This window comes from Gouania willdenowi, chromosome 8 (assembly GCF_900634775.1).
Source record: "Gouania willdenowi chromosome 8, fGouWil2.1, whole genome shotgun sequence".
Taxonomy (NCBI): Eukaryota; Metazoa; Chordata; class Actinopteri; order Blenniiformes; family Gobiesocidae; genus Gouania; species Gouania willdenowi.
The window spans coordinates 19,127,903-19,178,512 of NC_041051.1; the positions used below are offsets into that span (position 1 = coordinate 19,127,903).

The window sequence follows — 50,610 nt, forward strand, 5'->3', positions numbered from 1 at the left end:
TGCTTTAGCTGTGAGGCCTTATTGTTCATGTCAGACCAACAAAACCTCATTTAAGTTCAGTTGAAATCTGATCAACTTCACCCAGAGTTAATCAGATTTAAAAAAAGGCAACATGATATGAAATATTGCATTGTAATCAGTGTTTTGAGGTCTGTTTAGTGTTACAGCAGCCTTTTTCCTGACACTGGTTTAGATTTAACATTTAAAGTTGCTGGGAACCATCCCTAACACAGATAAAAACATACTGTAGGCCTCACAGATCAATAAATAAATCAATTTCTTCTGAAAAATTGTAGAAATTACTCACAAACAAATGTCAAAGGTTGAAATTGCCGTTCACAAGATTGTTACTGACTATCACAAACAATGGGTTTGTTGACAAATGGTCATGTGATTTGAACTTTGGAAAAGTTTTTCTCATTGCATTGTGGGATTGAGAAACCCAGAGAACATTCAAAGATACAATTCTGATATTTAAGAAGTGTTTTTCTCCATTCGTACTGTGATTTCCTGTGTTTCTTTTCCAAACAAGGAAGACAAGGATTTACTTGATGTCATTTTTGTTCTGGCTTGTTTATGGTGTGGAGTAAACCCGGTTTGACCCGTAAACCTGGTTCTTTTCTGAGCACTTTGATTGAATACCCCCTGGTGTTTTGTGACATTTTAATATTCCAATATCTGGTTGCACAATATATCATCCTGTATTTACTAGTTAGTGCATCTACTTTGTGTAATAGGTATTTGTATTTGATGTTGTGTCTTGTGTTGTTGTACAGCATAGCAATTAGCCCTCTCGCACAGCTGTCCTCCATTTGCAGAACAAATTATATTACAAGACTTGTCGACTGGAACACTTGGAGCTCTTCCTTCTGTTGCCTTTTTGGGCTCCTCTTATGTTAATAATGCACATTATGTAGAGAAAGGAGAGGAGAATGAGAGCAGGGCACTGTGCTGCACTCTGCTGAGATTTATGAAGCACATCTAATTATAAAGTCACACTCAGACCTACATCCAGAGGAGTAAAGAGTACTACTTAAGTAGAAATACTGCTACTTGATTGAAATTGTACTGAAGTACAAGTACAAGTGAGGCCTTTGAACTTCCGATTACGGCATGGACACGTAAAGCCAAAATCATGAAAGAGACTTATGGATAAATGTGACAAGGAATGCATCTTCGCTCTGGTAAAGCAGTGGAAACAACGGGAAAAGAGAAAGAAGAAAGCGTGGCGAATATGGACGAACAGCGTTTGAAGGAGATGTGTTTGAATTCATTCAAGAGCTGCGTGAGTTCCGCAGAGAATTTAGAGCATTCAGAGAAGAAACAAAGAGGGAAACGGGCGAAATAAAGAAAGAAATTGGACAGCATAAGTTTGAAATGAAAGGCATGGCCAGCCGAACACGTGACCGCAGTGGAGGAAAGGGTTAACTGCGCCGAGGAAAAATAAATGACCCTTGTGGAAGTGATAGAAGCACTCACACAAGATATGGACAAGATGAAGAAGCGGGTTGAGTATCTAGAAAATAAATCAAGGCAAATGAACGTCCACATCTACAACATGAAGGAGGATAACGACCTTGCCAATATGATCGACTTTGTAGAAACGCTTCAACACGAAACGCTGCAAATCCCTAAAGAACAACTGGGAGTTGTGGCAGCGCATCGTTCAGTGGCAGCCTAAAAGGAAGATGCATAGAACAAGCCACGAAGTATCATTGCTCGCTTCTCGACCTGGGAGACCAAGCAACAAGTGCTGAAGGCAGCATGGGGGAGAAAAGAAGTGCTCTACTGCGGAGACCGCATCTACTTGGATCAAGACTTGACAGTCAAACTATAAACCCAAAGGAAAGCCTTCATGCTCATCCAAAGCCATCTGAAAGAGAAGTATTAAATTGCATGTTCGATACTAAGCAAAGCTGTTCGTGTTGGAAGAAAACGGCCCAAAGATTTACAGCACTCCACAGGATGCAGAGCAAGCCTACGGCCTCACCCCAAGCGCTAGGTCTAAAGAGCGAGGAGAATGGATGCACCAACTGAAATGCTTGGGATGGGAGAGGGTGAAGAACAGTAGTGAAGCTTAAGTTAAATGGAGGAAGCGATGAATAGAAAGAAGAGGAAGAAAGGCATGGACATTTGAAGTCCTATGGGAGGGTGGAAAGTAATTTAGTTCATATAAAAATTGAGTTGGACTTTGTGACTGGTGTATGGAGTAGTATGCGTACACAGGGAATTACTGTATTTTATTGAAGCACTAATTAAAAGGAGGAAAAAATAGGAACCACTTCTAATTTAATTGTATTTTATTTAATTTTTTCCTTTTTTTTTAATTAACTTTTATTGTTTTTTTTTTTTTTTTTTTTAGAACGAGACCTGTTTTCTTTCTTCTCACTTCTTCTTTCCTTTCTTTCTCCGAGCTGCTATCTTTTCTCAAGTGTTCTGTACTTATTCTCAAGGGGGAAGCCTTTTTCTAAATATTATAAATTAAGACTAGATTCAAGTAAGAGGTTCAGAATTCGAGAGGGACTTATATGCTGCTGGCAATTTGAGTGAAAGTGTTGAAAAAAAATGAAGACGGAAATCATGCAAAAAGTAATGCACGAAATTCCACAAATACCATAATTGAGAATGATGGACCAATTGGAAGTCATTTTTGAGTTCTTACTTTACTTTTTTTCTGAGGAGGAATATAAATTAAGTTATATTTTATGGTTTTGTAGTCTTTTAGTTTGTGTCACAAATTATAAATGACCTTAATAACTGTATTAAAAGAAAAATAGTTTTGCAAACATTAAAAAGAGAGGGGATATGATATTTTTTGCAAGAAACGCATTTAAACAAAAATGGAGAGTGAGAAACGTGGTAAATTGGCTTCAACCCATATCTTTGCATACTCTTATGACACAGCCAGAAGAGGAGTAGCTAATATAATACCAAAACGTACCCTGTTTGAACTTGAAAAATGTGTTAAAGATAAAGAGGGCAGATATGTATTAGTAATGGGAAAAAGTACTTGGCAAGGCAATGTCTTTGTTAAATATTTATAGGAATGGTCTCATTATTAATTACAGAAGCAAAAGGGTTAGCAATCATGGGAGGGGATTTTAATATGACAATGACTACTAGAGATACTCAAATCAAAGGTAAACATAAAGCTGAAAAAAAAAAAAAAACAGCAACATTGTTAAAAAAGATAGAAAAGGAATTGGGTTTGACATATGGAGACATCTTAACCCTCATGAAAAACAATATATCTTCTACTCAGATGCACATAACTTCTATTGCCGGTTGGATTATTTTTTTATGCATAAGAAAGACATCACAAGAATTAAGAAGACCCATAACACTGGTGGACCATGCTCCAATTACTTCAACCATTTCTCTCCGAAATGGAAAAAGCAAGAACACTATGGAGATTGAATGATTTTTTTTTTACTTCAAGATGAACATTTTAAAGACACAACAAAACAAATTATAGAAGCCTTCTTTCAAAATAATGATAACACCAGTTACATTATGGGAAGCCGCAAAAGTTACCACACGTGGTGAAATAATGTCCCTCACTTCCTGGAGAAAGAAAATGTATATGCAAGAAATGAATGCAGTAAAAAAAAGAAATAGAACGATTGCAAGGGGAACATGAACATCATCAAATCAAGAGAGAGTGAATAGAAAAACAAAACAAATTGAATGAAATTTTGACAGAAGAAAAAGTAAAATCTCTTGCATTTACCAAGCAACAATTTTACAATAATAGTCCTAAAGCTTTAAAACTCTTCGCCTTCAAATTGAAAAAAATAAATAAAAGAACAGGCAACTATTTAAAAAAAATCAAGAAAATGATTCTAATTATCATACAACACCTGAATTCACTAAATCTACAGCAGGTAACTTCAGAACAAAATGCAGAACCAGTGACTGAACAAGAAGTCCTGACTGGAAATAAATATATATATATACTGTATATAGATACAGGTATAGATATATCTATATATCTATACCTGTAAAATAATACAAACTTACTGGAAAGAAGTATTTCAAATAAAATCAGAAAATATTATATTAGGAAAAATCCAAATTAATATACTGTAGATTCAGATGAAAAGTATATTTTTCAAATTCTTAGAATTACAGCTTTAAAGACAAAAACAAAAAACAAAAAAAAAGTAATCCACTGGATATTAAAAAAAAATGATTAATATTATACAAAAAGTACAACATCATGAGAAGATAACTCACAAAATAAGAAACATGGAGCATGAGTTTGACAAAAAATGGTTTATAAAACAAGTGGACAGCACATGAATTTTGTATATTATACTATATTATAATATATGTACATTGGGACCTGTTTTTGTTAAGGGGGTTCACTGGATGGGGATGGGAGTGTGTTTTGGAGTGCGGGTGAGGAAAGATTGATCGACGTGCACTGTTCCAACCAAATAAATAGATACGGTGTTCTGCACAGTCGGCACTAATTGTTGTGGTTGACATTAAGACCATTTGTGTTATTTGTGTCCTTTTAAAACGGCGGGTGTGAACATATGTACACAGGATGGACTAAACTAAAACACTTTTCCTCCTTGTTATTTGTTTTGTTTGTTTCTTTTGTATTTTTGTGTGTGTTTTTGTACATTAATTAGTGTGTTGTTGCATACAGTAAACATCTCATGTATAAACTGAAAAAAGGAAGAAACCAACTGGAACTTAAGTTATTTTCCACAAAGGCATCTGTATATGAAAAAAGGCTCTAAGTATAGCTAAATTTATGAATATACAGTATATGAAAATAACCAGCATTCAATGCTGTTTTGGTGCGGTACATTACCTTTAATCTGATTGGTCGGCTATGATGTGATGCATTTGATTGTTCATTTTTTGTAGTTTCACACTGTCTGTTGATCATTTTAAAAACAATTAATTAGAATTTACCCAGTAAAGGTTGGGTAGGAATGTAACAAATTACTTAACTTCTTTTAAAATTTACTTAAGTACAAGTAAAATGACTGATTTAGAAATATACTCAAAAAAAGTACATGTACCCATAAAAGCAACTCAGTTACAGTCACATGAGTACTATACATCACTTCATCACCAGAGGCCTTTTAGCTTCCTGTTGTTACATTGGGTTCCCACTATAAGCTCCATGTGCTTTATTATCAGATGCAGCTTACTATACTGTATATTACTATAGTCATTGAGAATGGAAGCAGTTGTGGGTAGTCGGACCCACGGAAGATGTAACAATTCCCAGAATGCCTGGAATGCAGTTATTTTTCCCCACAGTCTGTGTGCTGAGGTTTAAAAAGATCTCTCTACAGGCAATCTGCTGTTAGCGGTGCAGTGAGAAGAAGAAGGGCGGCTGTGGAATCCATCTAACCGCCCACTGTCACTGCAACATAGGGGAAATCAGGCCGAGCTCCCCACTGACTACACGGATGGAGAGCTTGGCCCTAAAACTAGCAATACATTTAGGAGGAGATTTGTTTTTTGATAGACTCAGAGGTTGAATATTCAAATGAATGACTGACCATCTGATAGGAACTATGACAACAGACTGTGCAACAGATTGTGCAGCATATGTTCCCATCATCACGTGTAATACCAGGTTTTACAGAAAGCGGTCGATTGCATGACTTCTTTAATCACACTCATCTGTCAGATTACTCACAGAATCAAATATCTCATCATGTGATCCTGTACTTAGTCACTGAATCTGGAAATCTTAGCAAAACAGCAGATATAAAAACATTATTGTATACTAGTTCATACATCTGGAGAAAAGTGGAACAATATTTCAAATGTAGTGTTGCAATAGGAATGTTTCGGGAAGAGGTTGGATTTGTGATTGTTTTTATTTCTATCACATGATAGAAGGCTTGAGATTCAAGAATCATTTAACACACGAGAGCTCTGAGAATCTTATTATACTGTTTTTCTACTTAGGATTGTAATTTCTATACACCGGTGTGAGATTTGAAACTTTAGAATAATAAACCAAACGGTGATAATCATGTTTACTTTTCTACTTGTGCTGATCGTTCTTTGGCAAGTGTTTGGTTTTCTCACTTGGAAAAGTGGTACAAATGAAACTAATCTGTACAAATTTACTCAAATTCCAATGGCCTTAATGCATTTAATCATTGTATCTAGTCACTCTATAATTTACATTCATTATTTATCATTTTTCCCCTTTACCCAATCGCTTTCCTGGATTGTACAGTGTAGTTTATACTGTAGACAGATGATTTATGTATAGTCTTGTATAATTGAATGCCTTTTTAATGCTGATAATTTCTTTTCGTTTTCCTCAGAATAGACTTTAAAGTTCTGCTGCTGGTGTATAAATCTGTTAATGAAACATTGTTAAATGACTGAGGGACATTTTTTAATTATTCTATTGTTGGTTTAATATTTTTTTACTGTTGATGGCCAATTCTGTTTGTTTTTAAACTGTTCAATGTTTTCTGTGGCACTTTTTAATCATGTACGTATGAATTGCTCTGTGAATGAAATGCTCTATACAAACACATTTCCCTTGCCTTTTCATCTTGTTTCAATTTCTACTTGGAGCCACTGTAACAAAAGTTATTTCCCCCTGGGATTATTAAGGTATTTCTAAATCTGATTGTGTATTATTCAGTGTCTTTGAGATACATATTTTAATACAACAAAGCAAAAATAAAACAGCAACGGTTGAGCTCTTTCTGTCGGTCATATTTTAACCAACTCAAGTTTATTCAGAATAAATCCAACATACTACACAACATGGAAACATTCAAGACAATTCTGTTTAATTTTCTTTTTTTTTTTTTAGCACAAATGATTAAATATTAATCAAAGTGTTGGAAAAGTTACAAATAACCAGGCTATGCAGTCTTTAACACTCTATAACAAGCTACCGGTAGGACAGACACTGGTTAATGTTGCTTCTTAATTTTCAATCAGACAAATACAAGCTGTGATTCAACCCAGTCCACGACTGATCATCTACCGCTGTTTGTTTGTGCTCCTAAATGAACTGAAAGTATTGGGAACTTTGAACTTAGTTCAAACATTCAAGCAATGATAATCGACGTCACCACATGCACACAGGGTAGCATGAAATGTAGCACGCACACACACAGCTTCAGTGGGGAAGCATTTCTTGTTGATTGTATATGGAAGTGACAACAGTGGGGTCGTGCTGTGCTGATTACGTGATGAGCAATGATTTGAACATCACCTGTGGATTCCTGATTTCAAAAAACCTATTTAGATTTATTTATTTTTTTGAAGAAAAAAAACACCACTGAATACTTAACATAGAGCTGGGCAATATGAAGCATTTACCAAAGCCTAATATTTTGTCTTAAAATATCAAGATGTTTTGACAATACATTTTTTCTAAAAAAAAAAAAAAATAGGATTCTGGGTCAAAGTCACTGCCATGGAGTCACTTTTACTGAGAGCCACCTGCACAATATCATTATCAACATGCATGCCACTTTTGGCTTTTCCTCATAAAGGACAGCACGTGTGAGTGGGTTCTGTAGAAGTAATATACAGTGTCTGCGCAGAGCTGCTTATCTGTTTACAAATACCTGCTGTGGTATTTATCTAGAACAGTCGGCCCATGTGTTCTACTTGACTGCTGTGTGAATGCCCCGTCTGATATCTGTTCACAGGTTTATTAAAACAAAAACAAAGAACACAAAAAAATTGTCCTGCTGATGAAAAAAAAAGCATTAAAACTAAATGCAAAAAGTTCTCAATTTATATGATTTATAATTGCAACTAAGGAACATTTGCTTTTAAATAGTGCAGATCATAAGCACTTTACTATTTCTGTGGTATTAATAAGTTCCGTTTTTAACAGAAGCTACCGACACCACACTGAAATTGAGCCGACTCGACAAAGCATGTCAACATCTCCTAATATTTAGGGATTGCGGATGCCACTGAGTCAGAGCCCTCTGTGTAACCCTGCCTGGACTCAAGTGTGTTAATCTCTGTGAACAGCTGTGGAAAAAAAAAGAACAAACCTCACCAGGTCAAAGCTGCTAAATTAGCAGCTAAATTATGTTGATATGTGTTAAAGAAAAGAACTATACGTTTGTGAAATGAAGTCAAACTTCAAATGTATCCTAGCTGTTTACAATGAAATAACAAAGGTTAGGAATAGCATATATAATAGCTAATGGGTAATTAGGGTCCTATAAAATCCATGTTAACAGAATCGTGGACAGAATCACGGAATCGACCAATGAAAACAGAATCCACTGTTGAGCGTAGAAATGGACAGAATCGTGATGAAACGCCGTCATCGTGAGGCAAGGAACGTTTTTTTTTTTTTTTTTTTTTTTAATGGGGAAATGTTTTCGGGGAGCGCTCAATAAATGCACCGCCTTCCCCTTCCCGTCTTGGCCTAAACCACCCGAAACACCGCCCTAAACTGCCAAAAAACTACGCAAATCATCACTGACTCCAAAATACAGAGCCACCAGTGCCCGTTTAACTTTGCTGTGCCTGTGAAACTCTCGTCAAGCGCTGTGGCGCTCTGTGAAAACATGATCAGCTGTAATCGCTTCACATGCTAGGAGCATTTGAACAACATCTCATCAGAGTTACAGAAGATCCGTGGGAAAAGTTGCATGTTGTTGTGGACGAGACCATCGATGCCAGGGATTGTAGAGTCTGAAACATCGTAGGTTAATGATAACTTGGTAGCTTCTAATACTGTCAAATATTCTGGTCCCTAGTGGTGAAATAACTGTGAGCGTCCATTTATTTTTGTTTATTCATTACGGTCTGGAATGATGTCATTAGGATCATTTAAATTAGGTTAATTTAAATTAAGTTGACCAAAACTTAATCAATAAACCTGATCAGATTCAGTAAATCATTAATGCTATTCTCACACATCTTTATATGACATGAATGATTAAAAAGGAGCAGTCAGAATAATCCATGTCAGTACAACTTATATCTACTTTTTAATTGTATGTTACTCATTATTTAAATTTTTTTTTTGACATACATTTTTGTTTAATTATTGTTTTATTTAGTATGTATTTTGTTTCCTCACAGGAGTTAAAAAGTGACATTTTCAGAAAAAATTGTTTCTAAAAAAAAAAAAAAAAAATTGTAAAAAATGAATGCGGAAAACACGGAAGTTGGAAAAAAATTAAAAAACGGAATTTATAAAAAAATAAAATGGATTTTATAGGGCCCTAGTTAATGAGGTGAGCTGAACTGGTTTATGGTTACCACATGAGGTATACTGGTTATGTCTAAACCCTGATTACAAAGTGAATAAAGTGTTACATATAGCTATGTGTGACTTCAAATGGGTGATTATGTAGAACAGTGAGTTGAGAACATGTTGAGAACAGCGGCCTTATTATCGGAGGGTTGCCGGTTCGAGTCTCACCCGGGCCAACACTGTGGGATGCTGAGCAAGTCCCTTAACCCCCAACTGCTCCCTGGGAGCCACACCTCAGGGATGGGTTAAATGCAGAGAACAAATTTTGTATATGTTTAAAAACATATATGACAATAATAAATAATAAACTACTTCTACTTCTAGCAACAAAGTAGAGCTGGTATCCAAGCATGAAATTACAGTAACTGTCAGAGAGTTAGTGAGGTTGTGAGTAATTGCTTATTACAGGTCAATTTGAATTTAGCCTGAAATGAAAAAATTCAAATGTCTTCTCATTAAAGTGACCGACGCTTCTAGTTTGAGGGAAGTAAACAGTGATTTTTACTGGCAGATCAAACTAACATTCAGGAAGGAAGCTATAAACTTCCTCTTTTTACATCAGCCACTAAGAACGTGGCTTCACTCAACAACAATAAAAGTTCTAGCTTATTTGTTCAGAGAAAGCATCATGCTGCCTATCTGTAGAACCGACTGAGACGTTGGATTACAGTGAGACTGTCGCTGTCGTGTGTTAGTCAGCCACTGGCAAAAACTTCACCACACAAATCTGCACCCAAAACTTCAAGGCCCACACAAACAGGCTGTGTTGTTAGTCTAAAGCTCCAGAACATTCCACACAGAGCAGAAAACAGATGACTGTGCCAAGTAGAAGCCCAAACGATTGAGAGCAGACAAAAAAGCAGCACTTAGTGGGTTTTTTTTGTTTTGCTTTGCTTGTTTCTTCCTCTCACTGCAGACCTGGATGAATCCAAGCTCTGAAAGGTGACAGGAAATTCCACAGTTAGTGATGTCGCCTCTAACATAGTCCAGAGCTCAGGCAGATACAGGCTCTTTGGGAGGGGGTGAGATAAGTGCTGGCTGGGCTTGGAGGTGGGAGGAGGTGTGAGAGAGGACCTCACGTCATTACTCGCTGCACTGTTGAGCGTTCGTGAGCACATGACTGCTCTCTGCAGTGAAGTCTACTGAGCAGCCGCTGGAGCTTGTTGGAGAAGTTTTTGTTCATCTGTCTGTACATGAGAGGCATCGCAAAGCTGCTGGAGAACGCCAACAGCCTCGACACGCACCGCAAGAAGTAATAAGTGGGCAAGTAATGTGCGTTGCTGATGTACCCTGGTGCACCGGCTACAGTGTGCACCAACAGGGTCATGTAGTATGGGCTCCACAGCACAAACTGCACACACACTGAGGCCAGCAGCAGTCTGTGTATCGACGGATCCAAGCGAGCAGAGTCCTGATCTAGAGGCGTCGACTCCTTCCTGATGCGTAAAATCAACACAAAGGCGTAAAGCACCGCCACCGCTGGAACCACGTAGCCGATGAACATCATAATGGCGTCTGCTGCTTCCTTGTTCTGCATTTTGGAGCACTCCACCATCTTTGTGGAGATGTGGTTGCAAACGTAAAAAAGCAGCGAAGAGAAGCTTGTGAGCACCGCGCCCCCCCAGATGAATCCACACACGTGTTTGGTGTTGTACACACTGGACATGTAGGTCCGCGGCAGCGCCCGCTCGATATAGTAGTCCAGACTGAGCAGCGTGGTGGAGTACATGATTACCAGGGAGGAGATGTTGAAGAGGATGACCAGGGTGATGTAGACCTCGTTGCTGTACTCCCAGGCATGCCAGCGGGTGAAGGTGGAGCTCAGGAGCTCCACGGGGGCCACCAGGTTCAGAACCAGACCTGCAATGGCCATGTTGACAAAATAGACATCCGGCATGGTCATGGACACCTTGTTGGAGAGGTTTACCACCACCAGCAGCACATTGTAGCACAGTCCTAGTGGGAAGCACACCAGGAGGTAGACAAGGGAGAGGATGGACAGAATGAGGCCAAAGTCCTCGCACAGCCGAAAGTCCACGCTGGTGTCCGTCTCATTGTAAACCATGCAGATCCACATCGCTATCCCAGGTGCTCGTCAAGCACGGTCAACAGGCCCACTGCAGACAGAGAGATAGACAGTTTGTTAATCTATAGGGGTGTAAATCACTCGTTTCATTCTGTGACGATACAATGTCGATTATCAGAACAACTATTTCATATTTGCCGATGTCACAATGCCTGCCACGATTTGATTTGATTTAGAGGCCTGTAACTGATATCAGACAATAATCTGGGGTTTTTTTTTCCACATTGAAGAATAAAAACACAATATTGAAACATTTTGAGAATTGTATTGCCTGACTGTTTAAGGCATTTACATGAAAAACATTCTTTGAAAAACCTTTTTCTCACCAATTAACGTTTGGTGTTTTAACAGAGCGGAAGGCAAAAAGACGTTTAGTCTGATTTGACTAAATCATTGATCAAACAAACGATTAATCTTTACACCACTACTGACTCCTATTTATAATTCATATCATTGATATAGTCATGGTATTGTTTATCGTAAATGATATAAAATTAATACTTTATTTCATTTCTTATTTTTGTAATATGGTGGTTCTATATGCATTACTTAAATTCAACGATATGAATTATATATTGTGTTTTGCAGTGTGTTTATCTTTGTCACATGACCACACAGGTGTTTTCGATCACGTTACCTTTATAAGGATGTGTACCCATTGTTCGTGCTCTGTCTGATAAAGGGTGTGAGCCTGAAACGTTACACTTTTCATTAAACCTGTCTTTTGGAGCCATATCTGATGACTTACAATACAGGTAGGCTGTTCTTTGGTGTAAAAAGCATTTAACAAAACATCAGTCCGTCTTAATACAGAATCAAACTGTCCATAGAAATGTATCCTGACTTACATAGATAAGGTTTTCTAGTAGTTTCTGGGTCTCAGTACCCCTTAAAACCTCTTAACTATTGACCTTCATTTAAAGGTGCAGTCGGTAACTTGGAAGAGAGAGGACTTACATTTGCACAAGTACAACTTTCAGATCCCTCCCTCTCTGCTGCTCTCTTGCCCTGGTTCCAAAGTCCCTCCCCCCAGAGGAGGCTGGCCTGAATATTGCTAAACGACCAATAAACCACACAACAAAACCGATAAAGGTGCGTTCACACCGAACGCGATTGAAGTGACTGAAGCCACTAGATTACATTCAAACCAATGTACTGTAAATAACGCGACCTCAAGTTATCTCTCCTCAAGCGACATGATTTGCGTGACAAGGTCGCGCTTGACCAAGTCACTCAAAGTTTAAAAATTTGAACTTTTCAAGCAACTTCAAGCGACAACTCCCCCACCTTCACTGTCTGTAGAGCTGAGGTAGTAGCTCCTCCCTCCCGCTACAGTGAGACAGCTGCAGCGGAGGGCCATACTACACTTCCTCAACTTACCAGGGCAAAATTAAAGCCTACATTCTTGGTGAATTCATCCTTTAGTAACTCCGTAAGTTGATCATTTAAATCGTAAATGTGGAGCTTTCTATGATAAGTGCTGTAAACATACAGCCAGGAAGAAGTGCTTAACCCTCTCTCTCCTCTGTCACCGGCTCTACACACACACCCTCTTCCCTGGTCATTGCGTCAATGGAGCGATGAAGTGATGGAATGACCAAAAAGCACACTATATTCAAGCGACTCTTCAGGGGCGATTAAAGTGACTGCAGTCACATTTGGTGTGAACGCACCTTTGCCGTGTAAGCTGTTGATGCTAACGCTAGCTGAGGAGGAAAGAGGGGCGGGAGCTGTGATCAACAGCTGTCAGACAGTCCAACAAACACAACCCTGGCTCTGATTGGTTCTTTTTGCTCGGTCGCAGTGGATTCTGGAAATTTAGAGTAGGTGCAGTAGGCGGGACTTTCTTTTTTTCAGATTACTAGTTAATGTAATGCTGTCTTTACATAGTGACAGTTTAGTAAATATGACAAAAAGTCACTTTTATAAGAGTTACCTATTGCACCTTTAATCCTATAGACAACTAAAATAATGATAAAGAATTTTTGCATCAGCAGACAGAAATATTCACTGGATCATTACCATAGTTGGAGCTTTTATTGGCCAAAGCAAATTCAGTAACACAAACGTATGATTGATGGCAGATTTGATACAAACCGTAGGCTTTAATGAGCCCAAAGCTGAGGAAGACTTCAGGGCTCAGACTGTTTAGAACATTAAATCAAAAATGGATTAAAAAGGCAAATTGATGCCAAAGCTCTCTCTGTCCATTATTTCAGAGTCTGAAAACAAATAGTTGTTACTGTGTAATGTAGCTAATGTAATGCAGTGGTACATTGTAAAGTAAAGCTCTTTGGAGCTCCATAACTGGTAATAAAAGTTCTATAAAACTAAGACCGTTCACCACTTCATTATCGATATTCCGTGAATATGTATGTATTTTTTTTTTAATTTCCAATGACTTTATACTGAAAGACTGGCATTTAGTAAACGTAGCTGGGTCATACTTTTAAAACGTGGCAATCCAAGAAAAAACCCTAAAAACAACTGAACATCTTATATTTCATCTTTGTGCATTTTCAGTGATTTATTGACTTCTTTTTTATTACTAACATCTGCATGTTCTTTGTTTTTTTTTAAAAAAAAGAAAGGAAACCTGAGCAGTTATTTTTTTCGATGAGCAGATTTCAGGGCTCTGTTTTCGGTTTGTGAGCTGGCAGCGGGAGCAGGCGAGGCCTCGACATAAAAGCACGTCAGCCACAACTCGGCTATTATGCCCTGGGTAACACCGTTAATTTCACTTCACTGCATCTGACTGACAAAACACAAACGCCTCGCAATATGTTTCATCTGCAAGCCCAGCCTAAAAAACAACCCACTATTTCTCCGTACAGCACAGAACACATTGTTTTCCAAGTTGGACACTGTAGTAAGTTTACAGTCTTCCCGTGCATCTGCTTGTCCTTGAGATCACATTTCAGCAGAAGGGCCCTGTTGCCCTTGTATCGTAGCGACTGAAGAGTTACACTTCACAGGCGACTTTAGTGCTCCATGCTCTCCGTAAAGCACACATTTGTTTTCTGTTCAGGTTACGGTCAAGTTGACTGGGGGCCAGGCCTGTGGTGATAGGTAGATTTATAAGGAGTGAAACGTGAAGCAGATTCAGGAAAAGGGTCAGTGACGAGCCCGCAGAGGATTGAAGTTCAACTCAAGGTGAGAGGGGGAAAAAATAGATGACTACAAGAAGGCGGATGAGGTTAGAAAAAAAGGGGGCCGACTTACAGAATTCATTGTAGCAGGGTTCCTACAGTTAGTTTAGTCAAATTAAATTCAAGACTTTTTATTGCCATTTGAAATTAAATTTAAAACCAACTTCACAGTATACAGTATATAATTTGGGGAAAAAATGCCATGTTACTTACATAAAGTTAGGGTATATTTTTTCCTGTGTCTAGTGCAGACTAGTGGTCTTCAAAGTAAACACACAAAAATACACAAAATGATAGTAAAATACGCAAAAAAAGCCAGGCTGAAATTACCAAAATCACTCCAAAAACACACAAGATGACTACAAAAATTGCCAGAAATCTATAAAACAACAAAAAGACATAAAAATTTAAACCATTGAACAAAATCTTTGCTGGACAGGCAACGTTGTTAAAAGTTGCTGAAAGCATGAGTCCAGCTGCAACCATGTCACTGTTTTGTAGTCGGTTCCGCTGTCATGATTGCGCAATGTTGCGGTAAATTATAAATTTTACCATTTATTTTGAAATGTTCGACAATCATAAAATCATACTTATTAGATGTTAAAATGTAAGACTTTTTAAACATTAATTTAATGAATTTTTATGATAATTAAAGCCCTATTTTTAGATTCATGAATTTAATGCCTTTTAAGACCTTTTAAGGATCCGCAGGAACCCTGCGTAGTGGGCTTTGCATACATTATTCACAAACTTTTGGTTTGGGGAGGGAACATGATCATTGAGCAGCAGAATCTCAGGAGAAAAATCCACTAAACAGTGTGGATTAGATTGTTTTTGATGATTCAAAGACCCTTTTAGAGTAGAAATATAGTGTGCTAATAAATACGGTAAATGCTGAGATTTCTGGAAACCCTCTCCCATGAGGAAGCTCGGGAACAAAGTGTAAGAAGGTAGTTTTCTTTCAGGAGGATGAATAATCATGCCAGCAAAAGCAAAACAATCTTCCATTCACTTACGCAACAACACTACAGAGGGACTGTTTTGGCCTCAAGCTTCAGACACACATACACACACAAGCTCCCTCCTCTGTACTACTATAACCAGCTGTAATGAGACTATGAAAAAGAGGAAAAGGGGGGTGGGTTGCACTGGAAGTGGATGAGGAAGAACAAAGTGTAGTTAGTTACTCAAACAAACCTGTTTTCAGAGAGACAAAAACAGTGCTCTGCCCTAATGTAAACATGGCTCTTTGAACAGCAGCAGCCCAGTGACTGATTGGTTAAAACCGTCCTTAACAAAAGCACATCATTAGCAAATCTACTCTCCCATTGATTATGAACTCTTACCAGTGTGTGCTTCCTCGCCCTTCAGTTAGCGCTTTAGCAGAAAAGGACTCCAAGGGAATCTGTCCCCATTCATTAGCACCTGCTTTATAGAGACGTCTCTGCCTGTCCCTACCCTTTCATTACCATGCAGGCTCATTCAGCTGCTTCCGAGAGCTGCAGGGCATCTCATCATTTGGTACGAAAAGAAAAAAAAAAGTCTAGGCTAATTAGTGGATAAAGATGTTTCTTAAAAAAAAAATACTTATTAACACAACTTTAGTTGAAGTGGCTCATTTAAAACCTAAACAGATGCTTTAGTACTCCGATGTATTGAAATACGGCCGCTACGCTTGAATCCAGACAAGCGTGCTGGTTGTGTTGTTTGTTATGTCATCACAACATCCTGTTTTGGCCGGGTTGTTTCAGTGAAAAAGTGTTTCGGTGGCTACATTTTTGGTGCATCGCTAGTTAATAGAGTCAACTATTATTACTACTTTTACATTTTATATGTTTGTGATTTACAAAAATTGGATCTTGTGGTGGAATCAAGCAAGATGTATAATAGATGTATAATACACGTTAGCCACACTGCTAGACCCTCAGCCCCCTTCATAGAAAAGCGTGGTATGGTTTTAAAACATTTAATTACCGCCAACCAGCAATCATCCTCAAGTTTGAACGAAATCCCGTGCACCCTAATAATTGAAGATACGATGCTTCTGTTGTGACTTATCACCAGGTAAACTGGTAAACACCATTTGAACGGATACACCAATGGCAAAACCTGTCTTTGTACTACTACCTTTTCAGATTTGAAGGCAGTCATAAGAAACCTGAACCACTTGTTTATCACAACACATTAAAGACACCTTAACATGTAGCGCAAGATTTTGAATGGAATTATGGGTGGGTAAAATATATACTGTATATACACTACCGGTCAAAAATTTTAGAATACCCTAATTTTTCCAGTTATCTATTGCAGTCCAAGTCATGCAAGTCCAATGAATAGCTTGAAATGGTAAGTACGGAGCAGCCAGAGGTGTAAAAAAAAAAAAATATTTGGTTACCCAAAACTTAAAAATAATGTACATTTCAGAATTATACAAATAGGCCTTTTTCAGGGAACACAAAGTAGGTTAACAATTTAAAGCTGTTCTGCAGCAATGAAGGTTGAATCAGCCTTGAAAGCTGGTGCTACTAGTTCCTCCAGGTGTTCCAACTTTTCTGGGTTACTTACCACCCCCTCTGTTTGCATAAAAGCAGTGTTGGAACACTGTACTTTGATGAGTCAAAAATTTAGAATACATTTTGGTCTATAAATTGATTCCATGATTTCTTTTTCAACTCAAATTTATTCTATGCTTTCATTTCAGAGTGCAATGGCACAATAAAGAAAAATATGGAACCTAAGGAAGACATGGTTGTCCATATAAAGTTTATGAAGGTTTTTTTTTTTTTCTTTACTGCATGTGTCAGGGCCGTTGTTAAAGTCATCCCACTCTACTTCAGCATATTTTGCTAGCAGCAAGAGATCTCTAGTTTTCCATTCAGAAATAGTCTGAGATTAGGAAAATGTCAACTCTTCTAATTTGGAGGACTTGCATTGTCACTCTGCATGAGGTTTGTCTGGATCGATTAAGTGTGATGGGGACCTTTTTATTTCCAAGTCAATTTTAGAGTCTGTCAAAACTTCAGCTGAAAGGCGACACTGGGATGGTCGAGTAAAAGGTCAGCAACACTGTTAAATAACAAAACCAGGAAAACAGTTGCTGCGCCACACTGGTAGAACTTAAAATCTGACTGTGTTATAGCAGTTTTTTTTTTTTAGACACACTGATTATTGTTCATTTCTATGCTAATGATTGAAAAACATGTCATCTGTTGCTTGTTAGTTTTGACTAATGCAGTCACTAAAAGCTTTCAGGGAAGATTTCCTTGGAAAAAAAAAAAAGCAATAACAACTCAGGTTCCTCTGCCTTTCATATGGCTTTCATTACAGTGGATGCCATGGTGACAAGCAGAGAGAGAAGACAGAGTGATTTAAATACATCCGGTAACGAAGCAGGACAACGTTACCTTTGGACACGACTTTGACTGTTGTCTTAGACTTGGTTAAGCCTCCTCTGAACTTTTTGCAACACTCCCTGTAAAATGCGGTTAAGTTAAATACTCCCAGAGGGGGGAGGCACTGCTTTAGCGTGCTTCAGCTCCGTCAAACATGAGCTTGTAAGAGTGACGCCCACGTGCTTGACGTCCCAGAGTTTTGAAATCAGATCTTGCAGGCTGATGGGAGTAGTGTGACACGCTGGGCCCACACCCCCTCATCTGTCCTTACTGGAATTTACAGAACATTTTCAGAAAGTACACAGTGATGTCAACGGATTTGGTGCACGAGGAATACTACAAAGAGAAAATAAGCGTAGATGACTCACTTTCACACATTAGTGGCTGTGCACCAGAGCCAACAAGTAATAACAACTGAAAAATAGGGTGAACAGAAGAGCGTTTGTGGTTTAAAGTAAGAAATAACTACACCGTACATGGCATTCATGTATGTTTCCTCATTGTGACTAAAATGTTTGGAGGTAAAAACTCCCAAAAATAATTGATTTTGTAAGTGCAAAACAGCGAAACAATGGCAGACTTAATAGACGTAAAAAATATACTTAACCCAATCACCTTGGGTTAAGTGTATTTTCTCTAGCTTGAGCTTGTCTTCTCATCTTCTTTCTGGCAACACGTTTCACTGTCACAGGCGTCAACAAAGTCGGAGTTCAACGGTCAACTCAAAGCTGGCTTACTGCCATTAAGCCCCCAGGCGCCCACGCCCCTTCAGTCACATGGATGAAGTTGACAACAAGTGCAACGCTGACGTCTCAAAAGACCTTAGGTATGGTGGTTAGTGAATGCCAAAAAAAAGGGGCATTTCTCTTTAATTGAAATAGTCTGTGTTAATAATTGATCAAACGCTTTGACATCCTTTACCATAGCAATGATGTATGCAGTGTGGGGGGCTACTGGTAAAAGGAACAGGTGAATTATTAATGCATTATACAGTTAAAGATTAGTTAATGTGTGGCCCCTCAGAACAATATTAAAGTGACACATTCAATAATGTTCACATGTGACTGATTGTTTTAATGCAGAATGTATATTTCACATTTCATCTTAAGACCATGTATTTGCAAAATGTTATCCTTTAAACAAAATTAGAAAAACAAAACATTATCTTTAATATTAAATTAGGTGCTCACCCTGTTTTGGCTCTCTATTGGTCAGTTAACTTTTAAACACTTTCAAAAGCACTTGATATGGATTTGCAACCCATTCCAGCAGAAGCTGCAGCCATATTTGTTGTTATGGAATCGATAGAGGGTTTTATACAATCCCAACAGGCCATGGAAATGTAATCTCTTTTACAACGTTGCTTACACAGAGAATAATACTTCTACTTCTGAAAATTGGAAAAACCCGCCAAAAGCGTCTCTGTGGTTGAGTGGTGTCATGCAGTTTATTCAGTTGGAAAAGATCAAACACTCACTCAGAGGATCTAGGGAAAAGTTCTTCACCATTTGGGACTCGGTGTAGGTTTGTTTGTATATATATTTGGCTGAACTCAAAAGCTCTTCCTAAAATAACCAGACAGCAACTGCATATTTTTCATTTTACTTTCACATTCACTTTCCTTTTCTCTCCATTCATGCACAGTACATCTGCGATTTATTAATTTCCCTCCTATTAGTCTGTACTCCCAAACACCACCAATTTCATGGATTATATTTTTATTTGTTCTGCTAGTAGAGGTTATTTTACTTTATGTATGTGTTCTGCAGATGAACGGGACAGGGGGATTGTTGATTTTTTTTTAATTTCTTTTATTAATTTTGTGTTCAAATCTAAACACATAATGTAAAAATACAACAACTGTACATATTTCTTTATACTCATGTCTGTTAGCATTTGTAAACAAAAAAGAATAGTAAAAGCTATAATAATATATTAAACTAGGTATGTTTGTGTAAAAAATAAGTTTATTATCACTTGTTTAATAGGAGTGTTGCATGGGAATTAAAGTGTCTTTTGACCTTTCCGTCACAATCAAACTCACTTATTATGGCAGAGCCCTTTGGGATCCCAATGATAAAAAAGATGACTGTAAATTAAATGATCTGTTTGTTTTTCTCACATTTAAACTACTGAACAAACTGTTTTCTACAATTGTGTGTGTGTGTTTTTTTATTTCTCCTTTTTCTTTTTTTTTACTTTAGAAAAAAGAACCACCTTGGTAAAAAATAATAATAAATAAATAAATAAAATAAAATTGTGGCTGAGCACTATGTGATGACTTACTGTAATAATTATCGCCATATGAATAAAGTTGAATTGGATCCAGTGCAGTGAAAAAGCCCTCGCTGTTGGCAGGTTTGTAGTGAGATTACACTTGTCTACACACTGAGAGCTGTCAGGACTTCCTCACTAGAGTTGGCTCAGCTTCCAGAGGCCAGTTCACCACAGCTCACTTTCACACGTTGAACTAGACTCCCAGCACTTCTCATATGTTAGAAATCAAGTAACAACTCACCGCAAACTCGCACAGGTTTGTCTCGGGATCGAACCTACGGAGGCATCGGGTCTGGATGTGGCATTTCCACTGGCATTTCATCCGAGCGGACAGAGACAGAGAAAGAGAGAAAAAGACGAACGTGTCGTCGCTAAAAGTCTGCTACAGCAGCGCTGTGTCGGACTCCACTCACTCGGCTCTGCTTTTAGGGACTTTTCGGACGAGCCTCCGGCTGAGAAGAGGGAAGACCGCTGTTAGACTTTTACTACTACCGGAGTGCTGCTGAGCCTCACTGTGTACACACGTGACCCTCCCCCACCGCCCGCTCACTCAGCGCGTGAGGCCCCGAACAGTCTGCTCTCTGCTCTGATTGGACGAAAGGCCAGAGGGCGGGGCCGACACTCAAACACGCTCACTAACGGTCCGTTCTATCACACTTGTGAGGACTTTATGTTCAATAATAATTTATCAATGTGCATTCTTACATTGATTAGATCAAACTGAAAATTCTAAAACTCCATCACATTATTCAATAAAGTTTGTTAAACTTCAGAGACTATCAAAATGTGCACTTTTATTACCAATGTTAGTAATTAACCTTTTATTAATTAATTAATGTATTTATTTATTTATGAGCATGTGTGGAATGTATGGCACACGCTGTATGCTACCGGGCACTTGAACTTCCCCTTCTGGGGATGAATAAAGTATCTATCTATCTATCTATCTATCTATCTATCTATCTATCTATCTATCTATCTATCTATCTATCTATCCATCCATCCATCCATCCATCCATCCATCCATCCATCCATCCATCCATCTATCTATCTATCTATCTATCTATCTATCTATCTATCTATCTATCTATCATCTATCATCTATCTATCTGAAATAGCTTTTGTAGCCACACTTCCAGTAAAAATATTGTTGTTTGTATTGATTTTTTAATAGAAGAGATGTAGGCAAAAAGTCCTACATAATATTAGATCATCTTTCTCTGATCCCCTCCTACCATTCCCACATCTATTCCCAGTACAAAGCAGGTGTCAATAAAACCGTTAAAAAGTTAAAACTATGATGGAGAGTGGCACGGTGGTGTAGTGGTTAGTAACGTCTGCTTCACAGCAGCAGGAAGGTCCTGGGTTCAAATAGGGAGGACATTTTGGCCATTTCTGTGTGGAGTTGTATGTTCTCCCTGTGCTGCATGGATTTTCTGGATGTATTATGATCTCCTTCCGCCATTCAAGAAGCCTAAAAATGTATGTTTGGTGGGGCTATGTTCATATTGCAAGCCTATATGCTCTATTCAGATTTTTAATTTTTTTTATCTTTAGAAAAGTCACATTTTTTTTGCAGCTCATTCATACACACATTAAATGCATCTTCTATCAGTATTCATTCTAAGACCTCACTCTCCTTCCACTGTCTACTTTACACTCTGTCCTCCACCTTTTTTACCCAGCCACTCCTCCTCAACTCAACTCAACTTTATTTATATAGCGCAAATTACAACAAAGTCATCTCAGTGCGCTTAACAAAATATAAAGTTCATAGTAAAAAAAAAGAACCAAAAAAAGATCCACATGAACAAGCAATTAGCGACAGTGGGAGGAAAAAACTTCCTCTATTTTATAGGAAGTAATCTCCAGCAGAACCAGGTTCAGAGGTGGCAGCCATCCACTTTGACTGGTTGGGGTTAGTGAACAGCAGGGCAAACAGGATAGGATAGAAGGATAGTCCATCCGAGTTTCCCAGACTAGCTGAGCTGCAAACCATCGATCAGGAACTGCCAGCTCCTGCATCAAGACACCTGAAACAGAAAAGAGAACCCTCGGAGGGTGAGGAGAAGACACAGACTGCAGGAAAAACATGAGACATTATGGTACACTTGTTCTTAGTGGTTGGGTTAATATTAATATTAAACGTCTTGCGGCCTCCGCCATGCTCTGAAATGCTACCACGACAGACGAGGCATACGGAGGCGTCCTCCTGGGATGCAGAATTATGACCTTGAGGTTGGATAAATTGCGATCCAGCTGTTCAGACAGTAGTCGCATTGCAAACTATCAGACACGTATCTGATTAAGGACCACCCATGAAAGTGGGCTGGGTCGGATTAGAAAAAAAATACTGTGTTTAACCGATCAGATACAGGTCGCATATGGGCAAAAAAAAAAAAAAAAAAAATTGTATTTGAGTCTGAACGTATCCTTGGAGTGAATAGGAGTGTGAGTGGTTGTCTGTCTGTCTGTGATGGACTGGTGTCCTGTCCAGGTTGTACCCCCCGCCTCGTACACTTTGAGATAACCCCCAGCTTACCCCCGCGACCGTGAACAGGAACAAGCAGTCAGACAATGAATGAGTGAATGAAAACTATAATTACAGTGCATGAAAGAGCTCTGCTGTGTAGTATAGTGAAAGGAAACATGATCCATATCTCAGCCCTTCCTAAATGAATGGACCAATGGTGAGTGGCTTATCAATACAGTTTTGTTTTGCAAACAGAATGTTTTTGTGCTCGTCTTATTCCAACGTATCGGTTGCTTTTTGAAGAAAAATGAAATGAGAGCTGATCAATAGAGTAGATAGGGTTTTAAATGGGGTTTTAAATGATCAATGGGGCAGGTAAATGCCAAGATAAATAAATAAATAAACAATATTGCATACTTTCGATGATTTAATTAGTAGCTGAGATATAAATGACTAACTATTGGAGAGAGCTTATAGAATCTATAAACATAAAGTAATCAAATAACTGTAATTAATTCAATCTGCAAAAAAAAGTTTTTAACAGTCTGTTGTGAATATATTTTTGAGCTTCTCTCAATTTTGAAATCAAAATGCGTCTCTGTAGTTATGCTTTGCATTGTCGACTTATGTATTTGTGAGTTGACAGTCATTGGTTGATATAATCGCCATGTCTGTGCTTTTTCTAGACATTATTGTTTGTTTTTGTTTCTATCATATATTCATCACAGTATAAATGTCAGGCTGATAAATGATTTCCTAGCTCTTTATGTAATATTTTCACAGTAAGTGTGTTTGTTTCTCTATCTGGCTTTTCCTGAATACTATTTTATTGCTCACCATAATCTGACAAGAAACATTTCCAGCTAAAAAGCCACTTTTTCCTCACCACAAGGTTTTTTTTTCAACGCCCAGACTGCCACCAGCAATAAGTGGACCAAATAAGTGATTCAGAAAACTCAGGATGATGGGAAAAAGAGATGGACATTACTACAAGGCCGTCACCTACATGTGACCCACACACGCCTGCACGTTATTGGACCGTGATATTGTCTGTTAAACAAATCAACCCAGGAAAAGAAACCCACTAAACCGCAGCTGAATTTGTGAACTCTTCTTGCTCTGCATTAGGTCACATTTTGAAAGAGACCTGTTAGGCAGAAATAATATCAAGTTAGAGACCTAAACATCAGTACAGTAGCTGCATTTATTTCCATTATTCATAAATCTTTGACTTTAGTGTCACCCTTTGAACCTTGGCTGTTCAGAATCCTGCATAGCCAAACTATAAAAGCCAAATTGGCTTATTGTTTGCCCAAATATACAGTATCTGTTTTTACTATTTAATAAAAAGCTCACAATATTCATATTGGATCTACCTTATATTTGTCATGGGATCAAATCTGAACATCGTTTTTAGGTTTTTTTTGCATATACTGTATGTATGAAAGTTTTTTAAAAAAAATACATTTTCTTTAAATTTATTTTAAAAGGCAACCCCATAGATTGAATGCAATGTCAATGTTCTCTTCTGTTCTTTACAGAAAGGCAAGAGGCGAAAGCAAAAGTATTGAACAATAAACACAGTATGTCTGAGTGATAAATTGGCTTTGTGTAAACTTGTTGAACACGGTGTTTAGTTAAGCACCTGGTTTTTACTAAGAAGATTAGGGAGAGTGATTTAAATTCCTTACCGTTTACAGTACATATCCTAATCCTGTCAAATAAACATTTTCTAGAACAAACAAAATACTGAAGTAAACCAGAGGCTATGAGATAAAATGTAGAATATACACATTTTCTGCCTCATTTACCAAAATATGCTGTATCAATGTGGTAAACAGTAATTTCATCATTATGTGTGTGTGTGTGTGTGTGTGTGTGGCAGAGCAACCTCTGTGTTCTGGTCCGTCTTTTAATTTCCTGGCAGGAAATTTCTTGTTGAGTTAGAATATAGCAGGAGAATATTTCATTAAAATCTGAAAAACTATCCATGTACCCCTGTCTGCTCTCTGGGTAAGTGATAGATTAGTTACTGCTACTTGATTAAAATGAAAAACTGCATATTGTTCCCTTATGAAAACAAAGTGCGTCATTATGAGCCGGTGAGTGGCCTTCAGCTTCATGGGAACATTACACAGACATTTTCTCCAGAAATGAAAATATATAATGGAGCTGAACAACTAGCAGCACTGCTCTAAAGCTCTTCTGCTCTTGTTGTTGCTAGAGTCGGAGAATTTAAGTCAACGATGGCCGTTATGAATGGACTAGAGATGCTGAGTTACAGTATATCTATCATTCCTGACTGAATAGTTTCAGCTAAAAATCTCAGACTCATTTCATTTTTATGTTTTCAATTGTTTGTGTATTTGTGTTGAATGTCTGGCAGGAGACACATGACTGGTTTTCCAGTAAATCAGAGTTCACACATTGTGAAATCTGTATCTAAGCTATGCAGTGGTTTCCACCACATCATCCTAATAATCACGAAGAACCATTTCTTACTTTGTGGGGGCCCTATGCAGTTTGCATAACTACATAAAAAGATCCTTATCCCACAAATGGTCCACAAACTGCAGAAGGATAACCTGTCAATCATCCCCATAATCCCTAACACCACATACTGCTCAAGTCTGAATTACAACAATTTTGACATGATTACGCCAAAAAAACAATGGCCAACGCTAATGATCGCAGTCTGTTTTATTCTTATATCCTACATTTACTTCTAAGCCTGTAAGAAACAAAGAGATTCATTTCATTTTTCTCAGAGGTTTCAGCTTTGTGGCCCCATAGTGATGCAAGTGTAAAAGGTAGTTTTTTTGTCTGCAAAAAGTTGTGAAAGTGTGCAGCTCACTTTAAGCTACACAATGTTTTGTAAGTATATCAACTTATAGACCCCCTAACGGCCCACATCAGAAGTGACGTAGCTGGAGGCAGAAACAGGAAACGCCACTGGTTAAAGCATAGATATATATAAACACTAGATGACGCCAGCGTAGCTCAACGGCAGCCATCTTTCCTCAGACAACTGACGTTCTGACGTGCTCTTCGGTAGCTGTTTGAAGGTGAGCTATCAGCTTAAACAAAAATACCCTTAACTTAATAAAATATTGATGGATTTATAAACGGTATACCTTATTACAAAGCTTATCATACGAAGGTATGACATAGGATGCTTGTACATGGTGAAATTGCCGCTTGCTGTTTGAAAATTGAGCAAGTTAGGGCGTCTGAGGCAAGATGGTCGCTACGTTGCTACGCTGCTCCCCATTGTCTAACAGCGCGGGTAAGTCATCTAGTGTTTATATGTATCTGTGGTGGTTTGCCTCCAGGCTAAGCCCCGCCCAACAAAATACGTCACAATGTTTACACACAATCAAGTGTCTATTTGTACGGTTGCCGTACGGACCACCCGCAGTGCTAATGGTGCGGTTACCGAAGTACACGTAAGTAGCGTTTTAGGGTTACGGTTAGGATTAGGTGTAGGATTAGGTTATAACTTAATTATGCAACAATTTTTAGGCTTGGGGTTAGAGTTAGGGTCAGGTTTTAGGGTAAGGTTTAGTCTTAGTCATGTGACCTAAACTGACCAATGACTGACCTATCACGTGACCTAAAATGGTCAAATAGGGGCACTGCGTACATATAGAATGTCTGTATATTGATACAGAAACTGTACGGGTAGCCACTGCCAACAATCAAAGGGTCTATATTGTACCAATTCTACCAATAGACCAAACCTACATCTCAGCCACGTGCGCTGACAGCTAGTGGCACTTTGCCATGTGGTCTGGGACCAGACATGGCAGATTCACCCTTTTAAAGGATGCAAATATCTGCTGATAAAAATCAATACAAAAGTGTTAGGTTCTGTATCTTTTTTCTTTCACTTTTAGTTCTGCCTTTTTAGTCAGTCTTAGTTTGTGCACTTGTGTGCAGTCTCAGTTTGTAGTTGTTTTGATTCTTGTGACCTGTTCTTCTTGTGAGTCTCCAGTCTCATCATCAGTGTGCATGTGCTGTTGAGTGATTAGCTCCCTTGTGTTTGATACTCAGGTGTGCTGCATTTCCTGGTTAGCCTCCCTCATTAATTAGCTGATTGTTGGGAAACAGAAAGGTTGCTGCTTCATTGTAGTTCCGTGGGTCCACTCCTCTCCTGTTTCCCCTTGTGCCTGCTTTTATTTTCAAACTTTGGTTTTTGGGAGTTTTTGTGACAATAAAGTCAACCGGCTCTACGAGAGACACTCCAGCATTCTGCCTCCTTCACTCTCTGCATCGGGGTTGTCCTTCACTCCAGCTGGTTTTAGACAGCCTGAAACTGTCTGATTCCTTCTTGGATCTTCTTCACGCATTAGTAGGGGAATGGCACTGTGCCTATCTGTGGCCCCCGTGTATGTGTGTACATTAAAATCAAGGACTATTTCACTGAAATGAATGCACTGAAACTACTTGCGCAAAGATTAAAGGACGACTACAAAGAAGGTAAACATGTCTAACCCTAACCCTAACCCTGTCACAACATGTTGACCTATAAAATGTGATGGATCTCGCATGCATATGGGAAACTGACTTAACAAACAGTACAAGTCAGAATTTGATCTATAATAACATTTGATCATACATTTACAATTGTCATCCAAATTCTGCATTTACACACTGCTGAATTTCAATCGTTATTCTATTGGCAGTGGCTGTCAATTTGTAACACTTATCCATATACCGGCATTTATCCGTACTTAACGCCCCTCACTGGCCAGTTGAGGTAAAGTAATAGGTGCACCAAGTGACCTAAACTGGCCAATGAGACGCTACGCACTTATACTTCTGTTTGTATTAATACATCAACTTTATTACGGACTAACTACCCTAACCCTAGCCGCAACCCAAACCGATGTTACGGACTAACTAACCCTAACCCTAGCCATAACCCTAACCCCTAACCCTAACCTACGTTACGGACTAACTAACCCTAACCCTAGCCGTAACCCTAACCCCTAACCCTAACCTACGTTACGGACTAACTAACCCTAACACTAACCGTAACCCTAACTCCTAACCCTAACCTACGTTACGGACTAACTAACCCTAACCCTAACCCTAGCCGTAACCCTAACCCCTAACCCTAACCTACGTTATGGACTAACTAACCCTAACCCTAGCCGTAACCCTAACCTACGTTACGGACTAACTAACCCTAATCCTAACCGTAACCCTAACCCCTAACCCTAACCTACGTTACGGACTAACTAACCCTAACACTAACCGTAACCCTAACCCCTAACCCTAACCTACGTTACGGACTAACTAACTCTAACCCTAACCCTAGCCGTAACCCTAACCCCTAACCCTAAACTACGTTATGAACTAACTAACCCTAACCGCACAGAATGGTCACGTGACTTCCAGTAACGCCATCTTCCGTACGGATAGAATGTCGGTATATGGATACGTATTACATACTAGTTGACACTTTCTATTCTATAATAAGATGACACATCCATACACATCTACGGATAATTTGGATACCACAAACCAGCTAACATTAATGTTTTTTAATTGTGGGATGAAGCCGGAGTTTATCAAAGACAATCCCAGTACCAGAGAACAATTCACGACAATTCACTTGGATTCAAACCCACTATCTATGGTCTTTTTGCTGTGAGGCAGAGATGCCAACAATAACAGCACTTGATTCTGTAGAACTGTCAAAAATATTTTTTTATGTTGGAAAAACACTCATTTATGTCAGCCCATTTCTCTAAAGCTACACTATTACTTCAACCATGAATTCTGAAGACGTGTTGAATTAAGTATGTACTTCATATTAAAACTATGACAAACGCTCAGAGACTCACCATGTTGTTTTCACTACTTTTGTTTATTTCTGTATTTTGAGACTGTTGTGCGTCATTTGTACTATACACACATGTTCTCTCTCCACCTTGGCCTTTATTAGAGGTTTACACAGAGAAGATGTGCTGATTAATAGTGGATTGTGTGGTAGCATTAATGGGGACATTTCCTGCAGCAGGAGTGAGAGCCAGAGCAGGAGTGGGTCAAGGGTCTGCTGACGATATCACAGTTTATCCCCAATCAAGCTTACAAATCTGCTCCTATTCTTGGCCACCTAGGTGCCATTTTAAGGCTCAGGTCTGCATTTACTTACTGTAAGACTTTATGGCCTGTTTACAAATGGCTTCCCTCGGTGTATGTGCTGCACGCTCGCACTTAGTTTGGCACCAGATGGTCGAAGACATGTAATGTGAGTGTAATGATAACGAATTAACCCATGTGTCAACATTTTATCGGATTACGCTCTTAAAATGTCTATATTCTCTTAATCTGCTATCTATCAAGGAGGCTCCTAAAATATCACTGACTGCTACATGTTACATTCATATTTAAGAGCTGAAATGCACACAGTCTGAGACTGACAGCATGACACTGAATTTTCCTGCTTGTTGTGCACATGTCTTTAAGCCTAAAGCCTGAGAGTGCACATTAAGCTCATTATAGTCGGTGGTGCAGATTATATTATGTTGCAAACTGTCGCCAATGCAGAATCTGAGACAAATTATTTTCAAATGGTAGTGAAGAAGAGAGCAGACAAATGTGAAGGAAGCTTATTTTATGAATATAACCCAGTAGAATGGACATATATTACTGTGGAGTGACCATGTGTCACAGTGGAAAGGCTGTATCTGTAATACAGATCTTCTATTACACAACCATAGAGCACAGCTTGATATTTGTTCCCAAAGTAAGGAGATATGAGTCTCATGATAATCCAAAACAGTTTTTTTTTTTTTTTTTCATACAACACAAGTGGAGATGGACCCAGCCGTATGTTGTTATTGTGTTTCTACCACGGCTGATTTGGCTCCTCACTGAAGTCTGTCATCTTGTCAGACAGCTTTCTGGAAAGAAAAATCCCCTTGTGGCAGAACTTGTTTGTGTTATCGGGCGTGACTGTTGTATTAGTGCGTGTTTGTGTGTGTGGACTGAACAAAATCACAAACCATGGATTCATTTAACACTATTACATAATTTTTCTTTACTACACAGTACATTTTGCAGTGTTAAAGCAGAACTAAGTAACTTTTTCACCTTAATAAATCCTTCTCCTAGTCCCTCTGACAGTAAGATAAGTGTATTTGGGGTGATTGGGGGGACTTTCATCTCACCCCTGCTGTCTCTGGCCAGGAAAATGCACTTGCAACTTTCCCGGCCTCCGACCCGGTGGCAGTCTCAGCTCTGTTCTCGTGACACCACGTACTGCTTTACGGCAGCTCAATACACACTAAAGGTGCGTTCACACCGAATGCGACTGTAGTCACTTAAATCGCCCGTGATGAGTCACTTGAACACTTCATCACTGTGTGTGTCTGCACAGCAGGATGAGGGGAGACAGCTGGCTGATCACTTCCCTTATCATAAACAGCACAGCTTTTACGGTATAAATGGTCAACTTACGGAGTTATTGAAGGATGAGTTCACTCAGAATGTAGGCTTACTCAGCAAGGTAATCGATTTAATGTTTAGGAAGCCTCCCGCTGCCCGTCTCACTGTAGCGGGAGGGAGGAGCTGCTGCCTCAGGGGGTGCGGGGTGTTTACGACGGTGACATAACCAAAAGGGACCTTTAGGTGGCGCGCTAAGCGCAAAATACTTAGTTCTGCTTTAAATATGCTGTGTTAAAGTTCATTGACTCTTTCATAATTATTACAACAGATTGAGTAAAATGCCCCTAGTGATGGTGAAAATTTCCATTTATGTGCTGTATCACCTCTAATAATAATAATGGCTTCGATTTATATAGTGCTTTTTTCTCGAGGAGACTCAAAGCGCGTACAGAATCCATTATTCATTCACCCCAGTCACTCACATCAATTGGCTGAATGGTTGTTCAAATCAACTGTAACATTATTTTACAGGTGTGTGCATTTGCACCCTTTTTCAAACTGGTGACCAAACAAATCCACCAGCAAAGTTAATTACTTTCAAATTAAATCAGTATTTGCCTGCATTGGTGTGGAGAGTTGGCTAAACTAGCTAACGTTTGTGTAAATAACTAGTTCAATCTTGATATTAGTCCTATGGTGATTACGTAGTGACTAAAGCAGTAAAATATTAACTACGGTAAATGATGTGGCGTAACATTAAGCTTTGTTTGGTTTTGGGAAGCAGTTTTCATATGATAAACGATGGTTTGTGCCCGCCGCGAGCTGAAAGGAGTCAGAGTAGAATACCAAACATACAGTATATGTTCGGTAATCTCCTCTGGCTACTTTCCCAAGTATTTGTTAAAGATAAAAAAAAATTTTTAGCCAAACTGTGTCAGGAGCAGTGTTGGTTTTATCTTCCTTTCTCCTCTTCAATACTTATATTGAAATAAATCCTGGTATGAGATGAAATATTATACATGTCTCCTAAATTAAAGCAATCTTATTTGTTCAGTGTATTACAGTGCCATGCACCTGCAGGCATAGGTTGAAACTATGAATTTCTATCACCAGTCACTAACCAGCAAACGCTATCGACCGATGTCCCTGAAAAGAACCAATTGCTTGTATTACTTGTATTTTCCATGACGACCTGTTTGTGCATGCGCTACTTTTGCACTCTGTGTGGTCTGAGATTGACTCCAGCTCCTCGTAGCTCTGCTATGCACAAAGAAAAACAACAGAGACATTACAAACTTATACTTTCAAACCTATGGACTACATCAGGTATTTCAACATCCTAAACAGATTTCCTTAAAAAATTGTATCAAGATTAAAAAGCTTTGTGTCCCACATTTGAAGCTTTTCATGGTGTTCCAGATGCTATTTCTGTTTTATGAGTCATGCTGTGGATTCCTTTCTCAATCACTACATCTAAAGTCAACATCCATGTTGATCTTGAGGGGGAAATCACATTATGCAGTGAAAACACAGCCACACTCGAAGAGAACATGCAAACTCTACTCATATAGAACTGGATGAGGATTTAAGCAAACCGATAATGTTCTAGCTGAAAGGAAGCAGCACTACATATGCTTGGTTTAGTGCCTTCAATTTGTGTTTTGTGTAAAGCAGAAATCTTTGCACACCAATCTTTTCTTCTATTACACTATATGAAGCTAATTATAGTTGCATGAGTCAGGACTCATGGCAGTGAGGCCATTGATGCATAGATCATATCATAATGGGCTGTGCGTAGCAGCAGAGAGACTGGAAATACTTGAAACATTCTTGGCGTAAGTAAAGAGCACTAATGTTTTGGTAGTGGGCGTGTCCAAAAAGGGGATGCAGGGTAATGGAGGTTGTGTTCATGTGTCGGCAGACAAACATGCAGACAGCTGCTTCCACCCACTGCTAAGCTGTGAGCTTGTCCCCAGTGAAAGAATGAGCGCTGACCTTAGGTCAGTGTTGTAATGTATCCTTTTCAATAACATCCACACCTCAGCTGCATGCTTCAACGGTAGTTTTATGGCACGTTCCTGGGATTTTCTGTGTCTCTCTGAAAGGAAATTCATTTGTTGCTATTCCTCACAAAGGAGAAGTCCAATTAGGGCCAGGATGCAAGCAGATATAATAAGATCCAGATGATCGGAGTGCTTTCCATTGGGAATGGCAGTGATTAAAAAGGGACATTTTTGCCTCAAGCTTGGCTCATCATTGTGGATTTTTGCTGCATTTTCTAATGAATGAATCTAAAAATAGTGTCAAAATGAAAACACATCAAACCCATTGTAGACTGGTTGTAAATCAGGAGTAAAAACCACACAAACAAAATTTTATAATGGTCTTATTGGGGAAGCAAAACAAGCCATAGAAGATAACCTTACATAAAGACAGAAGTGTAAAGAGTACTGATAGAAGTATTGTTACTTGGTTGAAATAGTATTCAAGTACAAGAACAAGTAAGTCATACATAAATTACTCTAGTACAAGTAAAAAGTAACTCAATGAATTAGTACTCAAAGTAAAAGTTACTAGTTATTTTTACCTCCCACATTTATTTTTGATAGTAAATCCTGCATACAGTAAACATCTCATGTATAAACCTAAAAAGAAAGAGACCAAATATTGCACAATTGGAACTTATATTATTTACTGCAAAGGCGTTCTGTATAAAATGAAAGGTCATTTCATTTTTTGTAGTTTCACAATGTCCATTGATCATTTTAAAACAAAAAAGTATGATTTACTAAGTAACGGTTGGGTGTAGAAAAATACTTTACTTCTTTTAAAACATACTTAAGTACAAGTACAATTACTGATTAGAGTTGGTACCCATAAAAGCAACTCTATTACAGTAACATGAGTATTTGTAATCCATTACTTTCACTTCTGCATAAAGAAGTGTTCAAATGACAATGTAGATCCGCTCCTGTAGCATGACGACAAAAAAATAAACAAAGAAAAACACACAACAATCCAACACAACATCATATGGATTGACTAAAGCAATAAAAATGTTCATGAGAGCAAAAACCACTGCTTATATTTAAGACTATAAAAAATACCATTCTTTTATTGGTGGGAGCTTGAAACCATCCAAGTCAGCAGTGATGTTTGCTTTCAACAGAGCTGCAGGGTCTGCAGAGGCCACACAAATCCTCTTGCACCTAATCTAGTTAAGAATTTATTGGACCCTTACACTTTGGTTGTACGACAACCTCTTTTTTTTAAGTAACCATTTGTTAGGAAACACCAGGATGCAAAGAAACAGTTAAAAATTAGACCTCCTAATAGAAATTGAAGGGATAAATGAATCCTTTGTTTCTTAATACATGAAAGTAGGTAAGACAACAACATCTTTGGAGCCACAGTCGTGTGTCTTCCTGTCCGACGGGCCCCCTGCTCCATTCAACCGTGACAGTAAGCCGATCTCATTCCCTTGTTTGGTTCCACCGCATGCAGAAGCGCCACTGGATGGGCACTGCCTGGCCCCAATGAGCAGAGGGATTAGCGGGTTGTTTTGGATTGATCGGCAAGAACAGTGGGAGGTTGTCCATACACAGCTGTGTGTGTTTGTGTGTTTCATAATGCCCTGCCCTCTGGTCCGTCTCTGGGTTTGGCCCCAACCTCGAGCTGCCTTTCCCTCCCACCGACCTCACAGTGCACAGAGCCCTCGGCCTGCAGACAGCAGGAACTCCTAAATTTCTGGAACGGCATGAAAGCTTTTAAAGAAACTTGATTCTCCCTGAAGATTTGTGGCAGAGAAGTGCTCAGACAAACACTCTCATCTTAATGTCTGTTTTTTTTTTTTTGTGGGGCCACAAATGCCTGGGATTTGGGCATCAGTGCAAACATTGAAAGAACGAACTAGCATTTATTTTTACAACATGTTGATTGCTATTGGCTAGAGATAGGGAATTTCTGGTGGCAAATGGAAATGTTTGTGCAGGTTAGATCCAACCTTTGACTTGTCTTTCAGGTATTAGTGTAGTCAAATTTCAAGTTCCCCATGCAGCCAATGTTTGCTGGTGACAGTTTCTATTTACAGAAAACAAACCGTGGTGGAAGATGATAAATGTCTCACAGAAAGAATTACTGCTAAAATGTGATTCTCAAAAGAAATCCATCATTTGTCTTGAGCTTGCCAGAGTTGGAAACAGACATTTAACAAATAAGTCACTTTCTTACAGAACAGATAAGTGGAAAATGGCCGTTTGAGGATTGTTTATAGTTCTGTTGTGGTATGTGGGATTGAAATATGTATGTGCCTTTTTTTAAATGAGACTTGATGTGTTTGCACCTGGACAAAAGTATGTCCGTCATCAAAGTGAAACTGCTCCTCTTCTCTTCTACTGCTGCTTTACTTCCTACTTACCTAAAACACAACTCACACAAAGTGCTAGCAGAAACTCATAGCGGTGTAATTTTTTTTTTACATATTGTTGTTTGCACCTTTTCCTCAAAAACCTTTTCCACTGACTTTGAGGAGTGTCCACTTCTTTCTTTATACACAACATTGCAAACAATTCCTTGGATTTAGAGTTCCTCTCGCTCGCTGTGTGTGTCTGTGTTTGTGATGCAGTGGTTTGGCCATCCTCTAAAGTTTTCATTTCACTGTGGTTTCTTTGGACCTCATTTTGACTCTCTGGCTGTCTGCCTACACTCTGTGGTCGACCATTCACTACAACAACTATGCCTATGCATGCATGCTTGTGTATTTCCTCCACAATATTGCCTCTATGTGCACCAGTATTGTAAATTCCACAATAAACTATGTCTGCCATTCACTGTGTGTTCTTCCCGCAAAAGAGACTTGTTTAGTCTGAAAACGGAGGTGAAACGTTAAGAAGAGCCTCTGGCGGTCAGCCAGTCAAATGACAAACCAGAGTCGACCTCCCATCAGCTGATGCTTTAAAGCGCCACTCATAGTCCAGGAACGTACAGTACATCCCATAAGCCTTTTAATGGAAGAATAGAAGAGCGAACATTTATCGTTTAATCTCAATCAAAGTTGTATCCACAGATAGGAACAGAGCAACTTATTGCATATATCACATAGTACTTGATGTGTTTTAAAGACAAAAAACAAAACAAACTTGGTTAATATTCTATTGGAATTTGGGACAATCAACATCAACTAGAGGTAGAAGCTTGACGGTAATGGATTTTGTAACAACTCATTATATGCTCTAAAAAGTATCCTAAATAGGTCTCAGTGCGCACTGACAAAACAAAAAGTTTGCGTTTTTTTAACCACTAACATTTGCTCTAAAGGTTTTTGTAATATCAGTCATTCATCTTGATGTCGGTCCATGTTGCTAACCGTGCCATTGCTGGACCCTGACCATGCCTCTTTCAGGGCAGGCCCTAACTGGTGTCATACTGGAAGGTGCATCACAGAGGTGGGCAACTTTTATCACAGTGGGGACCACAAAAATGTGTTTGTTTGATCAAAGAGCCACATTATCAACATTCATGTCAACGTTTAGAATGATAACCAATCTGAGCGTTAACACATTTTGTGGATTTATATTGTCATTTTGCGTTTTTTGGAGTAATTTTTGTGTATTCCTGTTGTCCTTTTGTGTACTTTTTTTTGTCATTTTTTGAAATTTTGTATATTTTTTTGCCATTTTGTGTATTTTTTTTGAGTCATTTTATGTTATTTTGAGTAGTTTTGTGTATTATTGTTGTCGTTTTATAGTAGTTTTGTGTTTTTGGAGTATTTTCTGTGTTTTTCACGTATTTTACTGTATTTTCCTGCAATGTTGTCATTCTTTGTATTTTTTTTAATGAATTCTTTCTTTTGTTTTGTGTATTTTTCTGTTATTTTGTAAGTTTACTTTGGGGGCCGCATAAAATTAGACTGAGGGCCACTTTCCAACCATTTTTCCAAAGATCACAATTAAAATAGTATGTTGACGCCTAGGTATTCACTCAACAGCTGCCTGATAAACAAAGAATCAAAATAGCTCTGTTTTGTAATTTTGGCACATTTCTTCGAGGCAAATACCACCTGTTGCTAGCGTAGTTATGTCGGAGCATGATTATTGTGATGTCTTGTATTTGTATTCTCCTTAACATGGCTTTTTCCTTGATTTATTAAAAATGTTTCATTGTGTCTGAATTACATGTCCTTCATCTATTGACAGTAGCCAAATTGTGAAATGCACTTAGGGCTCTATTCTCCCATGCGCGTAAGTCCAAAAAGCCGACAGCGGTGCTGTTCCTGGCTGTGTGCTATTCTCCCCCTGTACTTAAGTCAGTCGCTGCACGCCTTCATCCCAGTTACGCATTGTGGGTGGAGCAGCCCTGAAATGTGGGTGTTCCAGTTCTGGCTTTACGAGCATTCTCCGTGTGCGCAAGTCATTTTCCTCTCACGCGCTTCTAACCCTGGAATAAATGCAGCGCCCCGATAAGGTGAAACATTATATTGCACTAGAAATATGGACTTTGTTACATTTGAAGCCACACGGACTCATGCGTCGCGCAGCAGCAGCTGTGATCACTCAGCTGCTGCTGCGCGATTAATTAAAACTCTGACAGATGCAGACTTCTGTCCACGTTGGTCACAGTGATTCAACTATTTTCATACTATGTCGAATGTAAAGTCACAGTTTGGTCCACTACAGAGTGAAACAAGCAGACTCCCATATGCGGATGAGGATGGACCAGAAACTGTTCTCTCTTTAACAAGGACGTGGCCATGGCTTCAGACTGTGGGTCAGGTTGGCCTATGTCAGTGTGGATGTTTACACAAGCCAATAGAAGCCAACAAGAGAGGAAATGCTAATGATCTTGACGGGCAATAAACAAGATATATATCTTCAGACTGATAGATGCACATGACCTTTGGTGTGATTTAGTTACACTGAGAGGGTGTCTAGGGAAGGTTAGCGTCAAAAGGTCTTTGAGGAGTTACAGAGTAGAACAGATGAGAAAACAAAGTAAAAGGCTGGATTTGCTTTTAAACAGTAAACTATCTGCTCTATATCTAATATTTGGTTTCCTGGGCCACATTGACTCAGTGTGTAGTTTCCTGTCTAATAAATCTGACAGATTTTCTCCTAGACAACCTTTAAACCCTCTGTTAATGACAGTTGTGTCTGATTTAGGCTTCTGTGTGATTCGTTGTAGCATTATTGATTGTTCTGGTTGGCTCCAAGTCATTGGCCTGTGTATAGTGGGCGTGTGGACACATTTAAACTTCACAGTGTTGTATGATGTGATCAAAGGTGAAGAGTATGTATGGTAAGGGAATGTTAGCCAAAGTCTGTACAGTGGTTATGCGTAACATCTGTTTCAAGATTTAACAGAGCTTAATAATTTAGTTCTTTGGCTCCCATGAGCTTTTTTTTTTTGCTTTTCCTGATGATATAGCAGAGGCACTGTGAAGACATCTATAGATCCTAGATTAAAGAGATTCCACATAATGTTTCTTTGCAACAATATTGAAACATCAAAAGTGATACAAAAACTCTTCCCATTTCCCATTGATTTGGTTTGCAGAATAGTTGTTGTTTGATTTAAGCTCCTTAGTGTGAACAGAAACAGTTACTACAGTAAAGGGATAACTGCTACGGGGTGCTGAAGTAAAAATTCTGTTACAATTTTCCAGCTGATATTTATTCAATATTTAGCTCACATGCTGTACATTTAGCTCATTTTCCACACATTTAGGACAGAAATTCAAGTCCAACAATCTGTTGGATGTAATTGTCAACACAAAGCTAAATGTTAGGGTTGTGACAATAGAGTTCACTATACGATAGAAGATAATGGGCTTGCGATAACAATACGATAATTTGGAAAGGGGAGGGCAAAGAAATTGCAGTTCGAAAAATAATAATGACTTTAACTCTGGGCATACTTACTCACTCTGGGTATATGATCTTTTAAACTCAATTGAAATATAATAAAATAAAATAAACAATAACATACAAAAGATAAGATTCCTATTTCATGTCCATAAAGTCATAACAGAAACAGAAACTAACAATTCATGCCAGTCTAAACTAAAACCAAATAATGTCATCAATTTCATCATGATAAGGTCTTTAAAACCACAAACTAGAACAGTCTACACAGCCCAGATTTTAGATATGGTCATGTTCTTTTTCAACAATATTAGCATGTCTACATTTTATGGCAGCAATTGACTGGACATATTGACTGCATGGAGTCAATATTCTTTAGTATGTTTTTATAGTGGGGCGGACAAGAGAAAAACTATACAAATTGTAATACAAGCACCACATTTGTCATTGTGATTCCTTTCTATCTTAATGATTAAGGCCTATAGTCCATGATCAAAATCATTGTACTACACTTTCCATCAGCTGCAACACTAATAAAAGGTAACGTCTGTAGGTGTTCATGGGTTCAGTTTGCAAGCAGAGTGTTCCTGTACCAAAGTTCAGTATTGTTACTGCTCACACACATAGCTGCAGAGAGCAGTGCATAGGTGAGAGTTGGGACAGCAGTGAGGACCAGTGTCAGTAGTCCATCCAGTGGTTGACTGCTATACAAAGGTACTACCTACACCACATGCATTAGTAGCTATATACAATATTAGAAATAGCAAAGCCATGAAAGAATTAAGCAGTCAGGAAAAACTTGTGGATCAACTTTAATTATTCCGAAAAGACAAATCAATTAGCTTAAAACTTAAAGAAATGCTTTCTTGTGGGTGTTTAGACTGGAAAAAATGAATTCAGCATGTCAGAAAACATAGAAATTACCGAGATCACTTCAATCGGCCAAGTAGATGCAATTCTATGAGAAAAACTGTTTTCGGCTGGCCAATGTGACGGCCATCTTGAAAAATGGCCGCCACATTGGATTTTCAAGTGGTCATTTGAGCAGTACGTTAAGTTTGGGAATCACCATGACAAATGTGGTGCTTGTATCACATTTTGCATTCGCCCCACTATTACTTCTAGGTAAGATGATGTCATGCCAAGGACAATTTGTTGGTCAGTATATTTACTCCAACATAAACGTGACAGGTTTAGCAGGTTTTTGCATGACCCGCTCTTTGTGACTGAATCCTACACGAACAACAGCATCTGTACTATTCATCATGCACTTCATAAAGGCCGTGTTTCTGCATTGTTGAGAAACTTACCAAGTCCATACGTAATGTAATCAAAAAAGGCCCCGTGCGTCCTTGATGTGGTTAGAGCTCATGTTGAACCTTCACAATGCAACCAGGCAGAAACCACAATTTCTAAGGGATTTATCTTTGTACACCAATGTGGTGTACCAAATGGAAACCAGGAGGGGATCTAACTCTAAGCAGCCATTTGTTTAAAATAAAGCCACAGAATAGGACCAGATGTTTCACATGCAGTCATTTGAGGTATAGATTGGATTTTACATGTTTAAATGTCAAAGGCTTAAATGTTATGTTTGCAAAGTGTGGTGTGGAGCATTAAATGTGTCACCTTTCTCTGTCTTCATCTTCCTGCAAGCAGTGACTGGTTTATCAGATGAATGTAGGCGTGTGTTTACATTAACCAAACTTTCTGGTTTCCATATAGTCTTGTGAAAGCTTTAAGTTGGTTTCTATTTTCATTCTGTCTATCCTCAGCCTGTACTTGCCTCTACTTGTATCTGTATTATTTTTTAAGCAATTCAGGTGAAATCATAATCTTTGCCTGCTCCAAGCTTGAAACTACTGCAGTTGTGGGTGGGCAACATGAGGGAAGGGGCCGCTATAGATTTACAATTTATGACAGAGAAGAGCTTTTCACAAAAACACCCTCAATTACTGTAAACTCCAAAACAAATCAGCCAGTTTCATTACTAAACACTTTTGAAACACCACTTATCCACATCCATGCAATATTGTTGCACAGAAATGGAACGTTGTTAGCGATAAAGAATGATGTACAATCAGGGCTGGTCGATCTCACTTAAATGACAATTAAATGACTAACAGCACTTGTAAAATCTCCTAGCACACCAAATAACCTCAAGGATGAGTCTGTGCACCAGGAGACCCAACAAGAACAAGTGAGTCAGATGATAAATGAATGCATGAAGCATGCCCAATTTCAACAGTTTATTTCAGTGATCATGTCATTTTTAGTTCAACTTTGGCACCCTCTAAATTTTTCCAGTATATCAAATATCATCATCCATCATTTACTGTTAAACCGTTTTTTTTTTCAACGACACTTGGTCAGAGAGAAAGATTGGGTCAGTTAGCATGTGGCTAGCAAGTCAAAAAATAGCAGCTGACGTCTGCATTCTGATAAAAAAAAAAAAAAAAAAAAAACATACATCCACCATTTTATTAAAAACAAAAGGGAGCTCTTTAATAATACGAGAAATGTATTCAATGAAGACCATCAAACAAAACAGTCCTAAACAATTTTTTATTTGAGATTATGAAGCCTTATAATTAGATAAAATCTGTAATCTACAGCAAATAAATTAAATTATATTTGTGAAAAAAGACATAATTTAATAATCCCTGTTGAATTTCTTTTATTTATTTTTTTAAGAGCTTTACCAATATAGGTCTGCACAAAGAAGTGTTCTTTTAGCAATAAATAAACATATCAATCACCAATCTTATCCATACCTGGAACACTCTTCAAACAGCCTAAGCGATTATAACACATAAGATTCTTGCATTTATTTAATGTAATCTAAGTTGCTGATTAGACAAAAAGATATGATTTAACTTGTGGGCCTGTTTAAAGATCAGCAACGCAAACGTTGCATTTCAAGTTTTGACTAGTGGTGGCGCTAATGCACCAAAATGCTGGATTTTAACCACAGAGTTAAAAAACCCCACATCAATAATATTGTGCAAACAAATACAGAAAGATTCACTTAACCTTTTTTTGTTTGTCTGCCGCTTTATGTGACATTTTGGCGCAATGTCCCAATTCTTCTTCTACATCTCATGTCAAACAGCATCAGTCGACACATAACGACTGTGACTTCGTGACGTAATTTTGACAGTAATTTATTGTGTCGCATGCATTTCCACAGGAATAAAATCCACAAATGTAACTGTGATTCAGTTGCAGGAATTATAAGTGTGCACACAAATCTTTTGACAGCAACCTTACCCCATAATGATCACATATGGCGCGTTTCCATTGGCGGCATCGGCTCTACACGGCCCCGCACTCCTCGCATTTGGTACCCGATACTGTTTTTCTGAAGCGTTTCCATTGAGCACCAACCTGACACGCGAAACTGTCAGACTCTACGAATTGCACTTTTTTGCTGTCATCCTCACAAGATTGCCAACAAAAATCAATGGTGGCCAAATGCTTCCTCTCTGTGCGTGAGGTGATGACTCTACGCTTTAGTGGTTCTCAGACCCAATCAGAATCTGCTTTGAGCCTACGTCACATTTTCAGACCAGGGCTGCTTTTTTCTGGAACCTCAACAAAGGACGTACTAGAAAGGCAGCACCAGGAACCATGGAGGAGGAGGTACTTTTTCCCAGTGGAAATGCGCAAAAAGAGAGTAGAGCTGATAACGCCAGTGGAAACGCGCCAAGAGAACTGATTGACTAATGACAATGTGGTCTTGAAGTTATCCACTCATTCTTTATTAAGCAATTTTCATTTTCATTCATTCCAGATGTTTCACAGGTTTTCTTTTAAAATGGACACATTTTTCGTTGATAACAGCATAGTAGATGCAGATCTGTCAGCCTGGGGGACATGGTGGTAAAACCCATTAATGACGCAGTTCTGGTGTTGTCAGCATGGCTCTGTGTGCCTCCCACTCTCTCTTTCTCTGGCTGTTGGTCTTTCAGTTGCCCCTCTCTGGGCCTCTTCCCTTCCAAACCCTGTACTCTCTATTGTTCTTTAGGGGTTTTCAGCTTTGTTCTCATCCTCCCTGCTGACTCAAACTTTTTGTTTCAATATAACTAACCTTTTAGTTTTACAACTGGCTCAGTCCCTCAACATGCAACAGAGAATCATCTGTTCTCTGTCTTCATCACATACTGTATGTTGGTTTTCCTTATTGCAGTCGTCCTTTTTGTCCTTTTAAGGCTCTGTGGGTTTTTTAAAGTAGAGCTAAGGTGATCCTCCTTATTTTAATGGGGAGTCTGCAATCACCCCCACAAAAAAGGTTTGGGTATCATCCAGATTAGCTGATAATAGAGTACAGGACATAATCATTAAAGTAACATAATGCAAACTCATTCTGCAACTCTGGTCATGGAGCAAGTTTGTTCCAGTGGCGTGCAGTCAGGGTAGGCAAGGTAGGCAGTACCTACCCAAGGGTGAAATGATATTTTGATTATTTATTTAATTATAAATTTTTTTATTTTTCAATTTCCGATAGCCTACAGTACCCATAAATTTGAAAGTGTCAGCATTTTGTGCGTTTCCTAGACCAAATGACTAAACATCGCTATTTCCTGGTACGGCAGAGATGCTGCACAGTCTCACTCCGTTGTAAGGCAGGAGGAGGCCACACCCTCTTCCAAAAGCACATTGCTGCTCTACCTCTGGCCATATAGCATGTTTTTATGTATTTGCACATGCGCAGTCAGTTCCCCAAGATGAAAACCAAAAGGCAGATCTCCACGCTGCCTTTGGACGTAAGCGTGCTATGCTAAATGCTATATGTAAGTTCACAGTGCATTAGTGAATTGATATCACATGGCCGCTGCTGCTACGTTCTCTAGCTAGAAGAGGGATAACACTTACAGGCAGGATGACAGCGCTAGAGACAATAAAGAAACTTTCTTTTGAGGAAAAACCACAGCTTTTAAAAGATGGGAGACCAACACCTGAGCTACCAGAGCTTCAGCAAAGATAAAGTCAGAAAATTGTTTGTATTTCACAGTGAATGGTACAAAAGGAAGGATTGGCTTTGTGGATGCACCTCACTGAGGCTGTTCTGAGTTGTTGTTGTTGTCGTCGTCGTCGTCATTTTTTCCATGTTTCTGTGTTTCCAACACAAACAACGGATGCGCTGCCGTGTCATGAGATGTATCAGACTTTGGAGGCTATATTGAATAATTGCTTATGTTTCTTAAATGGTGTTTTACGATGTTGATTTTGTTTGATTAACACTTGCCAGCAGAAACATATGAAATTGTCATTGGTGGTCTCGATTTGCAACGTGCCTACCCAACCCTAGTGGTCACGGCACGTCACTGGTTTGTTCTATATCTGAAGTGGTAAATGATGTGATGGTGATGTTACACAGACATCTATTATGAATAGCCAAAACATAAAAGTTTATCATTTAATTTTAGAATAATGTGACATTAATTTAAGTTATAATGTTACCAAAGTACGTTGAATTTGACCATGAGGTAGTGGTGATTAAACATCATTACATTTCATGATTAATACACTATTACATAAAAGACTATTTTATCATTAGAAGATTATAGAATTTGATCTAGAAGTTCACACAGAACTAATTGGATAGTTTATTAGAGATTATTATCTTTTTATATGACTGTAATTTTAAACAAAAAAAAAAAAAAAACTTCTGGGTCTGTGTGTAAATTTGCATTTTAATCGACTTTAACTTTTAAGAGTGTATAAAATGGTGTTTCCAGGAAGCTCAAGGTAGCGCTATGCTAGCGAGGACATCAATTAGAGGCTAAAGTCAGTACTGCCAGACAAAGCTGCTTTTTTAACCTCCTAAAAAAAAGCTGCAAAAAACCACAACTAACATTTAGATGTATTACAAAAATAAATAACTGCCGTTTATCCACCTCGAGCGCTTTTCCGCCCACATGATGGAGTTTAAAGTACCCAAAATACAAGAACCCCCCCTAGATAGTAACACTGAGACATTTATTCCAATCAAGAATTAGGAATCCAGGAATAGGATGAAAAGCACACAATTGACTCTAGCAATTAATAATCCAAATGGATCGTTTCCTGTATTGTGTTTTCAATCTGTTTGGCACTTCAGTTGCTTATTCTTTCTCATGTCTAAAATATCTTTCCTTTGATTTGGCATTTCTTAGGCACTCGCTGCTGAAAAGCCTTTGTAGCCACTCTTAAAAAGCCTATACAAATGCTCGGCTTCCATGTGCTTTCAATCAGATAAGAGTAAGTCGCCAGAGCAGGCATGGACTTCTCCGAGCATTCCTCTGTTCCTCCACACAGAAACTCTTTTGTGTGCCTGCCATATCTTTGGCCATGATTCCAGAGGCAGTGCACGATTCATGCTACTTATTAGATGTTCAAGCTTTTATTCACTTGTAGTTTAGCTGGCTCACACAAAAGAAGAAAAAAAAAAAAAGATGACGTGATTACACCTTGAATGTATTGTGCACAATGGGATACTTCACTGTAATGTGTGGCACAAGAATTACAGGCCTTCTGTCAGTTTAATCACTCTGAAAATGTGGTCAAACTGTTTTTTTTTTCTCATTCAGCTGCAATTGACGCCTAATGTTCACCTCAAAGCTGTTTTAGAACTTGTGTGGATCAAGAAAACCCCTTGGTAATTTTAGAACACTCATCTGAAGACAAAAAAATTGCAATTGAGATCGAAAGTGTATCATTAAGTGTAAATGCCTCGGGCTGAAGGCAACATTTCAACACCTGGTTTATTTCAATCAAAAGGAAGCTCGCTGCATGAAGAGATCTAACATTTGTGTTTATGTGGGAGGAAAAAAAAGACCATGGGATCTTAGAAGATGTGAAACTCTTGTTATCTTTTAATCTCTTTCTCTCTTTTATCTTTACCTTTAGGCTCAAGTAACCAGAGACTTTGTGCACAGTATAAATCCCGTTATTTCTATACATACCTTACTTTATTTCTGAAACATATAGTGCTCATTGTGAAGCTCGAGACAGATAGATAGATAAATAGAAGAAGACAAAAAACAGAGTAACAAAAATACACAAAAATGACAACAAAAACAAAAAACAAAATTACAGAAATTACACAATATGGGTTCAAAACATACAAAATGACACACAAAATACCCAAAACAACAACAAAAACTCATTAAAGCCCATTGTTCTTTCCTGTATCAATGTACGGATTGGTCATTTTTCTAAATGCTGACATGATTTGTTCATAATGTGGCCCTCGGATCAATCATATAATTGTGGCCCCTACATCTCTGCAATAAATAAAGACACTGTTCTTCAGTCAACATGTGTCTGTTTTGAGTTTGAAGATTAGATTATTGGTCTTTACTACAGAAGTGATTTGTTTGCATGTCAAAAACTGAATTTAAAACTGGTGTTGTTGTGTACACAGCTCAACTGTGTAAATGAAACATCTTCGACAACAAGGACAAATCTAAATATCAGTTTAATCATGCGGTAGATTATCAACGTATTTCCTTCTTCAGACTAAAAAATTAGTAGACATGTTTATCAAAAGGAGAACAAGCTGCTTTTCCACTGGAATAATCAATGACTGGGATTTATTTCTATAAATCTCTGCACATGACGTGTCGCTCTCATGATATCACACAACATTGGATTCCAAAAATGGCCCTAGAGTTTCCTAGCTGAGTGTGAGCATGCTGTGAGTGTTGGCAGCTGCCATGGTGGTCCAAGGGACTCCACCACAACACTTCCTAGATCATAAAATAATTAGTGTTGAGGAATTTGGATTTTAGCCAAAAGAACAAGTTGTATTCTATTGTACTGTATATGCACCAATGTAGATACAGCACATGCATTGTTGTCTCATGTCTCCCTCCCTACCTTATCCTTAGTTTGTGTTGTTTCCCTACAGATACAGTACATCTAATGTGCTAGATTGTGTTACCATAGTTATGATAGTAGTCGAGTGTTAATTTAAAACAATACATTGACAGTGTGTAAGAAACTTTGCACCTCAAACAGGAAAACATAATATTTACATAATATTAGAGGATTTCTGCTCCAACTGCATGAAATATTTTATAGTTCAGACTCAAAAATCCAGTATCTCTGATTGTATTAGTAACGTCCATGATAATCCCCATTATATTCAATGTTTTATTTCAGTGCAAAAGTTTTTAGGTTTTTTTAATTTAATTGTTATTATATCTTTCATTATGTTATTAATATCATATATTGATGTAATCATGTGTTGCGAAAGAGATTGCTGATCAAAATAGGATTTTTTTTTCCTGAAATGTTCAGTGCATCTTGCCTGCTGTAAAAATATATGTCCTCTTTTTTGTACGAAATGTCCCTTTAACGATACGTGAAGATCACAGGAGTCACTGAAACTAAACATGGGGACAGCTGAGCCAACTGCAGTTTGACAGAATGACAGGATAATATTTTAACAGCTGCTCCTGGCCATAAAATAAAAAAAAACAAACACACACAACTAAAAAGTGCCAAAACCCTCGTAGCAGACACCACTTCCCTCTCTCCTTATCATGCAGAGAGAGTTGAAGTGGCTTTACGTAAAGCTGTGGAGGGCATGAGAGAAAAGCTGACATCATGAACTGCTTGTCTGACTCAGCGGTACCCACAAGCCCCCCGACCATGAAACATCCCTCCAGAGTCGGGTTTCTTGTCCTTTTCTGTTTTGCAGAATTCCTTTAGTTTATTCCCACAGCCTTTATGTGAACGTCCAGGAGACAGAGAACACTGTAGAAAGCTTCAACTCCCACTGCTTGAACTTAGACCATGCAGTACTTTACTGCATTTTTTACTTTAGTTATGTGAAAAATTCCTAGAAAAGACTCTTTAGAAGATTTGTGAACAACTGACCATATTTCACTATTATCCCTTTAGAGCACATGTCAAACTCAAGACCCAATCAGGCCCTTTAGAGCATCCAAATTGGCCAATTGTGGAAATTCCAAAATAAATCAGTTGTAAATGTCTCAGTCCTTTCAAATCCACAATTTTAATGAAACTTCATATAATTTGCCGCAGCTCACAATTTTCCCGTGCTTTTATCATGACTGCAGTCATTTTAATCGTAAACTATGGATAGAACTCCAATTCTTTCTAAAATCCTGCAATTACTGACAGGGGAGAGAGAGGGCTGCATCACTTCTTCTCCGGCTGTACGTTTACAGCACTTGACTGTTGACAGCTTCGCTTTTACAGTTTAAAGGTCCCATGTCATGCTATTTTTCACCCATCTCCATTTGTTCTAAGAACCCCAAAAACATAGTATTTGAGGTTTATTTTCCCAAACTCGTCTGTTTTCCAGAGTTTTAGCCTCTAAAAAGTCACTTTCTGAGCAACTCTACACACAGGCTGATTTGCGGCCTACTTATGCACATTCATGAGTGGGCGTGTTTATAGACTTGACACTGACTTCCTACTCCCCGCATGGTGACGTAGGGCCAAAGGACGGCCCGCCCTCCTCCCACCCACTCAGTAGCCGACCTCATGCTGCTTTATAATTAACACGAGACAGAGCGTGGGGGCGGGGCGTTCGCCGGTACACACATAGACCGTAGAAAATACATACATGGCACTGCTTGAAGGACGCTGAAATGCTCAACTTTGTGGGCGTGTCCGTTTACCTGTCAATTGCGGCAGAGAGCTTCCTGGAGGCGCGGCTTCTCCAGCTCAGTTCCGCATCAAATTCGTCATCAAAGTGGGAACGCGTCATCAAATTGGAGCGAGATGTTTGGGCTCACCCTGCAGTAAGAAAGGAGCAAATCACCCTCTAACTAACAATTGAGGGAATCAATAAAAAAAAAAAACACTTGAGGCATGTGTATGAAGCCCAAATAGCACTTTTATCATCTTTAAAGCACAGAAAAGTCAAATTAGCTTAACATGGGCACAAACGATTACGGAGTTACTAAAAGAGTCCACTCAGAATGTAGGCTTATTCAAGAAGTTAACTGCTTTAATTTTGAGGAGGTGTACAGCCTCCCTCTGCAGCCGTCTCACTGTAGCGACCTCGAGCTGCCTCGGCTCTACAGACAGTGATGGCGGGGGGGGGTTGTCGCTTGAAAAGTTCACATTTTTAACTTTGAGCGACGAGGTTGCGCAGGACCTAGTCGCCGGAATCACGCAAGTCGGGCCGCTTGAAGGGAGTTTGCTTGAAGTTGCGTCATTTACATTGAGTTTGAATGTAATCTAGTTTCTTCAGTCGTGTTAAGTCTGAACGCACTTTAATCCTGGTAATTTCTCTGCATGAGATATACATGGTGTGTCGTGTGAACAGGTTGAAATGCGTGTGTCACACGCCCAATGTGTGAGACTTGACGTCGGTGCAAAACCTCTCTAGCCAGAAACTCTTATCTGTCCCAGACACTAATCTACCATCAGTAACTTTGTGTGCTGCGTCTTTCTTAAGGACACTTTGGACAGGAAAAGCCTCTCTTACAAATTGGATGAATTGACTGACTGCCAAAAAGACAATGAGTCTTTTTGGCAGTTACTATGACCAATAGTCTTGGTCATGGTAAAACGTGAGCCTTTGATCATGCGAACCGCAGGTTTGTTACTGCATATGCACATGCACAAAGTCACACAATTATGATGCACAACGTGAACAACTTATCATTGAATTGCTATGACTTTCCATGCAATGTGGTAGGGGAATATATTGTATATAAACGCACGCATGACAAATTTAATAAAGCATTTAATTTGGTGCAAAAACAATAACTTGTTGACATCACTGCTACATGCTAGTTAGTTGTAATGCTAGTCACCTTTCCTGCAATACAGAGAACTTAGAGACGGTTTTAATAAATTAGCAAAAACAAAATATAGTTCTATAAATGTTTGGAAAGACAAAATAATGAAGATTTGGATATTCAGCTAAATATGATTACATTACTGATTTATCTTAGATGTAATGATACCTCTTTAGCCACAAAGAGAGAGAGAGAGAGAGACTGAGAGAGAGAGAGAGAGAGAGAGAGAGAGAGAGAGAGAGAGAGAGAGAGAGAGAGCGAGAGAGAGAGAGAGAGAGAGAGGACATGCTTCTTACACAACAAGAAGGTTCGCGAGGTGTAAAATGTCTGATGACCTCGAAGTGAACCAGGAGATTTTTTTAACTGCACTGATTTGTCACATTCTCTCTCTTTCTCCGCCAGTGGCCATGGATACTGTCGTCTTTGTTCATCAATAGCCATGAAAAACATCAAAGACAGAGCTGTGAGCACTTTGATTCACAGACTGACCACTTGACCCTCTCAGAGTTGTGGAGAGGAAATGAAGTGAAGATTACTCTGAGCACAGGGTACAAAGAGTTTCACATCTGATATTACTAACCTATGCAGCAAGAGAAGAGAAAAGTACATGGAGCCCTTAGAAATAATAAATGTTGGAGTCATTAAGAATCAATTAGGCGTAGGTTTGTGCGGCAGAGTTGATACTGAAAAGGAATCTAAATTTGGATGAATGTCTTTCTCTCGTTTTCTGAAAAGGGCAACAGTGACAATGAGTGAATAACAAGAGGCTAAACAGCTTTGGTCAAAATGTCATCTTTAATGTCATCGGTAATGATGCAATTGTGTCTACGTGCTTTTATCATTTAAGACACATTTTGCTCTTCTAATATTATCGCCATCTTTATGTGAGTTTATAGCTTAGTTGTAATAAAAAGTTTCTTTAATTATAGTTTTTGGTTTTTTGGTCAATAAAGTACAAACTGTGGGCACTTGTGATTTTTATTACACACTACTTTAGTCTCTAAAAAGCACTAATGAATACTACTTTCAGCTAAACCTTTTTTTTTTTTGGAAACTATACATTTCAATTCAAAGCACATATTGTAGAAAGAAAAACATGATTCAGTTTCATTTAATGTGTATGTGATAAGTAACATTTAATGTATATGCAATTGGTTTAAAGACCTATTTCATCTATTTTGGTATGACTGATACTAAAGCTGTAGTTAAATGAATCTACAGTGGAGAGTGAAAAGGAGAGGACCTAAACGGTTAGAAAGGCTCATGGAGGAGAATCCACCCTAGGGTTAGGTCCATGGTTGGGGAGGGACAAAGAAGTGGGTGATGTGATTACATCAAACACCACAACCCACCATGCTAGGCGTGGTTCTGCGTCTTCACCCCCCACCCCAGACCCACCCAGTACAATGTGGAGACGGAGCCAGTTGGGGAGGAAAGAAGTACCGTAACTGACATGGTCCTCCTAATTATACACTTTTTTAAACAAGTGGGTTTTAAGTTTCATCTTAAAGGTGGAGAGATTAGCAGCTTCCCCAACTGAGACTGAGCAGACATAGGCAACTGGCGACCCAGGGGCCACATGTGACCCTCTGTCTAATTTAATGCGGCCCCTAAAGTAAATGTATTAACAAACAAGCAAAACAACAACAAAAATACTCTACAGATACTCCCAAAAAATATAAAATGTCAACACAAATACACAATATGACTCCAAAAAACATATATTTTAGAGGAAAAATATACGCAAAACGACAACAGTAATACACAAAATGACTCCGAAAGTTATACAAAATTACAGAAAATGACAACAAAAATGCACAAAAAGACAAGAAAAACATAAACAAATGTATTCGCAAACCCACAGTACTAACCAAGCAAACTGGTAACACAAATACTCAATATGACTCAGAAAAACATATATTTTACAGGAAAAATACACAAAAGGACTACAGAAACGCACAAAATG

General features: G+C 38.6%; 1 protein-coding gene and 1 long non-coding RNA gene across 2 annotated transcripts; one reads left to right on the forward strand and one right to left on the reverse strand.

Annotated features, from left to right (window-relative positions):
• Positions 1 to 6,898: 6,898 nt before the first annotated feature.
• On the forward strand, positions 6,899 to 28,311 carry LOC114469015 (uncharacterized). The gene is made up of 3 exons (XR_003674696.1): positions 6,899 to 6,971; positions 11,974 to 11,978; positions 28,301 to 28,311. It is a non-coding gene; the product is annotated as an uncharacterized LOC114469015 (long non-coding RNA).
• gpr146 (G protein-coupled receptor 146) lies at positions 9,135 to 20,674 on the reverse strand. Its single transcript, XM_028456231.1, has 2 exons — positions 20,387 to 20,674; positions 9,135 to 11,358 (listed from the first exon to the last, which is right to left on the reverse strand). Exon 2 carries the CDS (start codon positions 11,316 to 11,318, stop codon positions 10,317 to 10,319), a length of 1,002 nt encoding a protein of 333 aa, XP_028312032.1. The 5' UTR covers positions 11,319 to 11,358; positions 20,387 to 20,674; the 3' UTR covers positions 9,135 to 10,316.
• Positions 28,312 to 50,610: the final 22,299 nt, after the last annotated feature.

What these genes read in the sequence shown, in the direction of transcription:
- gpr146 (XM_028456231.1), bottom strand. Translation starts at nt 11,318, where the DNA reads ATGTGGATCTGCATGGTTTACAATGAGACGGACACCAGCGTGGACTTT.